Source organism: Rhopalosiphum padi, chromosome 2 (assembly GCF_020882245.1).
Source record: "Rhopalosiphum padi isolate XX-2018 chromosome 2, ASM2088224v1, whole genome shotgun sequence".
Taxonomy (NCBI): Eukaryota; Metazoa; Arthropoda; class Insecta; order Hemiptera; family Aphididae; genus Rhopalosiphum; species Rhopalosiphum padi.
In genome coordinates this window covers 51,296,060-51,368,148 of record NC_083598.1, presented here as the reverse complement: position 1 = coordinate 51,368,148, position 72,089 = coordinate 51,296,060, and the positions used below count along the sequence as shown (strand labels likewise).

At 32.4% G+C, this 72,089-nt stretch overlaps 1 protein-coding gene across 1 annotated transcript; it reads left to right on the top strand.

The window, feature by feature from the left end:
* Positions 1–37,214: 37,214 nt before the first annotated feature.
* Positions 37,215–56,502, top strand: LOC132919931 (neurogenic locus protein delta). Its single transcript, XM_060981877.1, has 8 exons — positions 37,215–37,899; positions 42,501–42,767; positions 45,641–45,698; positions 48,375–48,650; positions 51,720–51,780; positions 52,323–52,647; positions 52,994–54,240; positions 55,625–56,502. The coding sequence occupies exons 1-8, from the start codon at positions 37,840–37,842 to the stop codon at positions 55,746–55,748; spliced, it is 2,418 nt and encodes an 805-aa protein (XP_060837860.1). The 5' UTR covers positions 37,215–37,839; the 3' UTR covers positions 55,749–56,502.
* The last annotated feature ends 15,587 nt before the right edge of the window (positions 56,503–72,089 follow it).

Genomic DNA, 72,089 nt, shown 5'->3' with positions numbered 1-72,089 from the left:
CCGCTGTATACATAATATATCATGTATTGTTGTAAACGCAGTTGTGCTTGCCCGTAGGCGCGAAAATAACCTTAGTCGTGATGAGCATACAGAGGGGCAACTGCAGGGTGAAATTTATCTTTGGGGGTCGCCAGCCCCTAGCTAGGCCTTGGTGAAATACGGGAAGATTATCGTCCGCTTGATAAACATATAATCAACACGTCATGAAATAATTCAATAAAATATTACGTGACGACAATACTCTGCAGCAGATCTGCACTCAAATTTAATAAAAAATGTTATAATAATTTTCTATAGTTTGCTATGTTTTCTAATATGCTTATCTAAGCGTAATCATAGAATAAATTGTGTTAAAAAGGTATATTTCCGTGCAGTATATCTATAAATTACTGATTTGCATAATATGTTATTTTATTGCAATTTCGTAGCTATAGGACCATTTTGTGGAGGTTGATAAGTATATTTCATGTTTGTCATAACTCTTACGAAGATTAAAAAGCAAACATTTATATCTCATACAATTTATATTATTTTTTTATAATACTACCGTCATACTTTATCATACTATATTATCAAATTTCACCGGATTATCTCTAATAGAAAAATCGATATACGAAAATCTTTACCACAGTATACATAATGACGTGTTTATCTATAATAGAAAACACGCCGTTTAAAGTTTTTTAGGTCATGTCCTAATACATTTATATACTGAAATTAAAAATATTATAAACTAAAAACAAGTTGACACAGTAAAAGAATATTAGGGGGGGGGGGTTGATATATCACCCAATTCATGACAACTATCATGGATCTTTTAAAAGAAAAATCCCCTTTATAAAAATGAATCAATTTTTAAGCTACACGGTATTTAAATTCCAAAGATAACTATAAGAAAAAAAGTGTAATCTGATTATTGATTAATATTTATTATTTTAAGATGTATCAATCATATTACATTATCAACGACGGTTAAAATGACAATTATATATCTATACCAAAAAAAAATACTGAGACGCAACCACGCAACTAGTTGTCAACCAATTTGTATACTTTCTATAAAGTGTATAATTACTATAATTATATAATTTCTTGTACTTATAAGATCTAGTTCTCTACATTAATATAAGTACCTTAATAAACAATAATATATATATATATGCATTTAATACATTGCCAATTTGCAATAATATTATATAGATTTTATAATATTTCAAATTATAGTTGATTAAATATTATATTAAATTTAAACAAATTTGAAATCGCTGTGCTCAGTGTGCTCTAAATTTATTTAGTCCTTTTTCTTCATCACTAGTTGTACCAGTGATCACATATATATAATATAATATATACCAGCCCGACCGGCCGATTAAAAAAATACGCGACATCGACAAAATATAAGATGAAATAAAGTACTGAAAAATGTCAAGTACCACGTTTTTTGCGTCCTCCGACGGTTACTTGCTTCTGCATACCATGCAACTACAACAGATGAAAACGATAAATAATAATAATAATAATAAAAGGAAGACAACTAACTCATCGTCGCCAAACGACGACGACGACAAACAGCATTTTGCAGTTGTTTTTGCCGTAAGTGTGCTCGAATATGTATCTACACATTTTAAACTATAATAATATATTATATAGGACGCGTAGGTAGAATATTATAATATTATGTGTGTCGTCGATGTGGGTATTTTCACAAACCTCGTGTTCGCTGCCGGCTTGGGCACCTGCTCGATGCGGGTGCGTGTGCGCTTGCAGGATATCGTATATAATATTCGTATGGGTCTGCGACGGCGGCGGCGACGGCGTGCGTCCTTTTACCATATTATTTTCGGGCGCGTGTCGAGACGATCGTATTTATAATAATAATAATAATAATATCGTACACAATATAATATTATGTATGGTTTGACAAAAAGGAAAAAAAAAATAATAATAATAAACCGTCATCATCTACCGGCGGGGGGCCTAGCTGTACCGACGACGACGAATGCTCGTACTCCGAAAAATTCGGCGATTACAAAACGGTGCACTACGAAGTGCACAGCAGGATTTTTGAACTGTTCAACTGCACTCCTGTCTCCTGCACCATACTAAACCAATAGTTTGAATTGCACTCGGGTTAAAATTACAGCAGGTAATGCGGTCGAATCGCATACTCTTTATCCGATCATTTCATACGACCTATGAATGTACATTCGTTTTATTTGACATAGTAAATTATTGTCACGTGTGTATCGACTGTCGATTCGTTTAAAGTAATATTAAAACGAAGTTATGATATATTATTATTATTTTATTAACTATAAATAATAATTTTACGATTTTCGACTTTTTAACTATGGACATATTTTTGATATAGACAGAAAAACGATGGAAACAGTTCAACGAATGCAATATTCATTGATAATCATTTTTATGTGTTAACGTTAAGTTATAATTTTTGTAAGTATTTGTTTTAAGATTTATTTTATTTCAATATGTTTATATGCCATATTACTACTAATATTATAATAGTTTAATAATATGTAACCAATGGTGATCAATGATCATGTAAATAATGAAAAAAAATTTTATTTTCGTGAACCAAAACTAAAGTCATGTGTCATGTGTGTGTCACTCTTTGGCAATCTGTAGGAGGTCAAAAAAATCAACTTTAAATACCTTCTGAATCTCAAGACATATTTTATTGATATAAATTGTATTAAAAACTAACCAATAAAAGACAGATAAAGATACATTCATTTTTATAAAATTGTATAAAAAATTTAAATTATACCTATACATTATATGTTATTAATAAGGTACAGATTTAATGTCCTAAGAAATAAGAAAAATATCCTAAGAAAAATACATTTTAATGACCTGAGAAAATGCCACGATATAAAAAAAAAGTTTAAAATGTATTTAAATTCAACAACAAAAATAATTCTAAGCAGTTTTGTATATTATTTAAAAATTAATTGTAAAGATGTACTTATAAAATACATTTTTGTACAATTTGATCGATATAGCGGATATTATAATAACTGACAATTATAAAAATAGTGTACACCCCCCCCCCTAAAAAAAATTACTTATTTACAAAACATTATAATTCTAAGCTAGTACGTTGATTTTTAAATGATAGAATATGTACAATATTCATTTAGTCCAAAAAATGTGAAAAAAAACACTCAAAATATCAAATTAAAATGTATAAAAATTAAAAAGTTAAAAAAATGCAAAATGAAAGTTTAATTTTTAAGTTCTTTGATGTATGAAACTTATTTTGCATTGAGAGGGAATAATATGTTTGGCCATTCAGAAAAATACTCACACTTTATTATTCATCAAATACATTTTATGTAATGATTGGAACGAGTGCAATTCAACAAAAATAAGTGCAATTCGACCTTACCCGTGCAGTGTGCACAGCTGTCCTCTCGTCGTCCGTTTGCTGGCATAATACGGTGTAATACTTGTTTGGTATACGTGGTATAAACCGACTTGTATATACTCACTATTTATACATAGGTATAGCTAAGTACAAATAATTACAATGTGTACAATGTAAACGCGTGCGGCGTATCGTGTATACGTGCGCACACGTTGTGTTAATAATTTATACGCCGAAAACGACGCAATGCTCAACATACGTAAAGTGCCTATATTATATATTATAATATTGTTATACAGAGTGATTCTTAAAGCATAAACACCCGCCTTTTTCACTTTAATATTGCATTGTTAAAATTCTGATTTTTGAAATTTTTAAGTTCACTGAAATTTCATATTTTCGATTCTTTGGATTTTAGATGCATCAAAATTGAAATTCAAACGAGGTGCTAATAGTATAATAGTTCATGATGATAGGTTTAGTTTAATTATATATGGGAGCTTGTCAAGCCTGATATGCAAATAATTGTAGCAGTTAATACTATAATATATTATAAAATACATTTTATAATTAGTAAGAATTGTCCGAGTATAGTATCTATAACCACTATATTATTATTTATCTTTTAAGTAAAACTGTTTTTAAGGACTTTTATTATCTTTGATTTTAAAACAGTTTATTGTAGTACCCCATTTGTTCTGATTTGAAAAACACAGAACAGATATACAGAAGTTTGTACTGTCACAAGACAGGACTAACCTCTAACTATTTACACTTAGAAACCCCAAAGATCAGAACGCAGAATTTGAATAAATGCATTATTATTTATTAAAGTAAAATTGGAGGGTGAGCACTAAGCATAGTGAGCACGCATGATGTATATATCACTCTGTATATCCGAGTATTACTACTTGCAGCAGGTCGTAGAACGCTGAGCAGCCGACACTGTATTTACATAAAATATAATATATAATAATAATAATAATATTTATATACGACAACGAACGGGTACGGCTTACCGAAAAACTGAGTGCGATGACGCCGGCGCGTGTAATCTGTATCATACTACGTTGGTATAATATTATTATTTTATATTATATGCGCACGTACGTGCATGCGGTCTGCGCGTCCTCTGCTCCGATCTACGCCCCACTCGGAAAACATATTTTTCGACGTCTCCGTGTCATTGTTATTATGTTTTAAAAATGTATACTTGTGCTTTATTGAATGGAAATTAGAAATTATATTTTTTTAGTGCTTGCGCGTGTCACTCGTACTTATACACCGCATATGTATTAAGAAAAATGACAGTATTTGTTATATCCATCAAATTATATGTATTCAACTGCAATAGGTAAACAAGTTTAAAACAATAACAATTTTTTATCATCATAATAGAGAAAATGTAGGTATCTATTTTGTAATATAACTAATAAATTTCACAAATTAATCATCTAATTGTAAACTGCAGGGTAATATATAATAATTCTATGATAATTAAATGTCATTCATTATGCTCGTCACCCCCCATCTTTTCCACCTATCATGCATTTGTTCAGAATTTGATTTTTAGCATTATTAAATATATTTTTTAAGACAATATTATTTTTATACCATTTTAGAAGTTATCTTAGGTACTTATCTTTTTTAATGAGAACCAGTAGTTTTTTTATTGTATTAACTATTAAGTGAAACAACTGAATCTTTTGAAATATTTTACTTGTTGATATAATATCTAATTTGAAAAAGTAGTCTTAAAGAATAATAATCTAACAATATGTCCATAATGATAGATTTAGAAAGTATGGAAGCTTGTGATGATTTGAAAATTGTAAGAATTAATATAAATTTATTATAATTTTATAATTTGTAAAAAATGTAGGAGTAAAATAAGTGGTACTTTTTAAACTAGTGGTACATAACATAAACTTTATATTTTACGTGAAACCATTTTAATGAGGACATATATTAGGACATGTTATCTGCAGGGGTTTATTATCCTTAGTCTATACAATTTAATAAATTAAAAATTATACTCGTTAGCATTTAGATTTAAATACTTAAATCAAACTTTAAAAAAAAATTAATGGCTTCACAAATTAGTAATTACAATAAGAAAGCATGGTTTTCATTTGAAAAAAAAATAAGTTTTGTGATAACACATTAACACTAGAAACTTAAATGGCTTGAAAAATCTAATTATTTGACCATATTATCATTATGTGTTTAATTGTTTAATGTTTAATGTATACTTAAAATTTCCAAAAATCAGAAATTTAATAAACTCATTATTAAAGCAAAAAATAAGGGTGAACAGGCTTGATGAATCATTCTGTTTTCAATTACTATATATTTAAAGGCGTAACGGTAGATATATATAGACTTTTGAGTATATAAGACTGGGGAATTATTATATAGTATATAAAATTTGGTTCCCCCCTAATTACTCGACAAAACGAGAAGTTGAATTTAATTAATTTTCGGAGGGTGTTAAATTATCATTATTATAGAGGGTGTTATAATGACCAAAAACCACAAAACGAGGGAGGCAATTACTGGGCCATTGTTTTCGTTTACATGATAAACGAAAGTATAATTTAATAGCATCCTTTTTTTTTTTTTTTACGATTATTCAATAATATATTAATATCTCTATTTAATATTAATAACCTTGGCACATAAATTTTATTTTCGACGACTGTTAAATGTGTGCTAAAAAAACTAAGTCGATCAAAAAATATAAATGTCGTATATTTATAGAATATATTCTGCGGGATGAACATCTGTGTTACCTAGTTTTCCCGCATCAAGTCAAACACACGCAGCAGGAGAACAGAAAAACACGATAAACACTCCTTGACATATTAATTATTATAATATAATATTGTACCGAACAAATTAATTGGAAAATAATAATTTTTTATACAATATAATGCTGTTTTTAGCAGCGCAAATTAAAAACTCGATGTAACACGACACTGATAATACGATGCATATTATTATGATTCAATATACGCGTGTTATATGATGCACGATTTTGGAAGTCGTTAAATGTCTGACGGTAGCTGCGATGATGGAAATAAATAAAATGTAGGTATAAAAACCCCCGAGTCGAAAACTGATCGTGAAAAGGGGGCGGTGGGTTGGTAGGTTTAGTGTTTCTGTCTTCTGGTGCAGTATGGGACATTTGTTGAATGCGTATCACAACGCGTTACACATATTATATAACATACAGAGTGATTCACCAAGCATACGCACGCCATTTCCCTTTTAAATTCTGATTTATATCATTTTTAAACATACTTAAAAATTTGGAGTTTTTGTACTATTTAAGAAGTGTCCTGTAGCAATAAAAAATAATTTTTCCAAACGAGAATCCTCTTTTTTACAGGAAATTAATATAATAATCTTCAAAAATGATTTAAAAACAGTTGATAAAGTATTATTAGATCTACCAATTTTTACAAATTATAAAATGTTGAAAGATTAATCTTAATTACTATTTGGGCATCGTATACTATATATTATATATCATCCGTTCTTACGAGAATCCGAGGCCAATACGTACCCATTGATCCTTTTCTTTCGCTAAGTCAAATACCTTAAAAACTACCTACTCGTTGGAATTTTGATTTTTCTATATCAATAATATTTTCAAAAAAGTCATCGGATTATTCATTTTTAGTAGAAAAAAGAGTATTCGTTTGAAAATAAAGAAGTTTGTATCTCTATATAGGACGTTGTTTAAGCAGTACAAAAAATCTCAAAAATTTGAAAACTTAGTTCTTAAGCATATTTAAAAATTTCAAAAATAAGATTTGAATAATCACGTTATTGAAGATAAAAAGGGGATGATCGTGCTAGGTGGATCACCCTGTTTATATATAAGTACCTTGAATGTGCTTCGCTCGTTAGGTGTATATAGGAGGAGGAGTTAAGAGCCGGAAGAGGACTAGATGTAGGCACTGCAGGATAAAGAGCTCATCGAAAATCGTACCTCCTCGCGAGACCCGCGGATGAGGGTAAATCAAAAACACGAGACAATATATACGAGTGTACGAAATATACATTATAATACAAACACACATGTGAGCAATATTATACTTTGCAGCGGCGGCGGGTGTTTATACATCATATATGTGTTTTTAATAACGCGTAACATAAGGTGCAGGAAGATGAGATATTATATACGGTGGCGGCGGTGGTGCGCCGTGACACGTGTGCCGAAGGAAGCGCACCTGGCCGCAGGAACAGGATACTGTTTGACCGGCTTGTCGGGATTTGGGGCACGGTTTCCTGTTGCTCGGCTGCAGCAACAGCCACCAAATGCTCCTTCTGCCGCCACCACTACCGCCGCCGCGCACTACCCCGCAGTCGAGGTTACGGGGTCTCCGGGAAGTGGTGCGAGTGCGCCTGTATACATAACACACATAATATTATTATACAATAGTACTCGGAAAGGTGCGTCGTGCAAGCGGTGGCTGTATCACGATAACGATGGCTATATGGTGATGATGATGATGACGATGACGACGGTGAGACTTATTATCATCGAAGCACACGCCCGCGCGGCCTACCTATATAATATAATATGCATATATATACAAGACGATTATTATAGCCGATTATATTACTATTATTATTATTATTATATGCATATATATTATTGTTGTTGTGATATATTATATTATATATTGTGGGTCGTACTACTATTATAACTACCCTATCGTGTTGTAGGAGGCGATATAATCCATCGTTAAATTCTGCGACGTGACGTGATGGGGACGATATAATGATATAGGTAGGATGGTATAGTAGGGTTTAGACTTGAAAACAAATGTTTTTTTTTTTTGAAAATTTATAGAAAAAAACTTTTTTCGGTACCTACTCAAATGTTGCGCAGCATTTCTAATTTTTATGTTAATAAATCATTTTTAACTTTTCTCATTCTCGATATTTAATGTTATTTAATTATCAATATTTTATTACAATAATTTTGCACACATTTACGGTAACAATTTGTAGAAATAATCACAATTTGGAACTATAGTATCTTAGGTTAATTATAATATTAATATTTATACATATATATATAAGGTTAATATATAATATTATATTATTAATAAATATATACTTTTTTAACGCAAAATAACTAATTGTTAATAAACTAATAACACTATATATCGATACATTTTTTTTAGCATTAAATTTAACACATTAAATTGTTCATCATAAATTATCTTATACTTCTTAACATTAAAATTGAATTCGATACAATTAAGTTAAGTTAGTAGTTATATCAACAGAAATCCAAAAGTAACTAATTAATAGATACACAATTTAAAATTAAATTAACTCTTTAAATCGCTAATGCTCAATCTTATGAATAACTAAAAAATGTTTACATATTATGTTAGAATATATACATAGTCACTCTAAAGAATACCTATAGTATAAGACGTACAATTTACTTGCGTATAAGACACTGAAACTTAAATTTTTATTATTAAATTTCATATTAATATAAGTTTAAACAATAATTAATTTAGATGTTTAATTATTTACTTTTAAAAGATCTATTCTTGTATTAGTTTATTACATTTACATATCTATCTAAGAGTGAGACATAAATTCAATTGATTTAAAAATAATATGTTGTTTATCTACAAAATATAATTATATGTTTTTTTTTTCAATTTATAACATTTTTTGGCATTATTTAGCGAAAGAAATTAAAACCTTTCTAAAATTAAGATAGGTATACGCTACTGTAAAAATACTTTTAATCTCCCACGTTATTCATTTTCAATGTTTCAGTACAACTTCAGTCTTATAATAGAAGTTATATGTGGAGCATAATATTTACAATGGAAATTATGAACCTCAATAAACATGATAATTATGTACATTTATATTGTTAGATGGGATACGTCATGTACCTAAATACTGGAAAAATATAATGGCATTGCTACAGAGCTCTCATGGTGAAAGATTCTGTAGAAAGTATTTAAATCAATGCGAAAAAATAAAAACTTATGAAAATTGGCTATTAACACATCATTTTGCATTTTGTTCATATTACCCTAAAATATAATATACTATCACGGGGTTATAGGACAACGTATGTGTATATGTATATCGCGTATATACATATACGACATACATACATACTATTATGTGATACTATCGCTCATAATATTGTGTGTAATATAATAATATAATTATAAAATATTTTTTTATCCAGCTAGTTATTATATTATTATTATTTATTTTATATCTATATATAGTATCGCGTGGCCGCACCATCGGCACGCATATCATAATATTATGCTATTTAAATTTCAAACACGCTTCCGGAATAATATTTGTCTGTTGACAAAACGTTTCCTATGCGATTACATATATAATTATTATACTCATATAATAACTACTAATAACGATATACATTGTGTTATTATTAAGTATACACACATTACTCACGTACGATAGTCTATACATACATTATACTAAAAAGAAATACATTCGTTATAGGCCTGCAACATATATTATAGCCATTACAGCAGGTATTGAATCGGGGAACTCGCTTAGCTGACTGCTGTATGGTTGTAGCCTGTAGGCGTTGTGGGTGTACCTCATAAATGAGTACGTCACTCAAAGATCTATTCCATAAGTTAAATTTTCAAACGTGTTAGATGAGAAACGATTCTAAGCGAAGACGATCTACCACCAAATATTTTTAAGGATATTTATAGGTACCTAAGTTCATATTATTGCTATTAGTTAAATGTATTTATTTTATAATTAGACTCCCGAGGAGCACTGTTCATATTTATCTAGTATAGTAATACAATTGATTTTGTATAGGTAAGGAAAGTAGAACTGATTTTTTTCCATAAACAAATTGAATATTATGTGTTATAGAATTATTATTGTAATGTAATTATTTTATTTCACATAGTACTATTACTATTTACTATACCTGTTATTAATTTATAAGAGAATAATGACTTGCCGTAGAATGGTGTGAATTATAGGTTCACGTTATAATAATGAATCTAAATACCATGATCATTCCATTATGTTAAGCAAATAAATAATAAAATGGAGGAAAGTTCCTACGAATAATATTTTTAGAATTGCGACAATTATTTTACATAAAAATATTAAATTAAAATGCTTATGAAAAAAATAATGTGTATTTGTACTTTGACATTTTTAAGTTTCCATAAGAACGACAATACGACATACAAGACATCAATTTTTCAAGCTATTTCTATTTACAAACAACAAATTTATTAAGCAATAAATCGAAAATAAACTAAAAAAATTGAATAATTTTAAATATTTTTAAGTAACACAAAAACTCACCGACAATTTTCTGTTATCATGTTTTTTTTATATACTACTTATTTTGAGTTAAGTAAATGCTAATATGAATATTTGAGAAAAATTTCAAGTTTCTACAGGTTTTTTAAATTTTCATTTTAAAAGGAACTTTAAGGAGGTTTTATTTTTAGTGCCCAAAAATTCTAAGGTATAACCGATTTCCTAGGAAGAACTATGTTCAAAGTTGAGTATATAAATATTTTTTCTACTAAAAAAAGTATCTTCAGATAAAAAAATAAAAATAATAAGAAAAAAGTCATAATTGTAAAATCGATACACTTCAAATTGCATCAATCTAAAATATATATGTATATATTCATAACATAATCTGCTCATATTTTATAAATATTGTAAAATCTAAATTGCATTATAATATGATTATTGATCGTACTTATAATTCACCATTTTATTTATATTTCATGTTAAGTATACTACTGTTTTACTCAAGAGGTAATATCTACATCTGCACGGTCTAATTACCTTTTTATATATTACATATTTAATACTTAGTTAAAGATATTATTTATTTAAGTCATGCCATTTAACAGCTATGAAAAAAAGAATGTATAAATCAACAAATCACTATTTAGTAATAATGTGGCATAAATATTAAATATGTAAGTGAGTGTATAGTGACAAGTGACAACCATAAAAAGTTCTATATAATAAATTTGTAGTTTTATATTATTATGACATAAAGCTATAACAGGATTATTATATTATGAGAATTTATCTAGAATAAGAATTTTTTTTATAATTCTCGTAATCCATATTTTACAAAATCCATTTTTTATTTTACGTGACTCTCTAATATTTAATATTTACTAGCCAATAGTTATACTAGTTATAGTACTTAGTACTTCTGTGTACTTCAATATAATCTAGTATTTACGTACATAAAAGTATTACCGACAACTTAAGAAATTAATTATTTCGAAAGTTGTATTATATAGATATTACATTAAGCATATATTTTTATTATTATACATCATACATTTTTCAAAGTGTTAATATACAAATACCAGCTATATTATTTTCATTATTTCAAATATATAATACCTACGAGTATTATGTACATTAAAATATATTCAAAAATATATTAATAATATATTCTAGTATTATTTCATTATTAATAATCATCATGGTTATTAAAATATGCAATTCAAATTATTACCATTGGTTTTGAGCTGGATATAAAATCTGTTATGAAAGCAACAATTGTAATAAGTTCAAAACAATTATATTTTAATTGGGTAGTAATAATTATAATACGTATTATTAATAATATATAATATAATATGCATAATACATAATTTAATATTAAACGTGTACTTAGACTTTCGAAATAAATTCGCATTTGAAAAACATGCAAAGCAAGTCACAACTGTTGTGTGTGGGATATTGTTTTAACTCAGTATGAGTAATCTATATAGGTAGTATGTCATGTATTATAATGATGAAGATAAACTATCTTTTGAGCCCACTGAGATTTTTAATTTTATAACTAAAAACCTGTATATGTATGCTTTTGACAACGGTTTTTTTAATTTCAAGATGGATTTTAAGTGTATTTGGGGTGAGCTTATATTAAAAAAATTAAATGTTTACAAAATGTATTATTCATTAAAAGTCTAAGATTTCGGGATTTCACCTATACAATATAAATGTGTGTATATAATCCATAGCATAAGTAACTCGTTACAATAACGACATTAATTTTTTTTACAGTGCTAATTTTGTTGATATTGTAATGCTAAAAATATCTATATAATGCTGAGTACAAGTTATTTAAAATATTATCGGAACAATTAAGTTTCCAATGTTTTGACCATAAATTATTACTTAAATTCATTAAACTTTTCTCAAAAAACATATTTTTTTTAAAATATTGTTTTAATAATATCGCCAGTACACTATTTATATTCACTTTTATCGTTGATTGAGATTTGATAAGAAATTAGAAAAATACCCGTCTACTGTTTTTTTTAACGGGAAAGTGACGAATACATATTTAAAAAAAAGTTAATTTGTGTACAACACTTGACACCAACAACCGCTATTATTATTATTAACCGTAATATTATAATTAGTTAAATCGAAATAATTTCACATAAAACGTCAACTTTATAAATAAAATATAAGTAATTAGAGTTACATAAAAAATGTGATATTTTAATAAAAACGTTCAGACTCAAAACTTTTAAAATCACTTGCAGAATGTTTTAATTGAGAATAAATTAAAACCGTTTAGTTTTTTTTGTATTGCTAATTCACTAACGAGTATGAATATTATCAAGTACATATATTATCATAATGATATGACGTGTATGTGTTATTTTTTGTTTGTGTAATTACGTCACTTACTACAAATAATATACTACACACCGACGCACTAATTAGTAATTAGCTAGTTTCACTGTGGTTTCCTGTACCTGCAGCAGTTTATTATGTAGGTGAACTAAAAACTGTATGAACAACTTAAATACAGAGCGATTCACCAAGTATGCTTAATGCTCACCCCCTATTTTTTCATAATTAATACAGTAGTTTAAAATCTGATTATTTGAGTCATAAATAATTTATCATTAAAAAGAAACTTGAAAAAATCAAAATCAATATTTAAACGATTAGTTTTAAAGTCATTCAATTTTGTATACTTGGAATAATTATATTTATATATCATAATAGTGTTAATCGTTAATATTGATCTAAGAATATAAAAATAAAAATTAATAGATTAATCTATTTACATTTATATATTTGTAATTTTTAAAAGTGATCCAAGTATAATAAACACTAAATTTAATATAACGTCTATTTTATGTTTGCCATTTTTAAGGATATTTTATCCTATTTATATAATAGTATAAACATCTTAATAACAGAGAAATTTCTCATTCAAATTTTGAATTAAGTACATAAAAGTATTCAAAAAATGATTCACTAAATAATTTACAGTAAAAGTTCTCATTTGAAAAACAAAAATTTGTATCGCCACAGATCCAGCCGCTTATCAAATAATGCGGAAAATGTCTAGAATTTTAAAATATGGTCTTTAATTACATTTGAAAAGTCCAAAAATCAGAATTTGAATAATAAAATTGAATATTAAAGGAAACACAGGGGTAGGGGGGTGAGCCATTTTTCGTGAATCATCCTGTATGTAACAAAACAAAACGAGTTCTATATGTACATCGTTCGTGAAATCATGTCGGTCCAATTTAATCATAAAACAAGACAAGATTTTTTCACTCGGTCACAATCATATTTTTATTGTGGCGTGCAGAGTGTACCTACATAGTAATCAACATGCATATAAGTGACGAACCATATACGGCTAATTAAGAAATTATACATTTCTTTAACGACAGCTTTTAAAACACAATGGTTTTTGCTTTTCATCGGTTTTTATTTGATATATTTTTTTTTTAACTCACGAACAACGAAAACTTACTCACGCAGTGGGTCATCAGATATTATTATATATATTATGAATTATGGTTATTATAGCATCGTGATTATTTATTTATATTGTATTATTATATATTATATATATACATGCATGGTTCTGCGAGATTGTGCAGTTGTTTCGTGGAGTACATATTGGTAATAGTCATGAGCGGATTTCAATATGACTAATGTTCAATGTGCTTCGGAAACGCGTATATACCAGTTGGTAAGAAGGTAGGTAGGTACACTATAGGTGGTACCGACAACTTCATACAATAATAATAATAATAATATTGTAATGTTGCAATGACTCCAATACATTATCGAAATATAAAAGTACACTTACTTGTGCTGTATGTAGAAAATGAGTAAAATTGCAAGTTCTACGATAGTATTAATAATAATAATATTATTTATATTGCCAATATATGTATATTGTTAGATATATTATTTCTATAAAAGGATATTATCGAGGCATAATATTTTAGTCACGTTTATTTTTGCTAAACAATACGAACAACCATTTACATTTTTATCCTCATTTTGAATACCTACAATATTATAGTTTGTACATATATAATATATATATATATCAATGCGGGCCATGCATGGAAAGTGTGTACACGACTCGGTGGTTGGATGTGCGGCTGATAAGCAGCTATTCTTTAATGGGGGAATTTAAATGTCCAACCTGCACAACAGTCATAATTGTATAAAGTATATTATACCGAGGCGGCGAGGCATTAATTCTATATTTATTCAGCTAACCTGCATTAAGTCCAAAAACAAATTAATTTACTCGTAAGTACGTACAACTGGCACATATTTAATGAATAACGACAGCAGTTGGCGTGTTGACGAAATAAAATCTCAATGCCCGAAAAAAACGCATAATGATCACATGTTGCTATAATGATATTATAATTATAGTAAAGATTTGAATAATATGAATAACACGTTTTTCTGAAAAAATTGCTTGCCAAGCACGAAATTCGTATAAATTGAAAATCTTAAATATAAAACAAAAATCTTGCATTTTTAAAAATGTTAAGGTCATTTTTTAAACGTTGAGTACTTGAATACCTATACATTTTCCATGTACCAGCTTTAAAAGAATTGATAAATTTTATAAAAAAATGTCCATAAACTTCATCAGCGTTTCTTAATGTTTTTTATCCGTGGAATTTTTTTGAATATACACTTAATGTGAATTATAATGATGTAGTTACTATGTCATTTTAAAGAAAAAAAATTTAATAGGTGTTATTTATTTTTTTTTTGGCAATTAAAATTGCATATTTACCTATATGTATACCAGACAAAAACGACGGTGGCTGCACATCAGTTTGGCAAATGAAATTTTCGTCACGCATAGGAAAATATATTATGTATTAGTATAAATAGGATAGTTGAACATTTTATTTATGAGTATAACTTATATATCAATCGCGACAATAACACCAAAATACACTAATTTAAATAATACAAATAGATTTGTGTTTAATCATTTTTATTTAGATCAATCAACTCTGATAATTAATAACTGATAAACTATAGTAACATAAAATTGGAACTAATCAGTCCTTATTTATTTATTTATTTTTGTATATACATTAAGCTTATATAGACATGATCTCCGCACCTTCCTTGATACCACATTTAAACCATTATAATCAGAAAAATTGCCTACACCATTTTTTTATAATAAAATCTTTTATTTTTATCAAATTGCATTTTGGTAGTTGATTTATTTTTGGAATTATATGGTATACTGATGTATCTTATGAAAAATAAAATAATTAACAGCTAATGCTTGAAATTATGTATAAGATATTTAATTTTAAAGGAGATTGATCGAAAATTATTGACGACTTGTATTATCATTCTAACTCACTCATAGGAATCCAAAAACAAAATAAAACAAAATACGAATTATTTATAGACAATTGATTATTGATTAAAAGCAAATGGATGCCTTTTATTATACATAATTTTTATCAATACTCATTAGTCATTAACTATAGTATGGTATATAGGTACCTAAAACACTTCTCGAATTCACATACCGCGCATGGCGTACACTTTGATCTTTAGATTATATACTTTTGTGTTCACTAAAAAATAAGAACTGGATACTGGAACTGCTGCAAAAAGTAAATTTGAGTATTCCTTATTCCTTATGCACTTATGTATAACTGTAAAAGTAAGAAAAAGACAAACCATGCGGGTACGAAGTCGTCTTAAATTCGTTGACTTGTATGTTTTAATACGATTTTGTTTCATGCATCAACAACAGGTTACCGGCTGCATCTGATATTATGTTGTCGAAAATTCTATTATTATTATATTTAAAAAAAAAGACAATTTTAATTTTCCAGTCGTATTATATTACGGTACAAACTATGCTATACTTTGGTTCGTGTAATGCAATTTGTTAATAGATTAACTACTGTAATCTCATTATAATAATATAATTGTGCGTCGGCAGCTAAATTTTGTTGCAATGACATCATTATGTTTTCCTTTTTGTGTATACATAATTTCTCGGTAATTATAAAACCATGAGAAACATATGTGTCCACAAATTGTAGGCGATTCTGTTTAAACAATATTCATTCTTTCTTTCTCTCTCTCTACTTTCTGTACCTAATTTCACTTTATAACAACTATAATAATAGTAATATATAGGTAATCACTTTAATATTATGTTATAATAATATAAGTAGGTATATATTATATTATTATCGTCTCGTATTTGTCAATCTTAAAAATCTTCTTCCACGTTGAACGCAATAATCCACGTACATAGAAACTGAAAAAAAAAATGTTTTATATGTACACTATAGAATAACAAGTTTTAAATGCCTTCGATACTTTTCAGAAACATAATACATTCTTGTTGTATAGACATACAAGTTTATAGTAGGTATCCCATAAATATCGTTTATTTTATGAACAGAAAAACTGTACTCGGACGACGACGACGACGACGACGTGCACTTTATTATTTCCTTCTCTCTTTGAATATACATACATATATATATATATGCACTTACATTGTATATATTATGCATTATACATATTACATATCTATAGATATTAATATTATTCCTATCTGCAGTACACGCGCACATTTATATTGGCCTAAACATTAAAACACGTAATAACTATAAATCGATTTTGATGCACAAGACGACTACGTTACACTAATACACACGGGCAAACGAGAATAATAATATAATATTGGCTCGAAGAGAAAACGCGCGACTGTCGTGCACCGCACCGCGAGTCATATTAATACTATCATATTATATACCTATACGGCTATACCGAACGCAATATATAATATTTTACGAGATGTATTTACTCGATAATGTTTGCACATAAATACCCAATGTGATGTGAGCGACAAAGTGATAATTCAATATTGTCGATTATTGAAACATATAATATATAAATCAGAGAAAGTAATATATTATTATTAATTATCAACGGGGACAGGCAATAAAAACTGCACAAAGCGTATCTATATAACAACTGTCACACACATTAGGTGCAGTAGCTGCAGCACAGTTGAACGTAAATTATATAGGTATATAAAACAACAAATGTAGGTAATAATATTATTAACACGAGGTAAGTAGGTATTACTGCATAATATGCGGTTGGTATTGTTTAACGTTGTTCGTCACTTTTGTACTATACAATATATTGGATATTTATTTCGATATTAAAGGGTGATTTTCCAATAAATATATAATATTAATTATTGTAAGTAAATAATCAACATTGAAATTTGAAGAAAAATAAAGTAACAATTAGATTTCCAAAATTCGTCTTATATAAATGACAAAATTCAAATATAACATTTAAAATTAACATTTTTCAAGAAAGGTGAACTTACCCAGACACATTACATACGATCAATCGTCAATCAATTAGCTCTTTCCATATTTAGTGTTGTGGTAAAAACAATAGAAATTTGGCATCTTGTTGTGAACGGTGAGAGACTTTAAAGAACTATAAGTTCACTTGTGAGAACTAAGGGGCGCATCAATAATGGATACACCAATAAACTTATAAAGAAATATTAAGTTAACCTATATAACACACTACACGCCTGTCAACTAGAAAGTGAAGTTTTGTAAGAGCTTTAAGTCTTCAGAACTACACAGTAGTCATGTAGAGAATTATCTACACGTATCACCGGTGTATTTATAAGTTGAAGACGACAGAAAGCTTATTTGAAATCATTCTAAATGACATGAATCTACTGCCACGCATAAGGATCCCATTACACAGATGTGTACTCGCGTACTCGAGGATGAGAGAACGGAATATTGTAGGGTTAAACTGATTGAAGTAAGTACCTCATCCTGCCTATTACTATCTTAATAAAAATGTATAAATTTAAAACTGATTCATTTTTCCAACAACTAGTATTTTGTCATTTATTTTTTTTTTGTTTTATAAACGCCAAATATATCATCATAAACCAGTTTAGCACAATTTGTACGAATTATAGTGATTATTAACGAAGTAGGTTAGGTATTGTTAGTTAATTGTATATCAAATATCATTATAGGTATACCTACTGTATTTTTGTTGATTTAAAAATATTGAAATTTCAAAATAATAATCCGTCTCCGGAAGCAAAAAAATAGTCTAATCTTTGAATTAACTAAAAAAGTCATCACAGCCAGTATGGACGATACTGCATTTAAACATACAAACAGAAAATTAAGGCTATGGCTAAGCTCTTGAATTATATCTATGACCTGTATAACCTGTTAAGGTTAAGTGGCGTTAAGTGTATAACTAAAACCTTTTGATTTTATCCTACGCCGTGCATAATTATATTATCCCATTATAAAATGCTCTTAATCGCGAAAGTTATCACATATAAAGTTTATCACAATGCTTTATATCTAAAAAATTCATTCATTATTTCTCTAAAATGCAAAATGTTAAATACTATAAATCATATAATTTGTTTAACAAATTTTTCTATTTATTTTTTTCAAACTCGAGGCTCGAAATCTAAGTAAAAACGGTAAAATAAAGGTCCTGAGCCCTAGTTAGCCGATTTAATAGAACGAGTGGGGATTTGGCAAGATAACTTATTTAAAGTTAATATTTTATTATCTATTATAGAATCAATTATACTGCTTACTTCTCAGCTAAGAAGTATTATATTCTCCATTGATGTTAAGACGTCTAAAATCCAATCACGCGTTGAGTAGAAATTGTAGCGATTTACCGACGTAGTATAAGTATAATATGACATTATTCATAATTATTGTATTACCATAGTCCATAATACATTCTAAATTGTATTTTTGCTGACTTAAAAAATATTGGCTGTTGCAGAGTTAATCTGATCCAAAGTAATGAGATAGGTATACTTCCTAACTATTAGTTTCGTATAGTAAACAATTTAAAATTTTAATATTTTTTTTCCAAGCAGTAGAATCGTTTACGTTTTTCTGTTGACGTAAAAGCGTATAAAATATCATAACCGGTTGCGTACAAATTGCAGTATAGTGATTTACCAACGAGTTATAAACCAACCTGTATATATAATACCTAAATTACGTTTTTTAAACATTAACGCCTAAACATCAGCTATTATAGGTGTCGGCGTTTATGTGATGCGTTGTGCGTGCGCCGCACGAGTTCATGAAGAATAGAAATAGGTACCTATATATACTCCTAATGATCATAAAATAACTACTTTATTCATAAAAGGATCTCCCCTCAATAAAGATTCATAAACGAATGTTTAAAAGATAATTACGCGAAAAATTCGGTTTCTCGTATAGAAAGAGAGGTATCTACGTCATTATAATAAACATTAGAATATTAAATATACTGTACGAGAAGGAAAAAAACCAATTACAGTATGATTTAACACGCCTTCTGTTTAAGGAACCTAACCTATGTACGCTAATATGTATTCGGGATCGTATATAAGTAGCATAATATTATATTAAATTTACATAATTTATGATTTCAAAACACCGCGATGCCGCGATGGTTTCTTTTCGGAAAATGTGTGGGCGTTTGAAAACATAAAAACCGCCGTTGGCCATGCGCCCGACGACCCCACTGCAATCTGCAAAGTGCAGTCGTATTATAGTGTTGCAGCGTGCAATATGTGCAGATTATAACGATACGCGTATAGCGTTTAATATAATAACATTACCTATGCATAATTCTTTGAAATCGATTGAACGCGATTGAACGCGAGGACAAAAACGCATCATATTTTCAGCCGTCCTATGCAGCAGCACCGGAGATTTTCACTGGAGCAAAAATAAATACACCGAGGGCCTACATAATATTTTATTATAATAACATGTTGCCGGATGCGCGTGATCCGCGATAATATTCAAAAATATTATAATATATTTATTATGTGCTGTGGATCGCGGGTACCGGGTATACGGGTATACGTACATATCATCATAATAATAATAGCTATATAGCTGCTGGTACACATACAGCTTGCAATCTCTCGCCTGCAGTAGGCCACCAGGTAAAAACCAGCTATAATATTATACGCGCGCGTGTCCCGCAGGAGGATTGCGGATTCGTCGACGACGAGAGGGGGGCAACCGCCCGAGGGGGTCCGCGCGGTCCTTTTCACATATTATTATTATTATATATTATATACCTACGGCACATATACTCGCCGATATTAAGAAAATTCAACAGAATATATAATCTATACCTATATAATAGAATAATATGTGTGCGTGTGTGTGCTCAGGATAAGTGTGTGCGCGCGTATTATAGGTATATACCTAAACTGCGAACCTGTTGGGGTGCGGGGCCAGGTGGTGTACATGCAACACGTGTCTGCTGTCAGACCATCTGCCCGGCACGTGCCAGCTGCCGCGTGTGTGTGTGCCCGCGATGCAGAGAGTACTGTATAGTCATGTGTGTAAGTGTGTATGTGTTTGAGTATAATAATAATATATGTTCTGAAGAACCGTCGATCGTCGTCGACGTCGTCGTCGTCGTCGTCGTCGTCGCTGATGTCTTCTATGCGTTCGCGCGTGTGTGCTGCTCGCGCGATCAATCCGCATCTGCCGCCAGATTTTCTGCTCCGCTCCAACAGTTGGTCGTCTTCCCGAACACCCTGATTTCCAGCTTTACCTGATGGGCCACACCATCTGTCCCCGTGGCGCGGTGAAAGGAGACGGAGAAAAAAAATATTCATATACCTATATATACCGGTCTAGTATATAATATAATATACTGCATATGTACCTATATATTATATACACCGAGACCGCGTAGGTACCGAATATCATATACGATTCGGAAAAACAACACGATTTTTTTAACGTCCCGCAGAACAACTGTCATGTGAGATCAGTACATAAATATTATACTTATACGTGATGCATTCGCGGTGGAGATGATGATAAAATGAATGCAGGATGTACGCGAAACGGCCGCGTGTATAACATGTATAAAATATAATATATTTTGCGAACAGACATATATCGTATGTTTAATAATATTATAAGTACTAAATACAACGTAAATCTATACATTTTTATGGACGAATGCATTATTTTTAGCTTGCTAAAAACATAACTTCCTTATATAACAAGATTCAAATTAAATACTACAATAAATTCTATTTTGTAACTTTTATTGTTTTTTTTTTTTTTATGTTTTAGGTCTTTTAAGTCATTTTTTATTTTATTTTATAAATTTTTGTTTAATTATCGTCTTATTAATATTTAAATATTTTATATGTTCTTTATGTATTCATCATGATTAATTTATAGGTAGTATTTCGAATTTAAAATATTTTATATGTTCAAATTGGTTTGAGTTTCACCCTAGCGGCTACTTTTTTCGAGCTTTCATGCCTTGTATACAAATTGTTTTTCCACTTTCATATACTTATTGTAACTATAATTACAGTTTCTAAATTTCAATAAAAGTTTATAAAAATATATATATTTTAAATTACGAATTTGTAGATCATGAAGGGAGTGATATTGAATTTATAATAATATTATGCGTGTATCTTTATTTTTTTTTTTGAGTATCAGGAAACTTTTTCTAGTTGAAAATCGATTATCAAGTCCGAGAAAAGTTTCTGGTAGCAAATTTAACCTAGTTTATGCTGTGATGTACCAAAAGAAGTAATTTCTCAGTAATTGATAAAATATTTAGCAAAAAAATAAAAATGCTTAGTTAACAATATTTTGCATATAAATCATAAACCTATAATTATTAAAATAATTGGTTGAAAAGCATGATCGGTTAATAGAAAAATGTAAACCATCCACAAAACCGTTTTTCTAACAACGATACATAATTAGTAATATCACCGAATTAAAATTTAACACGTCCATTACAATGGTCTATATTGACGAGATACTTTCAAATTAACCTACAGAACAGCAGAGCAGTTACCTAGTTGCCAACATTATTTTTATACGCTACATACATATATAAGTACTTTTCAATATATAAAGATTCAAAAAATTATTTTCGTCTGTTATTTCATGTCACGTATTTATGCACGTTTTGAGATTTTTAGTGCATATTGCATAATTTGCGATTTTTTATTACATTCATCAATAAATTCGCAGCTATAGTATAATATTATAATACGAAAAATGCGACCAATCACCTAATTGTATCGAATAGCAGCAAATACAATCCTGCACGAATAGACTTCTTGTGGGAACAACTGTAAATATGTTTGCATTGCAAACGACTTGGCAGTTTTTACGACTACGGCGGTGAGATTCGCCAGAGACGGAATCACATTTTGTTATAATACTTATTCGATACACAACATACACATAATGTTTTGTAGGGTAAACGATGTATGTTTTTAGCTAACGTTTCGTTATTCTGTTTAATATTATAATAATGTAGATGATATGCCATTATAATATTAGAAGGCGCATGTTGACGATGTGTGTGTTTTATTATTTATATTATATACATCCTACAGTTTTTGGGGACCGAGAAAATCGATCCGTATAATTAATACTGATTTCTGTTTTAAAGAGGGTCGTCACTGCTGCAGAGAGTAGTTTTGTCATGTACCTACTTACCTACCTACTCATCGTGTATTCGTGTTGTAATATAATACGTCCGTTTGAATCCGGTCGACATCTATATAATAATAAAATACGAACACGGGAGTAATCTACGGCTGTAATATACACACGAAACTACGATATCTGATGCGTTTAAAATATTATTACAATATAATGTAAACGGGTACACGTATATGGCTTCGATAAATCCATGCGCACTATAAATTGTGACATCGCATATACGTGTTTAATGCTGTATGTTGAACGCCCATTTCGAATAAGCGTCGTATTGTACCTACTTATAACACGTGCAAGCGAAGGAAATATTACATATTATTAGGCTTTGGGGATTTCTGGCATTTGTGTGTGTGTATTTTTTTAAGAATAATTCTAAGGCCTGCCATAATAACTGAAAAACTCTACTTTTTTTAACAAAATCAGTTTTTTTGCCCAACAATTTAGAGTAAAAATATTTTTAAGTGTAACAAACGTATATTTCTGATTATTTTTTATTGAATCATTTGTGACATTAGAATTGTCTGTTTCTTAGTTTGAGCGCATCAGACAGACGGATTCTATTATTTCAATTAGATTATTAATGATAACTGGAAATCTACTCATTTGAATTTTGAACTAGTTACATCAACATTTTAAAAAAAAATTATCCACTAAATAGCTAACTGTAAAAAGCGAGGGGGGGTTTTCATATTTAAAAAACAATATAATTTTATAACGCCACGAGACAAAAATCTCAAAAAATTGAATATTATATTATGTTCTTTAAATGTATTGTATATACTATATTTAAAAATTCCAAAAGTCAGAATTTCAATAAATTCATTATTAAATAAAAAATGGGGGACGCTCATGTTTAGAGAATCACCCTGTACCTGTATAGATAATTATTATTTATGTTGTACACAGACCGCCGGCAACGCGAAACACAATTAAAAATCGTTTTTTCCACATTATCAACGAATAATATTATTATTATATACCAATTCAAACACAGATTAATATATGTGATGTGCAGTGAGTCGAACACGGTACATTCGTAATAATAATAAAATAATACGTATACTTCTCTATTCACCGTGAAACGCTGATAGTCTTTTGATGTTTTTTAAAAAAAAAACATAATATTAATATCATATAAAATATACGTGATGTTTAAAAAATATATATGATATATTATATTATATTACCTACGTCTTCATTACGACGAACATCATGATGAGGTGTATACCGGCGATGCGTTTATTCGTACACGAAGTAATAATCCTGTATATATTATTATTATTATGTAGGTATAGCTGGTACTACAATGAAACGCGTATTTCCGAGTAATGTTCGTATTATAGGTACCGCGTAATATACCTATACTGCAACAACAATATATGACATGACCGTCGGTGGTTTCAGTCGGTTATATATCCACTGCGGCCTGAACGTTCGTGTAAATAATGCTCATGTAGTTCGATGACCAGAAAAAAAGAATTCCGTGTGCAATACTTTATACACTGACCTCATATAATAATAATATAATATAGATACTGTAATAATTATATATATATTATATAGATACGTATAAATCGTTTTATCGTAAGTAAATTGTTTAACATCAAACGCGCTGCTGATCCAGTATACAGTGTCTTTATTATAACTGCTCGATAAAATAATACTATCATAAACCTATATATGTACAACGGGTAGTGGAATAGTTCATGTTTTTAGTCGACATCATCACTTATACCTATGACTGCCATAAGACACGCGTCGAACATGTCGGACACGTCTCACACTTTTTAGGAATACTCGTCGACGTCCAATTTATTATGTTATAAAGTTATTCTTCATATAAACCACTGAGGCTATGAATTTGCAGTTAAGTAAAGTAAAGTAAAGTAAATTATTATGTTAAAATATAATATCTGATACGTTTTTATTATTTTTTTTTACCTTTCGATGCTTTTTTTTGTTTTGTGCATAATTTGAGATTTTAAACGTACTTCAGGGATTTATGGTGCATTTTATTCAAACCCTTACGGCAAACATGTATACTTATCCATAATTCTTGTCGGTATACAGCAGCATAACTTGAACGTAACATTTTTGGATGATAATACTATAATTTTGATTGTATAATAATTGTTAAACAAATAAAGAATTGTTTCAATTATATTAAACATACATGCTATATCTTTCATATAGTAAAATACAGAGTAAAATATAATTTACATATGGTCATGTTTATTTATAAATTATAAACGATGGAAATCAATCACGATTTTATGTATAGAAGCTGTAGAAAAGTATTTTGTTGTTATAAATTGAATTTATCAGTTTTTGATTCTCTAATCAGTAATAAGTATTAATATTCAAACAATTAATAAATAAGTAGATGTTGCAAAAGCTATTCGTGTTATTCATGGTTTTTAATACACATTTAAGTGCATATCTATATTTTAATGGTTTGTGAAGTTGTAAGACAGTATACATACACAGAAGTACAGTACATATTATAGTAATTCACAAATTTTACATAGTTTTAATCGTCATAATATTATTATATGAATATGTAATATCTGGCATATTATAGTATTTTATTCATACATGCAATCATCAATTATTATAAAGCTTAACTATTATAAATATATAAAAATTAAAAATAGTCTTAACCTTTACACTGTGTGTTGCAGAACATGATAGAAAATGAAATAGTTTAAATGTATAATCATTAATAGCTACTGTTGTTCCTGTTACAGTTATGTACAATATTATAGTACTTATACAATGTGTCATAATGTCATAATATAATATATCATCATGATGAATATTAAAAAATACCATAGAATAATATCTTAAGCGTCGTTAATTAAAAAAATATAATTATTTTATGTAGGTAGGTACATTGTAAGTTTCCCTTCATTGATTTAAATAGATTCCAATAGTCTTTGCATTTTATCCTCTTAGTATACGCATAAATACATGATGTTGAAGGTGAAGTTGCATAAAAATATAAATAAATGTTCAAGGACATATGATATACAGTAGATTCATTTTTATAAAGATGCATTTATTACCTGTTACATTTGTCATTTATTCCTGATTTATGTCGGTGCATTATTATCGCAATTTATATGCTATGTATATTTTAGAACATAGATTGATACACCTTGACAACTTCGTCCTTTACAGTATATTTTCAACGATTATTTGTAAAAAAAAAAATTATCATCATCACCCGTCTAGCATACAAATACTAATAGTTATAATAATCTATTGACTAGAATTCGACCTTAGCTTATTAGTTTGATCTTAATGCCCTCTGTTAATTTTTCTATAATTAATTGTCCTAGCTATATTAGCCAGTCTCTGTAGATCTAACACGTCGAATACTAGAATACTTTGTTTATGTAGGTATAATATATTGTATAATATAATAATATGTCACTATTGTGATTTAACGATAATAGTTACACTTTCACAGTTGTTCGTCTATGACTGTAGTAACGTATAACGTTATTAGTGTATAGGTGCATTATAAACCTGTGTAAAACCTAGATACCAATAATAATTATTAAATCTTTTTGAAATCAATAGTCTTCACACAATAGGTGTGTGTTTTGGTTCGGTTGAGAAAGACAGCTGTCCTTTTCCCATACCAACTGTTGCTGGGCAGCTGTTGCTTCTCGTCTGTAGCGCCGCGGACTGAAATATATATAATACACGTACAATGTACATATGTATAGATATGTGTATATTCTGTACATAAAAAAAAGTCAATAGCTAGGTATATTCAACCCTTTCCTTCAGAAAAGCCTTTCTGCCACCGTGGTGCACCGTCACAGAGTATACCCTTATACACGCGTACATGATGTGTATAATATTTTCAACACCTTTTCCAGTAAAAAGTGCCCAAAACGAGACTCCAGTTGCTAGACAGCTGCGCGTCGACTAGTTTTTTCGTCAGTCGTCAAATGGAACTGTTTTTTTACAATTCTATATTTAGTAGTGTGTAAAAAAAGGATTTGCATGCGGTCCCTTATATAATGAACCACACATGTGTGTTGCTAAAAATTTATTTCCCGAAACGAAATACCAGACGGTAGGCACTTTTTTTTAGGCAACGTGAGTTACGCGTGAACTAAAAATATATCACCATTTAAGGTAAGTGCTAAAAAAATATGCTCTTCCATCTTCGCATCACTGCAGTACGTATTATTATATGCATGTATATAACTCAGAAAATCTCGCGGTCCTTGCATCGCGATATATTTATACTTACGCTTATATATTATACATATAGGTACGACGCATAATATATGTTAACGAATATAATATGTATTAATATTCCAATAGGGCTTTGAGAACTTGTTGCAGCAATAACATAGGTATATATAATATTATCACGATGAAGTGCGTACACAGAGCGCGCGTGTGCAGGGTGTTTATAGTTGCAGCCGGCTGTTTTTTTCTCGACGTTCAGTGAGTTGCAGCTGCTCTGTAGGTACCTCTACCTCTATTCAATACACCTTTAAAAAAAATAATAATAATAAAATCATTATTTAAATAGAGACCGGTATTGATGCAAACATTTTTCTACCGATAAAAAAATTAAGCTTATTCTATCCGCGTGGTATACATATATATATATATATATTATTGCATATTATTATTATTATTAGAACATTATAGAACGTATCAATTTTAAAATCATTAATTTTAATAAGATCGGCTATTTAATATAATATTTATATTGTATATCACATGCAATCGCCAGTCAAACACACACAGAGACAAAATAGTATATCGTTTTTTTTTTTTTTTTTTTTTTTTTTTTTAATACAGCTGGATAACGCCAACAGTCGTGCCATTCATTGTCATAATAATATAATATTATACTAAAAGTTAATTATTGTCAGAATACAATCATTATTTAATCCTTATTCGTATATCTAATTGTTTGATATTTTGTATTCATTATTTTACAAACTATCGCAATAATATAATACGAATACAATACCACAGTGTAAAATATGAATTACGTAAGATCAAAATACGAGATATGCGTATCATGTAGTGTCATACCTATGCATACAAATAACCGGTTTAATTAGCATTTAATAATTATTAACATAAATTAGTAAATTACATTGAAATACATTTAAAGTGTTTCAAAAATGTATAGATAATTAAAAAATAATTGAGTATCATCACATCGTTCTTATTATTGGATTTGTATAAATATTATTTTACATAATAATTATAAAAAATATCTGACTTGCCAATGTGTAGGTTATAAATGGTTAGTTAAACGAAATTTGACATAATAAAGAAAATTATAATTCATTAGAAATTAACGGTTTTTGTTTCTTGTACAAATTAAAAATTATTCGTAATATTTATTTTTTATAACAGTTATTTATGTACTATACGTACCCGTGGTCACTAATAAAGACTTTTTATCTTTTACACACTCCGTATAAAATGCAATAATGATGCGTAATGTGTTTTGCATGCAATGTGTACGCAACGGTCATTGAATGTAGTATACAGGCGTACGTATATATAAGGATTACTTATATAATTTAACAGTTCAAAAAAAACTATAGAACCATGATTTACACTTAATACGTTTAAGAACAGGCTTGCAGCAGCAGCAACAGACGGTTCATGGTCGCTATTATAATGACATATTGAGTTTTTTTTATACCCGTAACATATCGTTTTAGTTTGTTCTTCTGGGATTTTAAAACGAAAAAAAATCTATGCCACGGCATCATACAGATATGTAATAATATAAACAACTCATTGTAAATCATTTACTAGTTACACTACCATAATTATGTATTATATTATTATTTATATAGGTATAGCTGTGTATGAGTGTGGACCTACCTGGTAGATGCGGTACTCGAACAGTTTTTATTGTCAATATAATATTTATATAATATATATCTTGGACTTAAATACAAAACATCATAATAATTTATAGCCAACGTAGACAAGTATGAATTTAAGTGACACCTATACATAGACAAAATCAAGTGTCCATTATTGTATGTTTTTAATTTGTATAAGTTAAGTAACTAGTTGTATTAAATACAATAAATATTATTTTTTACATATTTTAAATGCAACTATAACAATTATTATTTAGCGTAATTTATATATTAATATATATTGAAAAAAATCATTTTAAGCGCAATTTATTAGTATAAACTCCCATAATAAACGTCTACACTATTTATAATATATAGGTTTTGACGGTCTGATAGCAATATAATAATAATTAAAATTATTATTATTATAAGGTTGTCTCATCAGCCGTGATCCGCCTAAACGTTAGCATTTACTCGATCGTAATCTGCAGTGTGAACAATACATATTTATTTTTACTATAGGTACACGGTGTTTGTCCATCCAAGAAAAACGTCTGTGTGATGTCCGCGCTACCTACCGCTACCAATGGATACCTACCCCACCCCTTTAAAAAAAAAAAAAAATATTTTTTTTATTCCGTAGTGGCAGGTAGGCAGCCGGTTTCATCGTATTATTATATGTTATATGTACCCTCCTTGTTAAACCGGTGGCGGACGTATATTCACCCTGCTGCAATAGTGTACAACAACTATATAAACTAAAAAGGGTTGGTAAAAAAAGAAAAAAATATGTTTGTTGGGTCGTTTGCTACATATATAGATCACAAGCCACAGCCATCACCACCGACACGTTTTTTTGTCCTTTTCAAATTGTAGGTATAGGTATCTACGTATATAACATATTGACGTGTATCGTTCATTTGTGTATAATATAGGTACATATTACTGTAGGACTCGTAAGGTCATGCACTGAAAAACGCATAAATAAACATACACTTATTATACCCTATATAATTTATTTGAAATATCTATTTATATATGTACTAAAACTCCAAAACTATAATAGGTATACACTTGAAATATATGCATGAAAAAATCAAAAGCAAATATTGTTAAATAACAAGAAATATTAATTTATATGAATTCATTTTTTATGATTTTAATCGATAACACATTGTTTTGTAGTACTGCTGTAAAACTTATAAAACTTATACAGTCATTCAAGAAAAAAATGTATAGTTTACATCACGTTTCAATATGAATTGATATATAAATTGTATATTTATATTAGTTATAATATAAATATATAGTGTGTGTGTGTGTGTGTGTGTATGTGTGTGTGTGTAAAGCTGTGAGAAAAAATTGGATACAATCAAAAATACTCTGTTGTGTGCCAAATTGGCAGTTGGCACACTCACTTTATACATAAACGACCGTTTTGAACGGAATAGCAATCTTATTACTGTTTGGATACGAAGTGTACGATCTATGTGATCACACAACCTCGTTTATAAACTATTAATGACCTCCTGAAAAACTATAAGTACTACGGTTCACTATATATTATTGGTAACTATATTATACATAATATTTAGAGTCTATCGATCTTTATACTCGTCGTTTATATTATACATTATGAATTCAATACGAATAATATATATACATACAATAAAAACGACGTAAACAGGTTTACGATCCATATACCTATGCATCAAACAAAGGCATAAAATGTAAAATAGATAAATAAAATGCATATTATACAGCGCAGCAGTAATCGTCTATATACAGGTAGCTATTATTTCTCCATATATTATGTATGTTATACTCGCGATCACGTGTGTGTAACCCGTTCAAAAATTATACGACTTATGGGTACTCTATAAATGATCGTTTACGCATTTTCACGTTTAAATTTAAATTAAATATTCGCGAAAACGTCCACTTTTATGATATGTTCTGTATTCGACGTGAGCGTTTTTTCATACCGTGCGTATGCATCATATATTTTTTTAAATATTTCTATATTATCATACATTATATTACAGCAGATAGCATTCATGGAATTTTGGGCTTTATTAAAATGTTATATTGTTGGAAATTCTCCGATAGTATTATAGTTGTTTAAAAGTTTTTAACTTTGCATTGCTCCGATTACTTAGGATCAATAATAATCTTGATCGGTTTAAGTTAATAGACAGAATTGAGAAAATCTACAAAAGATTCCTCTGTATGGCTGCTTGTTGAAATAGATTATAAAACTGCAGTACTCCCAGTGAAGTAAATATCGTACATTACATTGAGTCACTTTAGTTTGATTAATTTGTATAACTTGAACATGTGAACTCTGTAGTTGTCTGCGAGATGTTTAAAATAAATAAATAAGTAAAAAAAGAGCACGAAAATACATAGAAAAATAATCTTTTTAAATAGAAATATTATATTCTTTTTGATCAGTCGACGAAATACGACTTCTATCATCGTGCGCACTGCGACAAGAATACAATATATTCATGTACAAATATATGAATACACGCAGGGGCGCTCGGTTGGAACCCCTCCTATTATGTTAACGAGGGGTTCGGAGCCAAAAACCGTTACAACACCCAGTAAAAATAATAATAATATAACATAAGCTGTTGCGTTTTCTATATAATATGCAGTGCGTTTGAGCGCTGGACACGAATCACAAAACCTTATGTAGGTAGGTACGTTTCATAATAAAATAAAATATATAATAATATAATCCGCGCGTGATTTATTAAACGATTTTATTCTTTCACATCCGCTGAAAAGGTTTAAAAGGCGTATTTTGTTTCTCGCGTGATAAATCCCGCGCGCGTTTATACTGTTGACGCAACGGCGACGGCGCGCGGCGATCGAGGGATATTATTTTATTGTGTATATACGTATACCACACCACGGGCTGTCTAAATAGTACCTATATTAAATATAATATATTTTACACGTTTCCTGTCAGCGAAACGTCCGAAAAAGACAAAACGGTGTCGTGTACTCGTGTCTATTATACGTAATAATACATATTATAAGATATACAGGAGGTACGTATACCTACTACTGCTATTGCAGTTAGGTATAGGTAGCGGACTCACGCTGCGATATTTTTTTTTCCGCTCTCGTTCGGTCGGCTGCGTGAAGAACAGTCAAAGGTATACAGAGCGATTCACTAAGCATGTTTATTGCCTTTTTTCTTCAATAATACGGGTTAACCAGACTGAAATTCTTAAGAATTTTCTTTTTACTTAAGAAGTGTATTAGATACAAACAGATATTTTTCAAATGGAAACTCTACCTCTTCTTTCTACTAAGCAGATAATTGTTCTAAACATTTTAACGAATCAAAATCAACATTAAAATGAGTAACGTTTGAGTATTTTACTTTGCCCTTTGTGTACTAAGCCACTAAGGAATAAAGATAATATAATATGTCCATTATAATAAGTTTAGAAGATATAGTAGAGGCTTTAGTGAGTTGAACAATTTAATAACTAATATTAGTTTATCAACATACAAAATATATTATGTATTTGAATAAATCCAATATTAAATTAAAAATGGTGATGGTGAGCATGCTTAATGAATTTATCCTAAATAAGTAAAAATTCCTATTATGGGTACAATTATTTTGTGTGGAGACGTAAATCGTAGATATAAGAATATTATCGTATAAATATTAATCAAGACTATTACAGATTTATATTCCTCTATAAATTAATACTACACTAACGTAGCGTATATAGACTGACAGACTGTAAGCTATACACAATATTTCACTAAGCTCTGCAAATCTTCAAACAACATTTAAAAAGTATTCTGTGCTGTACCAATTTTTTTCGAAGTTCAATCTGTTTTTAAGTTATTTTTAAGATATTTAGTTTTGTATATTAAGGTCACTAAGAAATAAGGATAATACGTCCATATTATATTATAGGTTAGGTTTGCAAGATAAACGATTACTATGATTATTTGAAAATTATAGTAATAAATATACTATCTAATCAATATTTTATATAATCTATAAGAGAAACTTCTTCTTAAAGAATGGAATAGAAAAATCTAAATACTTGAAAATAGGATCATTATATTGCCACCGTTGTCTTAAACCATTTGCTTTGCTTCCTGACAAAACAGCCATATTTTTTTAATATTATATTATTTTGTAGGAGATTACCTAAATTTGTAAAAGTTTACCATTCCACATTATAAATATACTTAAAAATTCCAAACATCAGAATCTTAATAAATTCATTATCAAAGGAAAACATTTAGAGAGAGTGGGAGTAAATGGAGAGGTTAGGTGAATCACTCTGTATATATATAATATATAATATATTATTAGGTATATTAAAATTTTGCGTTTGTTTAAATCTGCAAGCAATGCAATGCATATAATATTATAATTTATGTACCTATATAGATACTGCTTCTCGCAGTAGTACATTGATGGACGATGGTGTCCGGAAGTTAAACTCTTCCGCTCGCGCGCAGTTTCATACACGGACGCGTATATTATACAGTTGGATAACGTAATATTATTATTATGTTTGTTTGCTAGACCGTCCATTGCAGCGTCCATTGTTTTCGTCCATATAAACGCTGCGGGGCATATCATCATCGTCAGTTTTTATTATTACTATATTATAATATTAATATGCAATTTCGAGCGTCTCAGACTAATATATATATAAATAATATACCTATATATAACATTAGGCATCTACTTTTTATTCTCAACTTTTATTTCAACAGTTCATTTTAATTATAAAACTCAGAATTTGCGAGTTACATTAAATTATTCTAATATTATTATGTATGTATAATATTATAATATAATACAGTCTGCTTTGGTCATATAGGTATAATATGTATTACACGATTTATACAGTAACGAATGCAGTGTTTAATTTATATTTTAAATCGTTAGAATATGGAAGTATAGTACCTTAAAAAAGGTAAAACCTTAGTTTTTTCTACATAATGATTTAGATTTTTACGATAAGTTTGGCAACGAGTGGACCATATTAGGTAATTTACACATTCCAAATCTATTAAATATATATACGAGATGTATCGTGACTTTACGCGTTTATATAGATAGTATTTTCATATGGCTCAGTAGTTATTGGAATTTAAATAAATGAGTTTTTAGTGCAAATTAAACGATGAAGGACGGCGATCATATACAATTTGGCACTATAAAAATTGGGTTGACGTTGATTTCCAGTGCTGTGGTGTGATAAAATTAAAAAAATCACACGATGATATTCAGCAAAATTTTACCATGTTCAATTCTCATAATTTTTCGACGCCTAAAACAATAAAAAAACAAATATTATTATTTCATAATATATACTTAGTTCGTTTAGAGAATGTTTTTAATCCGTTTATTATTGGTTAATATATCATAATAGTTATAGGTACTATATGATAATAAAAAATTTATTTCTTCTTTTTAAGTTTTTAAAGAAAATGTCATTCATAGTTTGATATTAAGACTATACAATATCCATTATATTAGGTACTTATAACTAATAAAATCAAACTGCATAAATATACATGTACCTTCTAGTCTTTATTAATTTAATAACGTGTTAATATAAAATGTCTTATACGCGTTATAACCATGGAGACTATATACTGCAGAAGACTGATAAATAATATAAAATATAGATAGGTATAGTAAAGATGTAAAAAGCTTATTTTTTTTGAGATTGTAATCTTCATATTTTTATAAGATCATACTTAATTACCCCATGATATTGGTGGGATATATGGAGCAGAATCTTCAATTAAAGTTATCAACACAGAAATACAAATTATTATTTATATCAATTTTATTGTTTACATTCAATTTCTATTATTTATCTATTAAGTTAACAGAGTAACTAATACATACTGAAACCTACACAGCTGTGGTAGAATATTACTTTATCCATTCATATTATTCTCTCACTAAATTTTTTATATGGAAGAACAAAAATTATAATTATCTGTAATGGTTATGTCACCAATCAGAAATACTGCACTACAAAAACAATTTTTTTAATTAGATATTATTACGACTTAAAAAAGTCGTAAAAATTTTGATATTTAAAATAATGAAATACACAGATCCATCATCTATAATAAGTCTTCGCGTAATGAAAACGACAATATGCCATGGCGTAAAGCCGACCTTTTTTGTTTCGGAATAATTTTCCAGGAGAACGACAACGCGACGCGCGAGTAAAATAATATTATAATATTTATAATATATAGCACACTGCACACAAAAACAATATTAAATGACATATTATCGTGTCCAATGAATACGGGAATTGCATTTTTAAACTCCGACGCGAATTTTTTGTAGGCACACAAACACAGTGATAATTTAACATACAAATCGTGGCGCGTTTGATGGAAAATATCGTACCCGCGTGGTCTCAATTTTTCCGATGAAACAACAGGTCCACAGCAGACTAGTAATGAATAAACAACGCAACTATATACCCCATCATACACTTCATGTCTTCATGTAACGCATTTGTACGATATAAAAAAATAATAATAAAATATGTAAATAAGAATCTGATTCTAGAGAAAAAAATATTACTACCATATACATGAACACTATAAAAATGTCTTTCACTGTGAAATAAAATAAAAACTTTGAACTTAAAACTGCAGTCTATACACCTGTATTATATAAATTCGTAGGTCCGGTTAATTGAACATTTCGGTTTCCAATTTAATCATAATATCGACAATTTGCAAGTAGCTAAATAATATGTTAGTTATTATAAAAATAAAAATAGCTAATAAGTAATAACCAAAAAAAAAAAAAAAAATTAATAAGTAAATTCGTTTACGATGCATTTAATAGAACACAAGACAATCATCCGTGCATTGTACATTACACATAATGACTTACCGAACATTCTCAACCCATTTTTTGCGTTAATAATGATTTTATTCAAATTCTAATTTTTGGCATTTTTAAGCAAATGAATAAACCTTTAAATTGTTCATACCATTTATAAGGAATGTCATGACTCATGAGACAATATAAACTATTTTCAAATTGTTTTACCGTATGCAAATAAACGTCATGATTTTTTTTAATGTTGTTATACTTAAATCGAAATTATAAAGAATTGTTTCTGAATTAATTAAAATGTAAGGATAATACTAAGTACACATTAATCCCTTAAAAATTAAAAATATATGTAATATAAAATTTATTATACATGGACAGTTCTTACAAATTATAAAATGTTGATAGATTAATGTCAATAACTATTATATAATTATCATAATAGCCTTCATACATTTTTATTTTCCCAATCCATCTTCATATTATGAATTATTGCCTTCAATAGTCAGGACACAGAGTTATAAATAGCTCAAATACTACTCTCAAACAGGATAAAATAGTGGTTCTCAATTGGGAAAATTAAGTCAGTGTATATAAGTAGGGCCATATCCCATAAGACACTCGTTAAATGTTATAAAAAATTCAAAAATTTAATGAAATTTTAGTAACAATGAACGTTTTGATATAATTGTTTTACTAACTTCGGTGTCAAAGCGTACCTATTTTTGTTTTTTATTCAGGACTGTTCGAATAATGCACACGGATAACGTACATTAATATAATAATTTATATACGTCGTTTGGCCATCGCGATATCAGTGTATAAATACATTAGGTACGTCTCCGTTTCGGTGATGCTTGTGGGGGGGGGCGATTGTGAAAATAATAATAGTAATAATCGTAAAAAAAACTTATTGTAGGTATAATAATAATAACGTATAAGCCCCAAACGCAGCGCAACCACCCCGCGACGAGAGAGGGGTGACTACCGTGTGATCGGCGGCGTGTGTCACCTGGTGCCCGGGGGGGATGGGCGTACGGTGCCGACACCTGGCGGCAGACTGGAAACACGCTCACGCACGGGCACCGCCGCCGCCGCCGCAAGAACGTATCCTCCGGGTCGGACGACGCGGCCGGTATCGTATAATATTCGTATCCGTCACATCGTCAGTCCGCCACTGTCGTCGATCCGCGACCGTTCGATAGCGCTCGCGCGTCTCTCTTATTGCTCCGCGCCGTGTCTCAGTGGTTCGCGTTATCGTAGTTTTTTCACCGACGACATAAATATTATATTGTAATAATAAAATAACATTTGTAACGTAAATTATTATTATTGAAAAAAATATTTTTCACTCTTTTATACGATTTGTGTGCACATGAATTATTATATCATATTTATTACCTCGTCCATTAATCGTGCAGTGTAATTAATTAATTTTATACCTATATATTCTACATTATTTAATTATTACTTGTTTAAAAGTGCGTTTTTATCGTCTACGGGTGTTTGCCGACTCCGCGCCCGAATATCAATCGTTGTAGTTATTATCATTATCAATAATACAAAATAATAATAATCGATCGTGTGCCGCCGTCATCACTGCATTTCGCGAAAGTGTTTGTTCTCTGCGATGCGTTGCGTTCCACGTACTCGCGTTCCGGACAACGTCTAAGTCGGCGGGATATTCGCCGCGTGTTCCGAGAATATAACGAAATATCATTTTCGCGCACACAAGTGTCGCGTCCGTTATCAGTGCGCTGTGCGACGACGACGACCATGCGGTACCGGTGGTGTCTGTATTGCATCGTATGCATCATCACATTCGTCGTTACAAACGTGAGTAGAAAAATCATACATATTATTATTATTATTATATAATATTGCAAACCGTCTTATTGTGCACATTTTTTTTTTGCCTTCTTCGTTATTATTATTATATTCCCACGGGGACCACACCGAAAGATTGTTGTTGTCGCCGTCTTTGTCGACGAGGGTCGTGCCCCCTCCTCCACCCACATAAGAGTTATTATCATAATAACGTCGTTGTCCGTCGAGTGACGAAAATAAATCGGACACGAAATCACGTCGGCCGTGGTTGTCATAACTATTATTTCTCCTCAACCCGTGTACCGCGCGGATTCGCCGTCAACCTCAGTCGCGGTATTGTGCGGCGATATGGGTAGGTATGCCAAAAACTCGCTCCGACCACGGGGAACCGACCATCGTCCATCACGGCACGATAAACACGCGACGTTGTCCCGATGATAATGATATTATATCGTAACGCACACCCGCCGTCCCAAACTCCCAAACACATCGTCGTCACAACAACAATTAACAATTAATACTATATTATTATTATTATTATTATCAACTATCAAGTACAATACTTACGAATTCCTTTCGTCTCGTCTAGCCGCGGACGATCGTTCTCGTTAAAATCCTCCTGTTCAACGTCAACCCGACAACGATCCGTATAAAATATAATTAAAACAAAGATGCCCATAACCCGGTTTTTAATAATAATACGGTCCGCTGACATATATACGGTCTCGCGTTCCCCACGCGCTCCGCGTACTTACTCTCCACCTCATCGTCGCCTCGTCGTTCCGTTTTATTTATATCTCTCCCCGTCCACATATATACACATATTACTATCGTCATAACCGAAGTGATACGCGTGTATACGAGTAGTGTTAGTGTATATATATATAATATTATGATATTTTTTATTTTTTTTATAATTATCGCTTTTTCAATGATTTTACGCGCTATGAGTGTTTATAATAATAATAATAATAATATAACCCCATAAAGTCCGTCGTCGTCGGCGCGGCGGTCCATTATAATATTATTGAGTTCAAGATTCTATCCATGGTGGCCGACCGGCCAGCCGCAGACTGCAGTTGGAATACGTTTTTATTTTCTGTTTAATTTTAATAATAATAATATAATAGTTATTAATTATTAATAATATCATTATATTATTGTTTGGCTCGTGATAACGACGTCGTCGTCGGATATTATTATTATGAGTACTCGACATAAGTAATTCTGTCTTTTCTCGGAACCGTCGTTATCGTTGTATGGTTTGAGGGTGAAGAGAGACGAGATTACCTGCCCACTGATTAGATTTTTCGCCCTCCCCCCACGACATCGTACCGTTGAACGGTCATTTGTGATGTAACGTGGTCGTGACCATCGCTTGGACGTCAGCTTAATACTTATTGGTTTTGTATTGCGTTCGGACTTATCAGCATAACCGTCGCAGATAATGTTCACTTCGCGTGGTGTGCACAGATAATGAAGAAATGGATGGGCCTTACCCATCGATAATGAAGTGTGTCCGAAGTGAGAGCTACAAGCTATAAAGTGTTATTGAAATATGATTATAAACCAAAAAATATTATTTATTTTATCACTAGAAATTTTCATTGCTAATAAGGTAATACCTAATCACACTAATCACAGTGGTATCATATAACGTTCTCTTTGAACCGCAGACTTCTGTACAACTCTAGATAAGCAACTCGTATCTCAGCTGGAAAATTGAGATGGGTATATAATGTAAATAATAATAATATGTACATCTTTGGGGTATTTCAGTATGATCATCTTCATCATTTTTATATCGATAGTAAAATATGTTCCAATCTAAAACATGGCGGGCGAACTTCAACAATTATTATTACTTTGTATTCGTTTTATTCTTAGTTGCTAATCTAATATAGTATATTATATAAATCTGTGCTTCGGGCACGCAAACGGTGTCTGTTTTGTATGTTAAGTGTAAGCTCTTATATTGAGTTATATTTGCTTATAATCGGGGTGATGTACCGCGTCTCCGATTTCTTTATGAATGGTGTCTGGGAAAACCGAGGATCGGAATGTGGGGGAGACGGAATAATAATATAATCATCATCGTTAAATGATAATGTTTAGTCGTAGTCGGCATGCTACCATGATGTCTAGATCGTACTCTCGTTGTGTTGCTGGCCCTGCCGCGCGGTTGTTGCAAAACGCGAATCGAAAGGACGGCGGTGTTGTGTGTATGGAATAAAAAAAACCGTATTTCGGTATATTTACAAACATGAGTGGCTCTAACAATGAGCGCATTACCTAACTTTATTAGAAAAAAAATAAATAAATAAAAAGAAACTTTAAACGTGTCGAGTCATTGGTTATTATTGTTTTTTTTTTTGTTTGGAATGAATGACTTTTATAAAATGCAGTAACACACTCGCGCGTCTTTAACCTATGTCATGATGTTGTCGGCTGAATAAGACGCGTGTCATCATACAGAATTTAGAGAACGGCGACGATTATAATAATATTATATAGGTACGGACAAAAATGAAATAAAACACATCGGGGGCGCGACGAACTTTGTCGGAAATTAAATAAATAACGATGATGTCAAAAAACAACTGTGGCTGTAGTATAGCGACAATATAATATATAATATTATAAGTAATAATATCGTACTGTGGCCGCGGTGTGTTATGTAGGCCATTCGTATACCTCATAGAAAATTGTGATGTAAAATAATAACAACGATCGTTGTATACTTTTATATTATTATATAGGTGTAATTTACCTTGCGCGCGACGTCTGACAATCGATCGGTTTTTTATGATAATTATTAACGATTCAATCGAGCCGCCGCGGCGTTTAGTAATATCCTACACGATGATATTAGTTTCGCGCTTTAGATCCATTAATGAATTAATAAAATACATCAGAAAAAATGAAATAAAATCGACGAATACATTTTCTTTATAACGGTATACGTATAATACAATGTCGTAAAACGTGTACGATTTGTTATGCGGTTAATTACCCGATCCCATTTAATGGTGTACCTATACCGTGGTTGGTATATACCGCCGCCCAGCGCCACGATCTGCACGGGAATTTCTGGTTTTCTGGTCTAACATAATAGTAATAATAATAATAATATAATATGGCAATAATAAAACATACGATATTATGCCCAATAAATTACGATTACGCGTCGTCATTTGCACACACACCTCTCTATATAATATAAAACAATCAAAACCAGAAAAATGCGTACCTACTACTGCCGTCGTCGCGTTTTCCAACCGGCCCCATATTATTGTGGCGTGTGTGTGTATGTGAGATCGTATATCGTAGAAATGCGCTTCGTACAGGACACGCACGCACGCACCTACCTATACATATTATATTATGTGCGAGTCTACACGACAATAATAATATAATACTCGGCACGTAATAAAAGTATGGTTACAGCCGAGATAGCGCCGCCACCGCGATATATTATCATCACGCGCGTCGACGACAATTTTTTTCACCTACATATGTATTACGGTCGACAAGGGTTCCGTGTGTATGTGTAGAGCTGTAGTTTCACACCGACTAAGAGAAATAAAATTCGCATGTTCTCGGACGTTTCGCGTTTTCTTAGAACGCCACTTCGTATATTATACGCGATATTAATATTCTATCGATCGTTGCCCGTCGGGGATTTCGTATCGGCAACTTTTCCAATACCGAGACACGCGCGGAAGTGCACGACAGTTGGTATCTTTCGTAGTGCCAATAATTTATTATTGTTATTTGTGACAGGTCCTAAAGTGTATGCCATCTTTTTTCGAAAAATGTTGGCTCCCGGATCTCTCTCTTTCTCTGCTGTCAAGTGCCAGTCTATTGCTTGCTAAGTAGATCCTTTGTGGTTTATTTTTCTGAAAAAAAAATCGTCCTTTCCGAATAAAAAAAAATTTCCAGAATTGTTGTCACATAACACGTGCGACCTTTGAGTTACTATCTTCACAGGTCTCTCATAGCATGCGACCCTCGTCACCGTCACCGTCGTTATATTGATATCCTCAGGCCACACGCGTGCGTGGTATACAGGACATTCCGATTTAGGAGTCGTGCTTTCACCCATTGTTTTGGCCCGTGCCGCCGCGGCCGTCCTTTGAGCGGAGACGACCTTTATATCTTCTCGTCAACGTCACCACCACCTGTCGACGCGCGTCGTATCTGCCGCCAAGTTCGTTGCGCATAATATATAACGACGTGGGCCGAGTAGGTACGCGTTTTCCTTGCATTATTATTATGCCGACATTATTATTATAATATTGTTGTACGCGCGTATTCTGTTTTACCCGTTGGGCGTTAACGTCGGTGTCGTCGTCACTCGTCGATTGTGAAAAACGATTGCGAGCTCTCCTCCGCGCGTATACACTGCATAAATATAATGTGTGTGACAGTGTGACACATACCTATTATTATTATTATTATTATTATTATTATTATTATTATAACCGTATACGCATTCGTTTTCGTACGGTAGTCGCGTATTTTCGCGTGACGATATGTCTGTTTGGAAAAATAAATAAATAAGTAGTATGCTAATAGAATTTAATGAAATATCTGTGTTGTTTATATAGGTGGGTTGCAATGGCGTGTTCGAGCTGCGGATAAAATCGTTCAGCAATGAGCTGGGCCGAGAAGCTTCGGGTCTGTGCTGCGGCGGTGTGTGCGGCACGCCGTGCCGGACAAAGTTCCGGGCGTGCCTGAAACATTACGAGACCAACATAAACGTTAACTCCACGTGCACGTTTGGTGACGTCGTCACTCCCGTGCTCGGCGAGAACAGTCTGACGCTACCGGCCAATGCCACGCCAATAGCGTTCCACTTCAATTTCACATGGCCGGTAAGAATACACTAAAACTTTATAGAAATTGCAATTATGTTCTAAAATGTTTAATAAATATACACTTGTAGAATGCATTAAATAAAACTAATATAAATAAACATATTATTATAGTTATATACAGTCTTTAAATTTTAACAAACATTCTTCATTGAAATTTGAAGTATATCATTTGACTGGGGATATAATACAATAAAATTTCGTTAGATTCTTGGTATAACTACATTTTATTGAGATTAAATATTCGAAAAGATTTCAAAAACATTAAATTTAATTCATTAGACAAGACGTGAGAAAAATTGTACCAAAACCACGATTTTCATGTATGTCAGTTACCATTAAAAGAATAATGAGCAATGAGCATTTAAATCTTAACCCTACCTCAAAGCATCCATATATCTCGTTGCTCCAGTGTATTGTTGAGGTACGTGTATTATACGTGTGTATAATACGTGTACTCACGTACACGACGTTTCCGCGCGCAAACACAATAATAATATCATACGGAACAAGGAAGAGGAGGTGGCGGCGACAGTCTTGTGCTATAATATTATTGTCGTTCGCTTCCTCCTTCGTCTCGCCACAGGAAACCTATAATATTATATTATTCCGGAGGGATAAGATAAATGGGATCTACGTATGCACACATACCGTGTGTATTGTAAGCGCCCGCACACACATGACACACACACACACACTAAATACTATTATATTATATAGCATATGTGCGCATAAATATTCGAGAGATTGTCTTGTCTTGTTTTCCAACAAAAGGGTTGACCTGCTCTGGTATATGACTAGGTAGGTATCCGCCGTCGGGGTTCATCACGCTGGATTACTGCAATAGATATATTATATTACTGTACCATACCAATATACCATGTTTGTATGTTATATGTTTTTTCCAGAAGCCTTTTCTTTTGTGCGCCACACCCTGTCCTATACCTATACGTATTTAACGTATTATGTGCGCGTTTAGGGGTAGCGGAATCTGAGATAATAAATCCTCCCCGGCGCGGCTGCGGACCGTTTTACCGTTACGTCCCGGGGAGAGACCTTAACCTTCAAAAATGCTAACAACGGACGGGAGAAAAAAAAACCCTTTACGAGGCGCGTACATAATATTATAATAATAATGTGCCCGTGCGATTTGGTGCGACGCAGATACCCAGGGAGTGTGAAATCAAAACCTGTCAGGAACGGTAGAAATTATGGGAGTTTTTTTCCCGTTCTCGTAATATTCTTCGGCCATATATTATATATAGGTAGAATACACGATAAACACACTGGGAACTCAAACCACCGTTCGTGTATTTCTCTGTACATTCGATGTCATAAATACCAGTTTCGAATATTGTATGTTATGTTAAAATCGCTCCCGTTTTATTATATTTTTTATTTTATTTATTTATACATATACGTTTGATTTTTTTTAATTAGATCTTATCACGCACTATTGATTAAAACTGGTTTTATTTCGTGCTAGAAAATTAGTAGCTCTCCTTGGACGGAACGCCTACTCGTTAAAATCACGATTTTTCGTTAGATTAAACAATTCGGCGTGTATATAATAGATATCCGCTTAAAGTTCGAAAGCTTTACATGAGGGAGGATTAACTGCTGCTGCATCAATGTGACTCATGCGTGTCATCTCACTGGGGAAATAATACACTACGGCATTGCGGTCCATTTGGTGTTCGGGTAGTGGAAGCTGACCGATTTCCACGGGGAGTTGTGGAAGCCGGAAGGGGTGCATTTGTTATAATGTAATATGTATGACAGAAATCGATAAGCTTATATGCGCTTCATCTCCCATATGGCACAAATTCAGATGCTTATTGCCACTGCGCGTCTCTATTCGATCATAATAATAATAATAATAATAATAATAATAATAAATAATAATATAGTACACTCGGAAAACGAGTTCGAGTACGTTACGATATTTTTCTCTCTCTCCATGATGTGTTGGGTGTATGTGTGTGTGTCAGTCAGTCAGTCTGTTGGCGCTACTTTTTTTCTGTTCCTCCTTTGAAAGTCATCATCGTCTACAACTATAATACAGGTGGATATTTTAATTGGTTCGGAAATATTTCGAGATTACCTGTCACACGACTGGCAATTAGAGGGTATCCGATTGTTAAAATAATTGCGGCTGCGCGCGATGGGCGTGTGTTGTACGGACGAATAAAAATTAATCGATCTTTTCATTATTGGAATTATTATTATTAGGATCTCCTTTACCTGCAGACTGCTGCTTGTCAATGCACCTCTCTCTGTGTATAATAATAATAATAATATGTGAGAAAGGATAGGTTTTCTTCGTTATTTTTATTGTCCCGAAACAAACCTCGGAGAATTACAATAGTTCTTTCAATACTATATATGTATACTACTACTTCAAATAAGCCCACTATATAATATTATATATACTATCGTTATATCATCATTATTATTATTTTTTTATGGTCGTCTGCTACGGCGCGCGGTACACGCCAAACCGACGACGATTGTACTCCATCAACAGTTTACACGATCAAAACTAGATACACTAACATTGTTATTGCATGCGGGCTATTTCTGTAAGCAACGCGATTAATTACTTGATTTTTTTTTTGCATTATTTACTTCAGTATCGATTTATAATCGAAAACGCCTACCTTAATGGTATTTCGTGATAATAATAATGATATTACAAATTATTAAATATGCACGGGTCTTGCTATAATTATAATAATATGACTTTACCACTTAGCTTAAACGCTAGTGCATATAACAAAATATTATTTATGTGATAATCATATAAAGTGGTACAAAAAAAATTCTCGTTTTAAAACATTTACGTTAAATTATGTCTTTTTGTTTGTTTACAGGGTACATTCTCACTCATCGTGGAAGCGTGGCACGAACCGTCGTCGGCAAGAAATTCAGGTACATATTATATTATATTTTTTAACGATAACGAATCGGTTTGTTTTAAGTACCGAACATAACACTTCCTACCCACGTATTACGTCTTATTTTTACGATTATCTAGTGCGCGCTCGGCCGCGTGTGATCTCTTATACGATCCTATACATAATGTTATTATTATTATTATGCGTCGTAGGTAAATGTCGAAAAAAATATTATGTTTCTGAGTCAGTAGGGTCGTCTGTACTGTGTGTGTGGGTGTGTATGTGCAACGTATATACCCAGAAACCCTATACACTCCGCACGCCCTCGAAATATATGTGTCCTACCCTTCTGTACAAGTCACAAACAACACCTGTTCGGTGTATCCGTTTTCCCACGAGTCGTACGCGCGCACATTTATATATTTATATACGTAGAATATAATATACGCGTATATATTATAGTAAAATCGCGGCCATTCGCGACCTTGGGCCCCGCCGTGTTCCATTCATAAAAACACGACATTAAATCGACAAGTCCGTAAGCGCGCTGGCACTGCACGACGACGACAAAGATTTGACACAAACTACTCTTGTGAATTTAAATGTCTTAATTACCTACTCTTATTTCCGGTTCGGCTCGGCTGTTTTATATTAACGACGACCGGCACAATAATAATAATACTAATATACGTCGTCGTCGTCGTGTATAGTATACGGCACATGTGAAAACACATTTTATCGTTTATATATAATAATAATAATAATAAAAATATCGTGTACTACTCCAGTGGTGACTCAAACGCCGCCGCTCCAAAGTGACTTATCGACATCGTCGTGCGTTATGATAAGATCCGTATGGTGGTGATGGTGGTGTCTGTTTGTGCATCAATATTTATTCTGGAAAAAAGCGTAAACGTTTAAATTTTTTTACGATTGAGTAATATATTATTATTATTATTATTACATAATTTTATATTATTATATATACTGCTGCAGCGTTGTTTATTTATCTTTGTTTGCTATATAGCGGCGGTAAATGAAAAAATAAAAAAAACTCCGGACGCTTGTGGGTGGGGGGAGGGGAGGTTGTGTGTGTATGTGTTGGCTCCGTCCCCGGTACATAGGTACGTTGCAGTCGTTTCGAATAGAGTCCTGTGTATGTGTATAATATAATAATTCTCCGGATTTTTTGGTGCGACGAAATCATGGGAAGAAATTGTTTGGCTCGCGAAACGCCGAACGTCGTCGGACGAAATCGAAAAGGGTGGCGGCGTATATACACAATTATTCTTAAAATTCATCTCGCGTATGCGTATAATGTATAAATATATATAGGCGCGCGCGTTCCCGTGTTCTTTTGTGTGATTTGTGTGTGCCTGTTGGACAAAAAAAAAAAGAAGAAAAAAATGCATGTCGTATTCTTCGCTGCGGCGGCGGCAGGGTAATCGCGAAGCGCATAAATTTCAACGCTTTTGTCGTAGAATAAAATCCGGACCAGACGTCGTCGACGGGAATTCTTTTCTTTTTCTCCCCGCTGCTGCTGCTGTTGCTATCGCATGCAGCCGCCGAGAAGCCGCTTCATCGTAGTTCCCTCCCCCGCCACCCTTTTTCAGATATATATGTGCGTATTTTATAATAGACCTTTTATTTCGTCGTTTCTCGGGTTTTTTTTTGTTTTTCCCGTTTTGATCCCGAGCCAAGCCCCGGACCCCGCGGGTGTCTCATCCCCGCGAGATATAAAATACGACGGGTCCAGAAATAATCTCGTCACGGAAATATATACGGAAATCGTTGGAAATAATAGGAATTCCGGGCGCCCGGAAACGTTTATGTAGGTACCGAAAATAAAACGTCGTCGTCGAGGATGCTGCGTACAGTGATGACACCGAAAACACGTCATTTTCGAAATATTTCCATTATTATTAATATAAATATATAATACCCGTAGCCGACGCCGCCGCCGCGTGGCTTATTGGAGAATCGAAATCACTTTGTTGTTTGTGCTGTATTGGCTCTTTATTATTATTATTATTATTCCATTTTATTCGGACGTTAGAAACGGCCGAAGAAAACGGTAGGCACGTAGCATTCATACGGTGTGTGTGCGTGTGTAAGTATTATGCGCGCGCGCGCGTGTGTGTGTGTGTGTGACCAATTGTTGGGCGGTGGGTGACCGTCTTATTCTCCCACGGTGCCTCTGCCGACGTGTCTGCCGCGTTCGTCCGCCGGCGCCTCCTCCCGTTCGTCGTGTACACACACACACACACACACACACACACACAACGAGCTCGCTCGCACATATATATGAGAACCAAATACTTTTTACACACGACACATTGTTTTATTGTACATATTTTTATATATTATTATTATTATTATTAGGTCTGAGAGTTTATACTCTAAAAAATCGCAAAAGATTCATATAAAAAAAAAATGCTTTAAAATAATAATGGATTACTAATACATTTCGTATAACAACTATTTACATCCACTTCAAAAATTAATCGTGTAAAATTCAATAAAAAAAATGTATAGTAAAATTTATTAGAACCTTCTAAAACACGTTTCTCACTAAACTTACGATGCAACATTATAAGACACCGGATAAAAAAAATGTATTACATCATAATCTCAATCCAAATTTAATATTATTAATTACTTTTTAATTTATGTATAATTTAATTGACGCTTTTTTTTTATTTATCGGCAGGAACGACCAACGGTTCTGCTCTGATCACTCGGATCACGGATCAACGATTCCTGAAACTCAGCGACGGATGGGTACAACAGGAGTACGCCGGATCGACCGGCGGCGTCCGTTCGCGACTCGTATACGAGCACAGGGTCCGATGCGAGGACAACTATCACGGCGATGGGTGCGCCAAATTTTGCCGGCCTAGGGATGACAACTTCGGACATTATCTGTGCTCGGACGACGGCGATATGATATGCATGCCAGGCTGGACGGGCAGCTATTGCAGCAAAGGTACGTGTTTATCTCATTGTATTGTACGTGTATAAATTGTTGTGTAACTATGGGAACGACGAGTCCTCGAAGTCTCAAACAATTTGAGCACTATAAGTCCAATATACTGTTTTTATTTCTCATAATTCTCATGGTATAATTTTGTTTAAAATCAAAACGGATTAATAAATAACGTGTATACGTTTAAAAATAATTGAAAGTTCAAAATATTCTAGAAAATCGAAGTTCGACCCATCCCTAGACACATAACCCGTGTTGTTGAGCGACCGTGCGTTTAAATTATTTTAATGTTATTACGACGCGCGTTTAGTCATATACATATAGCGAGACGGAGGCGTGTTTTCGTCGGTCGTGTATACCCTCCTAGGACGATTAGGTATATATACGGGCGGCGCATTTTTCGTTTCGAAATTAAATTTGTTGTCGGGGAGTAACTAATTAAAATGAATAAAAAGGGAAAACGTATTACATTATGATTGCGTGGACGCGATTTCATTGTTTTGCCTTCTAACACAACACCGATCTTTATATTTATAATAATATGTAATAATATGCGTTTTAATACGTGTGTCCGACGATGATAATAATAATAATAATAATAATAATAATAACGAGATAATAGGTTGTACCCCGCTCGTCGATGACGATAATAATAATAATAATAATGGTATTACGAAGTAGGAGGAGGAGAAGGAGGAAAATTGTAAAATTAACCGTGCCGTGCAGCAGTGGTAGTGTCCGGCATGCGTTTTATATGTATTATGTATAATTTATCGGTATCCGATGATGATGATGATGATGATGAGTGGTGTTGTAGTCGTCCCGTCCATCGCTGGACGGGCGACGGGCCGCCGCCGTCGCTCCGGTCAACCTTCCGTCGCGCGGATTCTCGTCGTCGTCTCGGCAGTAGTAGTAGTAGTAGTAGTAGTAGTAATATTAATAGTAGTGAAGAAGTAGTAGTAGTAGTAGTAGTCGTAGTAGTCGTAGTAGTAGTCGCCGCCGCCGCCGTCGTTGCCTTGCCAGTCCTTTTGTGCACGGGCAGTGGTGGTTCCGTCTCTCGGACACGCCGCCGCTCCGGTAGTCCTCCAGGTTCCCACGGTAACGTTCGTTCCATAGCTATGGGCTTCTCTCGCGCGCCGTGTGTGCCTGTCAGGTTGTTATGCGCTCAGTGGTTCTCAAACGGGCGGCCGTGGCCGCGACCGACCGGCATACATACCTCGACGCCGCCGCCGATCACAATCTCTTTTTATATTATGCTCCTTTTGTTTTACACACGAATAATAATAATAAAAAATACCGTACGAGCACATGACTCACATCGCGCGCGACAGTTTTTTTTTTCTTATGCGTACGCGTGGAATACGTTATTAATATTATATATTACATATATAGGAAAAAATGTATTATTTATGTGCGACGTTAATAAATCACGGCCGACGACAACGACGACGACAATAATTACATATTCGGTATAGGAGTCAGTTGGGGTGGCGGTGGTGGTGGAGGGGGCGATGACGAGGCGAACGGCTAGTTTTTACGAGCGAATTTCGGTCGCGTTTTACGACTCTTTCTCGGTCCCGCGGACAGGCGGTAGCGGTTGCGGCGGCGACGACGACTACGATTTATTGTAATCATTTCCGACCGCGTCTTTAATAATCGGATCGTTCCGCCGATTGATTTGGTCGTCGTCGTTTATGTGGTTTTTGGGCGAAAAATATATTTAATTTTATTCCGCACGGTCTCTGCACAGTCAACTGACGATCGAAAGTTTCCGACCACTGGGGCTACGTCCGCTGCCGCACACGAGTTCTTATAACCGGTGACACAATAATCATATACACACACACACACACACACAGACGAGCCGGAGAGATAGCCTGTAATTACACGGTGGGTATCGGTTACCCGCCGATGTCGGTCCCGATCGCTTCGCCCGCTCCGCCGCCGTCGACCACCAGAACCGTTTATACGAACGATTATTAAACGCCATTGTTTCTGTATATCCAGTTACCGGTTTTTGTTTTTTATCCTTCTCTCTCTTTCTCTATCCATCTCCGATTCCTTCCTCGTTTTATTTATTTATATTATATATGTTTATATATATGAGTGTGTGTGTATAATGTGCATTTATATTATATATTATATTGTATTTCTCTCCCGCGATCGCGGCGGCGGCGGCGGTGGATCCCACAAGAGAGTAATTACGTTTCAGAACCCGTGCAATTTGTCGCCATTCATAACGTTTGGAAACAAGATCAGCAAACACAGATATATATATATTATATTATTCATGTATAAAAATTCTTGCCGACCGGTCACGAAAATCGCATTAAGTCTCACCGGCGCGGGCGCGCGTTATCCCCCGCCACCGCCATAACATTCTTGGCTGCTTTATATGCTCGCAATCGTCGTCGCCGCGTACTCGCAATATCACCATATCATCATCACTATACCTATTGCCCTTGTATTTTATACATTCGTATGTTATAATATACATTTTAATATTTATATCATATTGGTACCTCCTATATTATTATATTATTTTAATTTTCCTCGGCCGCGATTTATCGCGTGTTGGCCGCCCCGCGTTTTCCCAGCGGGGAACAATAGTGTCCGCTGCACACATACACATACGGGGTGCTGTGCTGCAGTGTATTTACTAGTTCTGACATAACAACAAAAACCCATTGGCCCCGGGGTGGCAGCTGCAAAACGCGCTTGGCGACCACTTGTCCCCCTGCTCTGCAGCGGCAGTGCGTATTAACTGCACACACGCCGAAAAACCATCCGCGCGAGCCCCTCGTCGAGTCGGACAACATCTGCCGGGTTCCGGTTTCGCCACTCCCGGCTCGGGGTAAAATAAAAAAAAATTGAATATAAAGCTCTCCTGCAAACGAAATACACATACATACATATATATATATATATATATATATATATATATATACCCCCGCTTTACACAACGCGTAATGCACCGAGCATTATTGAATATAATGTGTATGGAAAATTTTTTTTAAACGTTTTGAATTTTGAATTCAATTTTTATTTATATATTTTTTTTTTTTACAGCGATCTGCGCACCTGGCTGTGACGAGAAAAAAGGAACGTGTATGACTCCGGGAACCTGCCAGTGAGTATAATATTATGTATAATATACCTACTGCAAACCTTTTATATAATATAATATAAACATACGAGTCCATAAGTCTTCTTTATATGCTGTCGTTTTTCCATTTTATACATGTATATCTATATATGTATATATATTATTAGTATTCTTTTTTTTTTCGAGTCGGTAATTAAAAGTCTCCGACTGGTTCACGGCCATCCATATATCCGACGACCTTAACCCCAGCACCTCTCCCACATAACCGGTCACCGTCATATATATACACTATCGTTCCTGTTGTTTATTTATGGATCGATCGTGCTGCGGCTATTTATCTGATTCAATCAGCGCGCCGAGAATATATAATATTTAAACGTTATTTCCTCCGCGTCTCTCGAACTCCCCTGCCCCATCCCCGCTCGTCGCGAACCTTCATCTAGCCACCACCACCACCGCCGCCGCCCCCGCCTAGCCCACCAAACTTCGATTCGTACCTGCACAACCAGCATCAAAAACAACGACAATTGCTAAAAACTCGTGTTTTTTTCTCTTCTCCTTCGCAGATGTCACGCGGGCTGGACAGGAGCCAGATGTGACCAGTGTCAGATATATCCGGGTTGCGTGAATGGTTATTGCCAAAAACCGTGGCAGTGTTTGTGCAAAGAAGGATGGGGTGGCATGTTTTGCAACCAGGATTTGAACTACTGCACCAACCACGCGCCATGCAAGAACGGCGGCACGTGCTTCAATACGGGACAGGGCCTGTACACTTGCTCATGCGCCCCCGGATATTCCGGTCCCGAGTGCAACGTCGACTTGGGACTGTCCAGCAAACCGGGAATGGACTGTTCCACCGGACTTACATGCCTCAACGGCGGCACGTGCAAGGTGAGCATCGAATAATTTGTATTGCCCGTAATATTACCGCATAATGTACCGATCAATTTATTAGGAACAACATAACCTAAACATAGGCCAATCAATTCTAGATTAAATTAAATAGTTTTAAATTTCTGTTGTATTACACGCGTAAAATACAGTTATTATATTGTTTATAACTTATACATAAAATAAAAATGGAATCTATTATATCCATATAAGTGCACTCTATATATATAAAGGGTTGTGTATTAATTTTACTGCCGTCCGCTGTCCATTGGCGCAATGAATAAAATTCGCATATTATTATAGTATCCGGTTCTAATGGTAAACGTTTTGTGTATTGTTTCCGCAGAAAACCGGATCCGTTTCTAGTTGCGCGTGTCCCAGCCAATGGAAGGGCGTCAGATGCGAGACATCCACGCAGCCGGCTTGTGCGAGTTCGCCGTGTGGAAACGGTGGCACTTGCGTCAACACCGCTAAAACCAACAACAACGGAACCGGAACCGGTAGCAACAACAACAACAACAACGGCAACGGGTTCTTGTGCCATTGCCCGATCGGTTTTTCCGGACCGACCTGCCACCAGACGACCAACCACTGTCAGCCGGATCCCTGCCGAAACGGGGCGACGTGCGTGCCAAGCAAAGACAGTTCCAGTTACACTTGCAAGTGCGCGCCTGGGTTCGCGGGAGCCCACTGCCACTTGCCCGACCACTGCCAAAAGAACCCTTGCCTGAACGGAGGGACGTGCCAGGCGCAAGCCGATGGTTACCGGTGCCAGTGCGTGCCCGGATACGTCGGCGACCTATGCCAGAGCGTGGTGGACTATTGCGTGGCCAAGCCGTGCGCCAACGGCGGTACGTGCGAGAACCTGAAGAACGACTTCCGGTGCGCATGCCGGCCAGGGTTCGGCGGCAAAGACTGCAGTCGGTACGTCAACGAGTGCGTACAGTCGTCGCCGTGTGCAAACGGCGGAACGTGCGTGACCACCGGCGGAGGAGGCGACGGCGGTTTCAGGTGCGAGTGTCCAGTCGGTTACACGGGTGCCAATTGCACGGACGAACGGCCGACCACGCTGGGCGACCGGTCCAAGCACGTGTCCGCGGTGGTGCAGGAACAGCCCGAGATGGTGCAGGCGTCCGTAAACGGCGTGCTCATGGTGGTGTTGTCCGTGTCCGTGCCAGTGGCCGTGCTGGCCGCCATCGCGGTGGTGCTGTGCATGAAGAACCGCCGGCGCCGCGACCAGAAAAAGGCCGACGAGAACGCGAGAATGCAAAACGAACAGAACTCAATACACAGCGTGGCCAAGCTGGGCGACCCTCACGTCATCAGAAACTCGTGGGACCCGCTGCCGGCCGCGGCCCGAGAAAACGTTTACTCGGAACCGCTGTGCTTCGCCGCGCCCAACAAGATGCAACAGCAGCCGTCGCTGACGCCGGCCCAATCGTCGTCGTCGCTGCAGAGGCAGAAGCTGCTCAACACCGACAGACAAAACCGTATGTCGTTCAAGGAACAGGACGCCATCAACGCGTTGGACCGCAGAATATCGGTCATATCGGTCGACTCGGCCGCCGTCAACCAATGCAACAACACAAATAAGTAAGCATCACCATATAATATGTAATATATTTTTACAATGAGTAATAATATCGTGGTATACGCTGGTGGCTGTCACTACTTAAACCCGGCAAAGGGGAGGGGACTCGCGTTGAAAAAAATGAAAGAATATAGCGAAGCAATTTCTTAAAAATTAAGTATCGATAAACTATATACATTCAGCAGATCAATTTCATAATCTTCAGCATTATATTATGCTCCTCTATTATTCAAATGATATTGTAAACTTTCATCAACAACATTACATAAAAGTACCTAATCTAAAAATCTTCGAATAAAAAAAATGACGGTTTAACGTGCAGCAAATATATTTTTTAAAACCAGTTTCAAGGGAAAAAAATCTTCTCTATTATTTTTTTATTTTATTCTCTCATGATGATGATGTCTTATTTATAATTCTTCTTTGTCATTCATATGAAACGATTTCGGGGGCATATATATTATATTATAAGCTCGTCATGTTTCAACATTTTTTAGTACTATATATATACGTTATGTGTAAGTAGTCCGAACCTTATGCGGTCGTAATGACACACGTTTTGACGATGAGTTCCCCAAACCTCCCGAGTCGAATACTCGCCGTGTATGACGTTATCGTTTAACAATAAAGCGTAATGCACATAATACATATATAATATGTACGCACGTGAGCAAGCGTGTGTTCTCCGGACCTCGAGTAATGCGCGTCTTTGCGACGTACTTTACTCGTAGGTATATTATTATATATTTTGTATATCTGCTTTAACAAACGTCTCGGCGGGGCGCGGTGGTGACGGTGTCCGAATGTGTGTATATAAAACATATTGTATTATAATACTGACGACGGGTATCTATTGTATCGGCCGAATACAATATTGTATTGTCGTATTATTACGTGTGTGAGGTCTTAATGTTGCGGCGGCGGAATGTCTTGATAGCGCGTCAGCATAGGTACAAAATAATAACATAATGTGTGTATCTACCTACCTACCCACCTACTATATTACTACTAGCTCAATATTGCAGTTATATATGGATATATAGTATAATATGGAAGTGTGTTTGATAGACACAATTATTATTATTCGTCGTCGTCTGGTACAGCCGCGATGAATGTGTTGATGACTAGGCGCAAAACGACAACGGGGTAATAATAATAATAATATATTATTAATATTATATTATTATATTGTCGAGGACTTCATTTATATCAGCCCGTTACACTGTGACTTGACACAACTTCGTCGCCGCCGCGCCGCGTCTTTACTCATATATTATAATATTGTATCAACTATGTACCTGCAACAGAATAATAATTGTATTATTATGTCTGCACGCCATCCAATAGACGTATTTATTAAGTTTTGGGTTTGTTCTTCTGTTTCAGCGAGGTATCGCCCGTCAAAGCTCACCACCACTATCATCGCAACATACACCAGCAGCTTCAGTACGAAAGAGCGGCCGTGAAATCGATGATTTTAGACCAACACTCTTTCGCCACACAAGTTTAGACTGTTTATTAAGTTATATATATTATATATATATAAATATTTTTTTTTAAGTAGACTTCTTGATGAATCTGTCAGTCCATTTTTTTTTGACCCTCTCAATTTGTATACACACCACACACACACACACTTCGAAAATGACTGGCTTACGCCATAATATTACGATTAGACTACATATACATATATCTATTTCTCTAACACCCTCATCTAATTCCGCCATACCCACTAACATTAATAACTATTATTCCCTTTCCGCCGTCGTTATTAGAAAAAAAACTTCGACAACTGAAAAAAAAAGAAATGTATTCTAATCTCAATCAATATATCTATTTATATATATATGTATATATATAATATACTCATCATTATAAAAATTAAAAATAGAGCCAGGGTGATGATCTCTAAGGCGTTGTGATCGTTTTGTTGTTGTTAATCATATAATTATAAGTATTATTATTAATTTAATTAATGTGTCGAACAAAAAAAAAAAAACATGTTCCTGTTATTTAATCCCTAAGTCATTATTTTGTAGTTTTTTATACGACTTTTTTTTTGTGCGAGTCTTTAGGACGAATTATTTGTTAAACATTAATGTAATAATTAATTAAAAGTAAAAGCGTTGTTAGACGCGTATTATGGTATATATATTATACGCATTATACATATATATATATCGTAATCGTGTAAGACAAAAATTATACTTAAGTTTTTTGTACTGTATTTTGTAAAAAAAATAAAACCTAATTCTTCGTTTGTATATTATAATATCGGAAGTGTAAATAAGTTAAATTACAATTCTAAACAACGATCATTTATTTTTCGTCAGTGAATAAATTTGTTAAATTGACTCATTTAAATGTTTTTAAATATATTATTGTTGTTCCTTTGTTAATAAATGATTGTTTCAAATGATTAAAAACAAAAACAAAAAAAAAACCACTATATTATTATTATTATATCTTCATTACCGTATCGTTTCCTTTCCCGATTGACCGTTGAGGTTTCGTCGTGCGGTGCGTTCTCTTGTCCGCGGCGGCAACGATGAATATGCCCGGGACACGTGCGCCAATCGGCTGCGGTCTGTGCGGAGTGATGCCGTTTTCGCAACGGGTGCCCACATACACAAAGAATAATAATGATATATTATAATATTATTGTATATTTATACTATTATATAGTGTAGGTAACCGGTGACCGCCGCGGGTATCGACCGCCAGTAAAATAATGTATATAATATAATATAATATAATATATCTCGTGCGATATCTATTCGTATCTGCTGGTCGGAACGTGCGGACAAACCGTAAACGTATAATAATAATATAAATATAACATTGGTACGTAAGTACCACTATACGGTACCCGTCGTCGCACCGCAATTGGATTTATTGAATCGAAAAAACCTCAGAAACGAATTACCAGTGGCCGCTGACGGACGACGATCGTTCCGATACAACATACGCGATACGTCGCTGCACGTCTTCGATTTATTACGAATATATTATCATCATAATATAATATACAATATTATTGTTATAAATCTATAAGCGATCCGTTCTCAGACCACAGACCTCCAGCCATATATATATATGCTATGCGTACCTATATACACTTACGGCGGCAGTCCCGTGCCCACGTTTAACCGGAAGTTTTCTTCGAAAACGCATCGGATCGCACACAAGAGATGATCGATTGCGGTCGACCGCGGAGGAGAGTGGCTGGCTCCGTTCTCTTTTCGCGGTGCGATCGACTCGTGGTATAATATAGTGTCTGTCTCCCATCCGGAACGACGTTTTATGTGTGGGTAACATGCGCGCATTATATAATATATAATAGGGTCTCCGTCGGGGAATTTAACGGAGACGCGAGTTGCACTATATATAGCAGGGCCGCATTGAGCGATTCGTAATAAATTTATAGTTAAACCTTTACCGTATTACTGTGACAGAACATTTTAGAAATAATACTAATAGCAGTATAAAATACAGTGAAACTATTCTAAGTGACGGACACTGTCGGTCGCCGAAATACTGTCCGCCGACAGTGTCTGGTATTAAGGGGGGAGGGGTTGGGGGTGAAAAATGAACATTATCAAAATACCTATATAAAATAAATTATATAAACATCATGTATATTTGTATTATCTTTATGTGTGAACATACATTTATGTATTATTATTTAAAACAAAATCGATTACCGAATGATACAGCCATAATGGATAAGATCAACTATAGATATTAATAGTAAATTATAATAATTTTTAAAATTTACATCACAAAAAATAAACTTGGATAATAATAACGATAAAAATTATCAAAATCTACCCATAAAAGTGTTCGTTATTTAGAGTGTCCCATTTTTGAGGTTTGCCTACGGATAAGTTGTGAAAATGTTCCCGTTCCCTAAATAATGTTCTCTATAGGTGTAGCTTAAGGCAGATTTTCCTGCATTTAATATAACATATAACTACGTCCTACCTAATAAATTAATATAGACTGATGGCATACCTTCACCACTCAGATTCGTTGTTATCGTGTACAATGATTTATCATTGAATTTAAATTTTAAACGTCAATTACAGTAACTTAACACAACATACCCAATGGCACTTGCTATATACAGACTGTTTCCTTGTTTTTATGATAGATTTTCAAAAAGAAAATGTTTTCATTAATGATTTTTATTTATTGTTTGACGTTTGTAAATACGAAGTCTCAAGTACACACCCATCCGTCGTTATAGTCGTACGTAAGTAAGCCTGTAGTTCTTCTCCTAAACTCGAATCCTCGTAAACTCGTACCTATATAGTACCTAATGGTGTGCTCTGGACTTACTAGTATAATATAAATACAGAGATATATTGAGAGAGTACGATACGGCCGTTTCTTACGGAGAGAGACAAAAAAAATCGTCTAAATTTAGACGGCCCTCTGTGGCGCAGATTCCAGCGACGATGACGATATCGTCATCGAAAATAGGAATTTCGACAGATCGATAGTTGGAACGATACCAGATATAATACATAGAGAAGACCGCACGAATATGGTGACTATTATATTATAATTATATATCATGTACGACGTATACCGCATTTTCCAGTGACTGCGTGTTATAATAAATTACACTTCAAACGAATTTTGGTAGTGAATGTTATAGTTTCCCAAGTCCAGACAACCGCAGAGAAACGACGAATTCTAAGACGACTAGACAAAGTCTGCTGCAGCTAGCCAATAACTGATGTGTTCACCGCGAAAACTGTCGTCGAAACATGGTCATCGCGTTTTACGTATAATCGTATTATTATTATATAACATTAATAGTTACATCACGCCCATCTACTATTGTCAGTCGCTGTGGTTCTTTACTATCAAAGCCGTAGTCTATTGCAAGGAAACCGGGGTTAGGTCCGCATATGTATCCCCGGTTGGTTATGATAATACGTTCTCACTTATTTTTGGGCACAAATGGTTTATAGGTTGATACATCGATGTACCTTCCTTTGAAAGCAAATACGTTAGCAACAGATCGGCAAAGTAATAAGTAAAGCAAACTAAATCAAAGTATTTTTTGTAATTTACATCGTGTTGTAAATGTTGTAATGATAGTCACACTACTCACACTTTACAATTATGACTATAACAAGAGTTGAAAAGTGACTATCGTCGCGTAATCTTTATTATAATATGTCTTTATCAGTCTTGTTATTTTTTTGTTTATTCTTCCTTCGCTCATCAATCACATACAAGTCTGAAATTTAATTTTGAATTAGGGTAAGATAATTTATTATAATATTAAATCTTTTCTCTTATCAAATTTACTTTTTGTACGAATTTCATATTTTAAATTTAAAAAAATATTTAATCCCTATAGGTACATATATGTATATATATGCGTAATAAACTATTTCGGCCAAGTATAGTATTATACAATTTGTTGACTGATATGAAAATAAAATAGTCTGTATTATAAATTATTTATGATAAAATTAATAAATATAAATAAATTATACTTAACCATACATACAATTTTTGACGGTTCTTTGAAATATGAAAATATGAATCCGACGCGATACATGATCTTTGCTGGAACATATTATATTATATAGTTAAACTAGTTAAAGTATTTATATTATTTATAATATATAGGCTAGAATAATCAATATATAATATATATTATATGTATCAAAGTTCAACGAAATTGATAAGGTTTTTTACATATAAAATAAATATCATTTCAACTGATTCAATATTATTATACGCTCTTTTTGATATTCTATCACATCAATATTTTTAGCCTAAAATCCTTGAAATCGTAACAACATTAAAAAAAAAATAATATGCAACTAGGTATATTACAATAAAATTTATGCCCATTTTAATAGTTACAAGACTACCAAAAAGTCAATACATTTTCAAAATTTCATAAAATTGCTAAACAACCTAGATTTATAAAAAATTACTTTTTTATACTATTAATTATTATTTTAATTATTATGAGATACTTTTTAGTTTTTAATATTAATATTTTAAAGGATCTATTTTCTTATAATTATTATTTTACTGTATTTTTATAGTCTGAAGTAAATATGTTTATTATACTTAAAATTAATAAAATATAATTTACCAGCAATAATTTTCTAGATTATTGGGAGATAATTTTAAAATATATTATAAACATAAATTAATTTAAATATTTTTCGATGAACATTTAAAAAATTACTAAACGAATATTTATATATTATATGCATGTCAAGAATTTTGTGTATAACTACATAATAATGACAATACTAACCATAAACAAATTTCTTTTTTGAAGGTATCTCAAATTATAAATAGGGCTGTAAATTTGTAGGAAAGTGCTGCATTTTTTTTTGGTGGTTGTGACTTGTAAAAGGTAACTTTGTATTTGAATTATTTAACAGCAAATCTATTTACATAACTTTTAGTATTACTATTTTTTTACGTTTTTAATTTGCTTACCATTTTAGGTCATATTTTCGTTATTTAGTTCATTTTTTGGTAATCTTAATAAAATTCTATTAATTAACATCTTTGAGAACCTTTTAAAAAATTTAAAAAAATGTTTCAGACAAATAGTATTACTATAGAATTAATAAACTTTAAAATCAAAATCAAAATTCAAATTAAGTCAATTTTTTATTTAAATAAATAAATTTGTATGCATATAATATACTATAATCAATTTAAAAATTAAAATTAAATTAAAAACCAGTTTAAGTGTATTTTTACTATAATTTTTAACATTTTAAATGCATTTTTTAAGGTTTTTTAGTGCATTAAATTCACAGTCCTAATTATAAGGAAATATTTAAGCTACATCTCAGCTATTTCAATGAAAATGCACATAATATTTACTCGTATAATTATACCCTGTGCTCTTGTAGGTTATTTTCGCTGTAAACGTAGAAAATATTTTAAATAAAAAAATATTTTTCGATTTTCGTGAACTGCAGCTTGCGTAAACAGCAACCACCTGTCATTGTTTTAAAAATAAATAGTAACAAAACTGGTAACAGGCTTCTACTGCAAAGCATAGGTTTTGAGTGTGAACAAACGATTCTGATTTATGGAGATAGACAATTTGAGCATAAAATGCTTATCAAAAATAGTTATTATACGTGTATAAGATAATATATAGCATCATAAAACAATATGTGCATATATAAACTATTAAATTCCTAGCTCGGTATTCCATTAAGAAACTAAATCACGTAGAAAAAACTGCGGTCGATCCCCATGAACTATATATACAATACAGATAAATGTTAGGTGTTTGCATTATACCCCTCATACCAAAATACGAAATTAGAGTATTATTATCATATTATTGTAATATTTGTTGTTATTAAATTTTAATAAAGTAAATTGTGGAGGTTTTTTTGAACAATTTTTTTGTTTTGTATTGGGTTTATTTTTAAATGTTATGTATAGCCTTTCAATATAATCTTATCCGATTTCCAGCTGTATATAATATATGCGTGCTGATTTCAAGCAGACCTTTAGTTCTAGAAAGCGCAGATCCAAGGGGGCAAGGGACGATAGTCTCTCCCCCGTAGATTCTTTCACACAGGTAAATTCTAGGATGTCTGATTTTGGCAGCCGATAAAATACGATACGCACATGGTATTGCCCACCTCCTCCCTCCCTACGTAAATATATTCGGGATCCGCGTCTGAGTTCTATAGTAGGAATTTTTAAATTTTCAAAACGCCATTAATAGGCACACTTATTATACTTATATTATGTGTATATTTTCAGCCTGCAGGGATTTGGTTTGTTGGAATAATTAGGTCTAATTGTATAATATTTTTGTCATGCGTATAGAATACGAAATTGGTTTAAAATAATATAATATACCTATACGCAGTGTTTTGTAGTAATAAAAAATAACATAGGTATATAGTTACGATAACTGGCAGATAAATATCGAGAAATGTGTTTAAATAAAATGTTCAAAACTAGAAATATGCAAAATTAATTTTCGTGAATGCACCATAATAATAATAAATAATAATAATAGGTATACGCATTATTATAAAATGGTGTGGCCGCCGTCAACAGCAGACAGACGGACCGTCGACCGGCAGACCGGAAACTCAGGTCTCCGGAATGCGCGCGCGTTCGCTATGGAAACGTATAATTTGGCGAATGATATTATATACGCGATGCGGATAACGTATTGTTTTGTACGATATTATAATATTATTATTGTTATTATAATGAACGCGCGCGGCTGCCATCGTCGTCGTCCCGAGCACGTCCTGCAGCGCGCTAAGACATCGTCGTGGGGTCGACGGCGGCGTACGTTGAATAGGTGGACGAGTTGTGTGTGAGTGCGGGGAGGAGGGGGAAGGGGCGTGATGTCGAAAAGGATGCACCGAGAAAACAAGGATTAATGTACAAATAATATTATTATTATCATTACTCATTTATTATATACTTTGATGCGTGAGATACGGGTAAGAAGTATACCTATACCTAACTCAAATCTTATAAAATTACACGCGCGAGTTTTTCGTTTTATTGTTTTTGCGACTGCGCGATCGTTCGCGGATAAAAATCGTGCCGAATGATTAAATTTTTATTATTATGTACGTACGCAGTATACTGTCTACATACATATTATACTCGTGGATAATATTACTCTTTAGGCCTGTTTATTCTTCCATCTCTCGCAGCACCACTGTCCGTTTCCTCTTTCACCCGCCGCGCACAACATTCCACCGGTTTTTAATAATATAATAAAAAATAAATAAATAATATAATATAATATATGTATATATATGCGGGGATTAATTCCTTTCCGTTTTGATTGTTTAGTGCGTATAATATATTATAGCAGTCGCGTCTTCGCCGTTTCCTATTCGATAAGAAAAACAAATGATATTAATTATAATTTTTCATTATCATATTTTGGTGCGTGTTACGTAAGTATAGTATTAATGTAGTATAATATATAGTATGTATCAACAATATACCGACCATATCTGCTTTATTACAATTATTTTTAACAACGTGCATCCCACGGGAAAATCGGTGAAATTACGCATTTCACAAAATTACGTCTCGTACGTGTTAATTTGTTATGATGAAACCTATACAAATGTTGCCAACAAAAAATACACAATTCTTCTGTCGTTTTCTATACTCATATATTTCACGGGCCACAAACGACTGGCGGATAAGAAACGGTTAACGTGTTTAAGTATTATTTAAAATAATATCTTATACCTGTTTAGTATATATACAATAATTAATTATATATTTATATAATCACATCGAGTAAATATATTATTTATATACCATACAAGAGGTAAATTGTTATAGGTTATACGTTTCTATCTGGAATTAAAATATGTAGGTATATATGAAAGTTTCAAAAAAACACAAGCTATACATACATCATACACATTCTTGTATATGTCTGTATACTAACACATTCCCCTGCTCGGAGGCGTATACAAGGAGTTTTTAGAAGTCTATCCCTTTCCTCGATATTTTAAGAAAATGTATTAATATGTTTTTACACAGTACCAATTTAGGAAAATGGTTTCTGACTTTATGAAAAATATATTAATTAAATATTTCCATTTAATTATCAAATAATAGTTACAAAATAGTGTTATAAAATAATTTAATAAAATCATTAAATATTTATTATGAAGCTATGTTAACTTCTCATTGTGCAAGTCAACCTTACTCCCCAATCAAAAACAACAAATTGTATTGTGTTAGTGCTTGTACTTGCCACTTTAATCAGAACTAGGACTGACAACTTATTATAATGTATGATTGGCGAGGCCAACATTTGTTTGTTTTCTGTGATTTAAAAACTCCCTTTTTATCTACATTAATTGGAATCAAAACCTATAAATAGTGAAGATGATTATTTTATCACCCAACGTCTATGTCGGCAGTATTCACAGATAGGTCATGAAAACGATAATAATAAGACAAGACAACAGTGGACTTTCTGCAATAAAGGTAACCTATATGTATTATATTTTTAATTTTTTGAAAGACTTGACATGTCTGTTATTCCATATTAGGTATATATATGCATACCAATTTTATAATATCGTGTAGAGGAGCTTATCATCACCCCATACAAAGAGTTGTATTTTCCCCTCTTCTAATTGCCGACGAGAGGATATATTTATTATGATTGTTGTTGTTTGTTGGTTTCAGGCCGAACGTTGTTGCTTTTAAGCAAAAGCATCTTGGCAAGCGATGTACTATTAAAACGTTATAATTGTCGTCGTCGTGAACGTCTTCTACTCCTAAAAATCCAGTTGTATAAATGCTGAGAGTTTATTTTCGGATTCACGGTCGCGCGGCGGCGGCAGCACACCTATATAATCCGGAAAAAAAAAGGCGCGTTGAACGATGACTTCGGTAGGAGATTATGATTACCTATTACTTATTATTATTTTTAATTTAGAATAGCGAACCACCCCTTTTAGCAGTGAGCACTCGGAGGGTGGGAACGATATGGATACTGCCGCCACAACGCATCTTATGACATTATACCGAAAAAAAAAATTAATAACGATGAAACAAAGTGGTCGATAGGTACCTAATTAAACTCGTGCGCTGCACACGATGCATACCTTATAAAATATTGTACGCGTACGTTATTATTATACAGCGCAACACGGACAGAACCGACGGTCCGATTATAATATAATTAGATTATAATCGTTTGCGATGTTTTTGAAAATGTTCATATTAGTTTTTTTCTTTTAAACGATAATTCATTATCTCTTTTTTACTCCTTTCCTCTCATCCTCTCTCTCTCTCTCTCTCTCTCTCTCTACCATTCAGAATGTTGAGTTTTCTACAGACGCGTTGAATCATCGCACCGCCGCCGAAGAAGCCGGTTGCCGGATTGTGCTGCAATGCCGGCGGCCACGGGAGATTTATATTGCCTGGGGGGCGTGCCCCCGAGCTCCGATGTGCAGCTAAACAACATATATACTTATGCGGTTTGTGTACATACATATAACATATATTATATGGTCTTGTAATTAGTTGTGTGTAGGGTTTAAGGAAAAAAAAATGAAACACCTATACCTAATATTATACGCACCTAATATAATATACGGTTTTCTGATACAGCGCGCGCGGTAGGAACACAGAGAAGTAGAAACAAGGGAAGGACAGTATGGCGGTGGATGGTGGCAGAGTAAAAAAATGTAATTAATTTCGAAACGATTTTCGTTCGGAGGAAAATATTATAGACCATGATCGCGAAGGTGAGAGACGGTCCGTGTGTGGTGCTGTACACGATCTGTTGTAGTTACTGGTTCGTATTTATTGTACGGTGTATATACACACGTACATACATATAAATATATATATTGTGCTGTGTACGACTATACGGCGGTAATTATATTATATATATACTTTTTTTTTTAAATTATATTATATTGATATTACTATACAGCCGGGGCAATCCTTTTATTTCCAATAGACACCACTCTAGCTGCTGCAGTAGATATATAACGACTTTTGGCTTTCCGTATACTAAATATTATTATATTGTTTATTATTATAAAATCATTATTCGTCTCTCTACATAATATAGGCAGGTACATATTATAATATAGTTTATACATATAAGAGAGATTATATCGTCGGTCCGTGGTGTACGTCCCATTTGACTACGGACTAATAAAACTGTGTACATATATAATATATATGTGTGTGTGTGTGTTTTTATTACCTAACATTATAATTTATATTATATATATTTATTGTATACACATTATAATACATGACGTTTACCCGATGCGTTCTCTGCCGTCCTTGTCCTTCCCACCCGCTTGTCCACAGTCGCCACTTTTACAGCGGCAGCAAAGAAAAACGGACGCGATTTGAACGTCGAGTCGTTCGAAAAATTGCTCCGCACACTTTCAACATTCCCACGCGGCATTTAGGTTACTTATTATAATGTCTTAAAATATTTTCTCATCCGTACCCATATTATAGCTAGTGTATAAACGAAAACAAATTTCAAACATTTTTATGTAATTATTTTTTTTTCGCAGTAGTCCGTGTATGGACACTTAGAGGTTTTCTGCGGGTTACCTATTCTTTATGTTCAAATAATGTATAGTTTTATTTTTTTTCTTATTATGAGATTTATATACATTATTATTTATCACACGACGATGCGTATATAATATAATACCATTTCGATTTTTGACCCAATCGTTACTCGTATGAATACGTTTAAATTAATCGCAATATAAATTATAAAGTATAATATACATATATTTTATATATCATGAATTAATAAAATTGGATAAAATATTATTTTTTTGTTTTTAATCGATATTATTTCCGCGTTCGAATTACAGAATAATAATATAAAAGTAAAATACATCGATATTCCATCAGCCCAATTATCAGATATCATATTTAAACCGGATGTTTGTAGACGGCATATGAATATTAATTCGTACTTCTTTTTATACATATGTTATATGTATATTGTACATAAGTATTTGCAATGATCCTGCTATGGTTTCAAATACAAGTCCATTTATGCCATATAATATACTACATAATATTATTTTTTTTATTTTACATTATATTTGTATAATACATAATACATATATATTCTCATATAAAAGTATATATTATTATTTTAAACTTGAGAAAATTAGGTGCCTTTAATTTATACTATGATAATGTGTTTTTAATAATCTTGAATATTCATAAAATTGTTTATTTTATTACAATATGTTTATAAAGAGACAATTAAAACATAAAAAAATCTAAAAAAATGTCATACCTAACCGTTTTATGTACATTTTGTTTCTTGTATTTGTAAGAATGCAACTACCTAGTAATTTCTATTTAGTTTATTATCAGTTAAATCAAAGATATGTCATTTCTATAATAAATTAAAATATTTTTTTTTATCAAAGATATTACATTTACTTATTTGAATTTGTTCTAATATAACTTACACTTACACTGACTGTCTATAATATATGTACAATTATTTTATTTTACTTAAGTATTTTAAACGTTTGTAATCGTAAACCTACGAATCATGACATAATATTATTATGAAATAATACAATTTAAAAAAAAATTGTTAATGTTATAAATAACATTGTATTATGCGTCATCGTTAACTTAAGTGACTAATTAATTTCAAAATACTGAACTATTAGATATACAAGTTTAAAAAAATGCATTAATATTGAAATCAACGATTGATATCATGGCTACACGGCTACGTTAATACTTAATTGATGTTTTCTTTTCTTATTACAACGCAACATATTAATATTATTTTTCTTTTTACGTGCATATTTTCAAAATGAGTAATATTGAAGTATTTTTAAGAATATAATATGTGCTGAACTAGACATAAATTAAAGAGAAACCATATATCTTGATACATGCAGTATATCTGATATACATCGTATTTCTCACTATAGCATGGCAGATTACACCATTAATATATTATATAAACTATTCACAAGAATAGTGTAGGTAAATTGTCGAAAATTTACTGCAAAAACCGAGGAAAAATAATCGATAAACTAAAATAAATAAATGTCTAGACGTCTAGTTATGTATAAGTATATGCTTTTTGCGTTGAAACATTTTCATCCTCGGTATTCAATAATCCTTTACCTAAAATAAACTAAATGTTTGAAATTAACGGGAATTATAAGTCACTAAAAATATAATCTGATTATCATTATAGTTACCTATTTTGTAAGCAGTGCTTGTTATATTTTTATTCAAATATTATTGGTCTGCAGGTACAAAATTCTTCACAAAAAATCCGATTTACTCAACTGGAACTCATAATCAAATATTCCGATTATATTATACTCGTCAAAGACGAACGGTATTTTGATAAATTAATTTAAATAATTGATGATTCAGCACTCCTGTTTCGTGTGCTTGAAATTATTTGGGTTTTGTAACAACCTATGTAATTCCGTATTATAATACCCATATATAAGATACAGTATCTGTCATTTTTATATCCCAAGAAATAATCGCGTAAATGATATATTATTTAATCGATTCGAATTGTGGTCTAGTCATCGTATTACCATAATACATGGAAAACTGCTAAAATAAAAATAAATGTTAGTGCGTATCAATTTGAATATCTCTCGCGGTAGACTACCTCTATTTATATATTATAATATATAATATATAGGTACACAACCAGAAACAACGAGTTCCGTTAATGGTTTCGTTTTGTTTTTCCTGCATAATTTCTTACAAATATTGGTTATCGAAATATGTGATACCGGATCGCAATATCAAATATTAATTATTACCTACACGTATTATATAGGTAATATAATAAAAAAATTTGCGAGTGTACATAATATTTAAATTTATGATTATTGTTAACGCATGTTTATTGTGCCACAATATAATTGTATTTGTGTCCAACGGAAGTTGATGCTATTTCATGCATAGGATCATATTTTGTTTTAAACAAATGCCTTTAAAATATTAAAAATCAAATTTCAATTGACCGACCCTCCTCGTTAACCTTGCAATACGCGTATTATTTCTTTTATCAGCTGTACATAGCGAACTCGTATCAATGGTTACATCGTTTCAGTCCGACACCCATTTATAAGAAAACACCTGTACCTACATAATAGTATATCCATGTGACCCATCTTTTTATACGATAACAATGCCACTGATATATACATGTATAAAAAAAATAAAACTATATAGATTTAACGTGTATAATATTATGTACATGAACACACATAGGTTTGCAGAGTGTGAAATGCTAACGTAAGTTATTTATTTAATTATTATTGATATGATATTGTTGTTATTATTATTGTTGTCTATTGTGTTTTCTTTCCACGCGTTTAATTACTATTTTTATTTTATTTAATATACACTGTATAATAATATATATTATCATAATACATATAACGTCGTGTTCATTTTTAGGTAGTCCTGCCCCTTGTCCGTATAAAACGATAATAATAATATACGTATACACCATTTAACAACGAAATGCGTACAACGCATGATTCATATGCGCGCTAGTGTCGTAATTATCCCGGCCATTATTTAATAGTAATTAGCGGTCCGCTTAAACGAAATCGCTCGTTATTGGTTATAGTTGTTTTTTTCTACAGAGATTTTTCCACTTTGTGTAATGGTCTAACGTTTATAATACATAGGTATTATCGAATATAATACAATCAAGAACAGGCTCAACCCACAATTGGATGGACTGAACTCCTCCTTCGAATTTTTTTAATCAACTTTCTATTTTCAAACTTGAACAATTTTGAATATTTCCACGATGGCAATGAATATTGCCAATGAATAACTCAACTGTTAAGTAATGATTATATGTAACATTTACTATAGTCTCATCTAGAAATTTGTGGCGCTGTTACTGTACGTAAATTGGCACCACACCAAATGCCGCCACGACTATTTCCACTATGAAAAAAAACTTAAATTTTCACGAGATTCCTAAAAATGGTTTAATTCCACGCAAGAATACTAAATTTGTTTTTATTATTTATTATTATTCATCCGCTATGGATTAAAAAGTTCCATCAAAACCTTGACTATTGTCTACCTTGGATAACAATTGTTGTTTGACCCGATATCCCATCATACATTAATATTGTACATGGTACATTCCAATTTTAATGAAACTTATCTAGTGATTTCTCGGGACTATATAAATTATTATCAAAAGGGTTAGGGATAGATTTCCGGGTAACCGTTTCATTTCCTCGCTCCCTTCAGGTATCGGATTTCCCACAATACATACCACACACGGGGTTACGTAAGACTGTAATATACTGTATAGCTATACCTTATACGTACCCTATCATCCAGATATGGCTAATACCCGTATGGTACGATTGCAGGCGTTGCAGCTCGACCTAATCGACCTCTGCGGGTACTATTAGAAGAAGCTTGAGGCACCCGAAGTCTACTGGTTATATTGGCTTTATAGCACATATACACACATTATACAGTGTACACTATAAAGTAGGTATATAATCACATTCCAAAACGTGATCTAGAAAACCTATTAATATCTGGAAATCGTAAAGTGTCAATTATTCTTTATTTATTATTTTACGCTTATTCCATTAAACTTAGACGTGATGCCCGCATATTGTATTGTCTTTATCTTACAATCATACAACATTGCAAATTCAAATTTAGCTGAATTTATTAAATGTTTTGATATAGTACATTTACCAATTAAACAATTTAAAGATAAGAATATTATTTGATCTATTTGTGTTCACTTAAGATTTTTTTAATATTTTAATTTTAAATCAAGATAAATATGCAAACTATTAAAATATAAAAATGCTTATACTCCCTTTAAATTAAAATACTAAAAAAAGCAGGGAACACTGACTTATTTTTATTATCTTCCTTTTAAATTTGGTAATCAATTAATCAGATAGTTCACTGTAATAATAACTAGCAGCATAAATTCTACTGAACACAATTTAATATATTATATCGTACGACTGTAAAATGAATACAATACCTAATACAGGCATTATGTTATGTTTTTCAATAATACGAATAATCAAAGCTAGGTGGTATAGATCTTGATTCTTGGGTCAATAATAATAGCATTAACTATTAGTTATTAAAGCTTCAACTAGTTCAACTTGAATATTATTAATTATTGTTATTATTATTATTATTATTAGCTATTATATTTTTATGAGTATTGAAATATTAATTGTACGTTGATGACTCTACTTTTTAATTGTTGTAATTAATAATAGTTAACCCCTCAATTTTATGATAGTAAGTATATTTTATTATAATTTTCATTTTTCTTTTTTCTAGTTTCTAAATAAATTAATTAACGGATTTCCTTTTCGCACTACATAAACCACATACAATGTAATTATTAAAACAACTAAAATGTGTAGATAAGAAGATATAAACATGACGGTAATAACTAAACTGTGTATTTTTCACAACAAATTTTTCTTAATTACCTATTAAAAATTAAAAATAAACTAATTTAATCCACATGCTGTTACCAATATTGCATATAATTACAGTTAAACTTACTTAAATAGGTCATGTAATAATAGTTAACATGATAATAATTGTAAAACATTATGATATTGACATACCTAAAGCATATAATATTATTATAATAGCAGTCTAGTATATACCTACTATAATATTATAATATATTGGATACTATAAAATGATTTCCAGTACAATATTACACGACATTCATAATATTATGTTAATACATATAATTAATAAAAATATATAATTTTATAATGTTTTGTAAAAATTAAAATGTAACCTACATAACAGCCTAAATGTTAACGTTACATTACTCATATTAGAATACCATACGTCATGTCAGTTTATACTTTGTATCAAGAAACAATCTAAACAATTTCATAACAAATTTCAAATTACATAGAAAATAAATTGTCCTTTATAAAATAGGAACCAAAACATCAAAAACCACCTAGTGATATAGGTTGAAGCCATTACATTATAATCAGTTTGATAGTTTATAATATGTATGAACCAGAGCCGTATCTAACAGGGAGCAAAGGGGGCAACTGCCCCCGGTGTCATAATTTTCATATGTTAAGAACGGCGTTAACTATTTTTAGTATCAATAACCTATTATTTGGAAAATTTATTTTGCCCCCCGGCATCTTTAACTCTTAATCCATTGCTGATACGAACTGGTTCCTATGTGGTTTACAAGTAACATACGCAATAGGTTCGATAAAATTTCATTTTAATAATAAAAAAGGTGCATAATATTAAATTA

Excerpts from the sequence above, each read along its gene's own strand:
- LOC132919931 (XM_060981877.1), top strand. The coding sequence starts at position 37,840 with ATGCGGTACCGGTGGTGTCTGTATTGCATCGTATGCATCATCACATTC. Across the intron at positions 48,651-51,719 it reads GGGCAGCTATTGCAGCAAAG|CGATCTGCGCACCTGGCTGT; the intron begins GTACGTGTTTAT and ends TTTTTTTTACAG. Across the intron at positions 51,781-52,322 it reads ATGACTCCGGGAACCTGCCA|ATGTCACGCGGGCTGGACAG; the intron begins GTGAGTATAATA and ends TCTCCTTCGCAG.